Source organism: Polypterus senegalus, chromosome 8 (genome assembly GCF_016835505.1).
Source record: "Polypterus senegalus isolate Bchr_013 chromosome 8, ASM1683550v1, whole genome shotgun sequence".
NCBI classification, from domain to species: Eukaryota; Metazoa; Chordata; class Cladistia; order Polypteriformes; family Polypteridae; genus Polypterus; species Polypterus senegalus.
In genome coordinates, this window is record NC_053161.1 from 112,921,445 (window position 1) to 112,993,533 (window position 72,089).

Below are 72,089 nucleotides of genomic sequence, written 5' to 3' on the forward strand. Positions count from 1 at the left end.
GGTCTGATGAATATGCATTTAAAATTCAGATTACAGTCAACAGTTACCCCTAAGTTTTTACTTCCGTCTTAACTTTTAATCCTAATGCATCAAGTTTATTTCTGATAACCTCATTGAATCCATTATTGCCAATTACTAAAATTTCAGTTTTCTCTTTATTTAGTTTGAGAAAATTACTATTCATCCATTCAGAAATACCAGTAAGACATTGTGTTAGTGAATCGAGAGAGTGGAGTCATCAGGTGCTATTGATAAGTACAGCTGTGTGTCATCAGCATAGCTGTGGTAGCTCACGTTGTAACCCGAGATAATCTGACCTAACGGAAGCATGTAGATTGAGAAAAGCAGCGGACCCAGGATAGAGCCTTGTGGAACACCATATCGGATATCATGCGTCTTTGAGATGTGATTACCACAACTCACAAAGAATTTTCTCCTGCCAGGTAGGATTCAAACCAATTTAAGACACTGCCAGAGAGGCCCACCCATTGACTAAGGCGATTTCTAAGAATATTGTGATCAATGGTGTCAAATGCGGCACTCAGATCTAAGAGGATGAGAACAGATAAATGGCCTCTGTCTGCATTTACCCACAAGTCATTTACTACTTTAACGAGTGCAGTTTCTGTGCTGTGATTTGTTCTGAAACCTGACTGAAATTTATCAAGAATAGCATGTTTATTGAGGTGGTCATTTAACTGCATAATGACTGCCTTCTCTAGAATTTTACTTAAGAAGGGCAGGTTAGAGATGGGTCTAAAATTTTCAAAGCAGAGGGGTCAAGATTATTTTTCTTGAGCAGGGGTTTAACTACAGCAGTCTTAAGACAGTCTGGGAAGACCCCCGTATCTAATGACGAATTAACTATGTCAAGAATATTGTCAATTAGCGCGTGATACTTCTTTGAAAAACCTTGTTGGTATTGGGTCAAGGACGAAGGTGGAGGGTTTCAGTTGAGAGATTATACTATGTAATTCAGGTAAATCTATCCTGGTGAAAGCATTTAATTTGTTTATAATGGAGTATCGGGGCTTTGGAGGTTCTGCAGTGTTGGGGAGATATACTATGTTATTCTAATATCATTAATTTTTTGATTGAAAAATACAGCAATGTTCTCACAGGTTTCACTGGAAGTATTCTGGGGGCATTCCTTTGTGTTACCTGGGTTTAACAGATGATCAATTGTAGAAAATAAGACTCTGGGATTACTAGCATTGTTATTTATAATCTTAGAGAAATAGCAGCCTCTCAAGACGGACAGTGTTATTGTATTCTGTTATTTTAACCTTCAATATCTCATAATGGATAGTTAGTTTAGTTTTCCTCCATTTACGCTCAGCTCTACAACATGTTCTTTTTAAATCAGACACTCTTTGGGTCTTCCATGGTATAATAATGCTAGAAGATTTTTTAACTGTCTTTTCAGGTGCAACTATGTCAACAGCAGCTCTTACTTTAGAATTAAAGTTTTCCACTTTACTATTTACATTATCCTCGCTATTATAGTTGGCACTATAAACGGACTGATTGCTTAGAATGTTTGTAAGTTTTAAAGCTGCTGATGAGTCAAAGAAGCGTTTTTTAACAATATGCTTCTCATGAATGTTTTCTATCATTATTTCTATATTAAATAGTAGAAGGAAATGGTCTGATAGACCGATATCAATGACCTGCATTATATCAACTTTTATTCCTTTAGTAATCACTAAGTCCAACGTATGACCTGCTTTATGTGTAGGTTGATTAACAAGCTGTCTCAAATCAAAAGAGTCCAGGAGGTTCATGAATTCTTTTACTTTTTGGTCACACTGACTGTTGATATGAAAGTTAAAGTCGCCGACCATTAAAAGTTGTCATAGTTCGTAATTAAAATTGACATTAAGTCAGAGAATTCCTCAAAGAAAGATGCGTTATATTTAGGAGGTCTATACACGGATAATACTAGAACGTGAGAATCTCCATGAATAACAACGGCGAGATACTCAAAGGACTTAAATTTACCAAAACTAACATCTTTACGATTCGATTAAAACAGCCGCGCCGTCTGAGCTAAGCCACGTTTCTCTTAGTGCAATAAAATCAATGTTTCTATCACTAATAAGATCGTTTATAAAAAATGTCTTCTTAGTTAAAGCTCTAACATTTAATAGTGCCATATTTAATGTTTCGGAGGAGCAGAGCTGAATTCTATGCGTGTTATTGGTATTTGGAACAAAAACTAAGTTATTTTTGTTAACGCCGCTCTGTGTGTATTTTTTATGTAATCTACAATCTGTTTTTATAGTTTTAATGCATTGTTGATCTAAAGTAGTAATTGCAATTAAATTATTGGTGTTTATGCTGCACTGCCTAGATTTTTTACATGCATTAAGATTGGTTACTAGATTATTAATGTTGTGCACTTTAACGGAAGACTGTGTTAAGCCATTATGTCCTATCAAAGCAGTAGCATTACGGAAGGGGTTTAAAGTAGAAATAGACAGTCAAGATAGACGAATTACCTTAGCAATGTTTTCGGAGAGGACCCAGGCGCCAAATCTATTCAGATGCAACATAAAAATTGTTAATCCTCTACTCTGTTCATCTTACTGTAAGTAGGTATGGTTGGTGACCATCTCTACCACTGAGATGCTCCTCATTGCTGGTACGGAACTATAAAAAAATTATTTAATACATTAAACACTTCAAACAATGAATAACATTTTATCAGAGTGAAAATCTGTAAAGTGCTACAACTAAAATTTAACACAGAGTAAGTTTGGAGATTATCAGCAATTACTGGTTACAATTGTTTGTAATTCATGTTATGTTTAAAGGGAAGAAGATAATATGCTGGAAAAAAGACAAATGCAGACCACTGTGATATGGTTAAAATTGATATTTAAGTTTGTATGTCATCAATAACATCAAAAAAGTAATATTCCATTTTGGTCATGGGTGAAAAGAAAGAGAACAACTTCCTTCAGTACCAATCAACCAAAAAAAAATTAATCTATGTACATTGCAAAGACAATAATCCTGCATTGGTAAATTTACTGTATGAAAATGTACTAGCCTGTCAACACCATCAGTTGGACTCATATAGCCTTCTTTCTTCCTGCAGAAGATGGAAGCAAATGCAACAAAAGCAAGAAAGAGGAAATGTCACTGTCCCATTTTGATGGAAAACGAGAAGGGGTCAATGCTCAGACATATAAATTAGTAAGTAGAACAGATAGCATTGTCTGCCATTTAAAACCTCCAAATACCACTTACCATTTTCAGACTGTTTTCTCTGCTGCACTTTCTGCTTGAATGCTGTCTCCCACTGCTCAAGTAATTTTGCAGATGTTTCAGCATTGAACAGCAAAATAAAGTCTTGATTTACCTAATGAAATTGAATACAGCAAAAAAACACAAAACCATCATGACTGAATCACACTTAATTCCAAAAACCTAAAAAAATAAATAGAAAAGAATGTTTATACTTACCAACTCTTTTACATCTAAACATCCTGGAAAGATTTTTAAGATGTCAGTTGACCTTTCTGGGCTGTGAACGAGCTGATGCTTACATTTTTTGCTTCATCTTCAGCCTAACTTCAGTTTGACTTCAGAACTCCTCTGACCTCATCTGTTAACCAATCCAACACAATTGCAAACAAGAAAGGGGTCAGAGCTGATCCTTGCTGTAATCCCACCTCCACTGTAACTCCTATCGCAGACCTCACAACTGTCATACTGCCCTCATACATGTCCTGTACCACTCTTACATACTTCTCTGCCACTCCCAACTTCCTCATACAATACCACAGCACTCTGTAGGCACCCCTTGATATGCTTTCTTTAAGTTCACAAAGACATAATGCAACTCTTTCTCACCTTTCTATACTTCTCCATCAACACCCTCAAACCAAACATCGCATCTGTAGTGCCCTTTCACACCATGAAACTATATTGCTTCTCACTAATCATCACCTCTCTTCTGAACCTTGGTTTCACTACTCTTTCCAATAACTTCATGCTTTGGCTGAAATAACTTCTAAACTATCTCTCTGTAGTTTATATCTCTACATATCACCCTTATTCATAGAGATCAGTACCCGTTAGAAACTCTCCTGCCATCTCTCCTAAACACCTCCATGCTTCCACAGGTATGTCATCTGGACCAACTGCCCTTTCTATTCTTCATCCTATTCATACCTGTCCTTACTTCCTCCTTTATAATCTTCTGAACTTTTTGATTCACTATTCCTAAATTTTCCACCCTTCTCTCTCTCATTCTCTTCATTCATCAGCTTCTTGGAGTACTCCTTCCATCTGCTCAACACAGTCTCTTTGCTTGTGAGAATGTTTCCATCTTTATTCTTTATCACCCTAACCTACTGCACATCTTTCCTGGCTCAGTTCCTCTGTCTCCCCAATCAGTACAGGTCCCCTTCTCCCTCCTTAGTGACCAACCTACCACACAGCTTGCCATATGCCTTATCTTTAGCCTTTGCCACTTCTCTCTTCATCTTACACCTCATCACCTTGTACTTCTCTCTTCTTTTTTCATCTCTCTGACTATCCCACTTCTTATTCGACAACATCTTCCTCTGTATACTCTCCTGTACTTCCTCATTCCACCATCAGGTTTCCTTATCTTCCTTTCTATCTGTGTCCCTTACCAATTCTGCAGTAGTTGCTCTGCTATCTGGTAACTCTTCACTGCCACCCAGAGCTTGTCTTATTTCTTCCCTGAACTCCACATTACAATTTTCCTTCTTCAACTTCAACCATTTGATTCTTGGCTCTGCACTTACTCTCCTTCTCTTCTTATTCTCCAAAGATATCCTACAGACTACCATTCTATGCTAACTAGCTACAATTTCCCCTGTCACAATTTTGCACTATCCAATCTCCGTCAGACTTGCCATTCTGCATACGATATAATGTACCTCTGTGCATCTTCCTCCACTCTTATATGTCACCCTGTGCTCCTCCCTCTTCTTAAAATATGTTTTCACCACAACAATTTCCATTCGTTTTGCAAAATTCACTACCATCTGACCTTCTGCATTCCTCTCTTTGACACCATACCTACCAATCACCTCCTCATCCCCTCTAATCCATTCACCAACATGTCCATTGAAGTCTGCGCCAATGACCACTCTCTCTTCATTGGGTACCCTCTCCACCTCTTTATCCAACTCCAGAATTCTTCTTTCTTTTCTATCTCACAACCAATTTGTGGGCATATGCACTAACAACATTCATGATTACACCTTCAATTTCCAGCTTCATACTCATCATTCTAACACTGTTTTCACCTCCAAAACACCCTTGACATTCTCTTCTTTCAGGATAACTCCTACCCCATTTCTCCTCCCATCAAAACCATGGTAGAACAAGTTGAACCAGATACAACTTTGATACACCTGGCCTTACTTGCCTTCCATCTGGTCTCTTGCACACACAATATATATCAACCTTCCTTCTTTCCATCATATCAGCTAGTTCTCTCCCTTTACCAGTCATACTGCCGATATTCAATGTTCCTACCTTCACTTCCACTCTCCTACCTTTCCTCCTTTCTTCTTGCCTCCAGACATGCCCTCCTCTTCTCCTCCGTCAACCAACAGTAGTCTGATTTTCACTAACACCCTGTTGGCTAACAGTACTGGTGACGGTCGTTGTTAACCCAGGTCTGGACCGATCCACTATGGATCGTATATGTATTTGGCAAAAGTTTTACACCAGATGCCCTTCCTGAAGAAACCCTCTCCATTTATCCGTTCTTGGGACCAGCATTATGAAATACACTGACTTGTGCATGGTTGCAGGGTTGCAGGGTTGCAGAGCATTTTAGTGATTTAAAATTTCTTAAATTCTTAAGACACACACACACACACTAGGGGCTGAAGCATAGAGCAATCAAGCAATAAGCAATCGATTAAACAGACAAAAAAACATGAAACAGGTGATGGACAAGAGTGCTCAGAAAAGTATAAAAAAAAGAGCTCTTGAAAAATATAATGTTCAGTTGACTCAAGCAGAATTTTATTGGATGGTCATCCATAGTATCTAATCTCATGGCTCATAGTTTGTTTTCTGATTCCCTTAAAAAACTACTCGATACTTGTGAAAACAATTCCTTTGATTTCATAGTCAGAGGTGGCAACAGCCAATGCAACTTCTTTTGACAACCCTTCCAATTGCTCCCTGAACTCACTTATATCTTCAGAAACATCTGTTTCCTCGGCAATATTAAATATTTTTCTAACTAATTCCATCAAAATTGTATCAGTTTCCAGTGCAGCCATGTTGAATTAGGCATAAGCAATCGAGCAAAAGCGATGAACCAATTAAAACCACAGGTTTCACTAGAGCCCACTCTATGCATTTTAAAAGCTGAAATTGACAGTTTAAATTTCAAGGCATGTTTCATGTCTTGTGCAATAAGTAAATGAGTACATAATTACCTTAATACATCAGGAAATAAATAACAAAATACATATAATCCTTATTAAAGATAATTAGATATACTGTAATTACATTTCATGCTATTCTTATTTATTTACCACCACATAACAACATATATTTAATCATGTATTCATTTATTTAATTATATATTTATGTATCTGCATATTTAGTTATTTAATTTGGACTGAAATATCCCTCCATAATTTACTCAATCATTAAATTTACTAAAATAACAAGTAGTCCATCATGCTAATATTGCATGAAACACTAACATTATAAATCTCACTTATAAGCATAAATATGCAATATCCTTGCTATTGTAACGATTTAACAATTGAAAATAATTTTTCAGACGTTAATTTGTTAAAAATAAGTATTATTCTCACCTTAATTTATTTGCCATTGCCACAGTGCATTCAGTAACAGCCACCATTAAAGAAAAAGGAAGTACTGTTCCAGTGCCGGAAATCAAATCTACTCTTTGGTGGTGTAATGTATACCTATTCCACGAAATAACGCTCAACACTGTGTAACAGTCCAAGTGTTGATATCCTCAAATCAACCCTAGAATCAACAATTGTTAACTCAGAAAAAGTGAACACTGAAAAAACAATACTAAACAACACTGAAGATTTTGATGTGTAGGAAGTATGAAATTTTTCCTAAATCTTTCAAGCTGAATCAACATTTCATGTTCTCTTTGAACTCATTAAGTAGTTTATTATTTCTTACTGCTGATTAAGTCATCAACCCAAATAATCAGTATGATTATTATGTTTCCAATTTGTTTTAATACAGACTATAATCTGCTTGATTATAGTCATGAAGCCATCAGGTTGTTCCTAGTAAATTTCAGCATCTATTGGGGTGTGCAAGTATTCTGTTTTAATGTTCATTTGGTGACCTGTAAGGTCATTCTGTACTATGAACTGCATTAATGCTTGTACAAATGTGATGCTGGCTTTGGAATAGAAAATTTTTTGATAATCTATTCACTCCACTTGACTGTAGCCTTTAAATACATTGCTTTAAAGATTTTTGCACCCTGTTCATTTTCTTTTATAGCATAAACACATCTACCTTCAGGTGAGGTGTTAACTCAAATGTGTCATTTTCTTAAGAAAATAGAATTCTTCTTCCATTGCACCTATCCACCCTTGCGATTCGGAAGAATTTTTGGGCCTCTCTGTAAGTTCAGAAAGTACCACATATAATCTAGTAGCAGTCAATTGTAGTCAATTGTGACGTTAATTGAGTCTCCTTCAATATCAACTACATAATTATTTAAATGTTTTGGATCCTTTCTCTCCCTTCTTGGGTAACAATAGTTTTGAAGGTGATACATGGCTTGGGTCAGAATTCTACCCTACATTTTGGACTGCCTTACCTCCCATCACATTTTGTTGTGAATTATCAGTATCACCCTCTCCTTGACTCACTCTGTTTTGGTTTCTGCTATTATCTCGACTATATACTGTACATATTCTTGAGTTTCTGAATTATAGTCATCAGTTTGTGTCTGCTTTTCAATGCGATTTGTTCTGATAAATTTTACCAGTCTGTGTCTAACACTTTCTGTTTGACTGGATATGCTGGGCTGTTCTTGTCATACCTCAAGTGTATATATACCATTTTCACATCTAGAATTCAGTGTCTTGTGATCATGTTTGTACACATAATAATCTGACCCATATTTCTATATACAGTATTAGACAGCTCAGGCTTTTTCCCAGTCAGCATGAAGTAGGGTGTATTTTAGTTTCGTCATTGTAGCACTTATTATGGACATGTGCAGCGTTCTGGACAGCATATGGCCACAAAGTTTTAGGTAATCCCTTTCCTATCACCAGACATCTGCTCATATCAAAAAGGGTTCTCCAGTACCGTTCTACTGCACTGTACTGATGGGGAGAATAAGGCAATGTAGTCTCATGTCTAATACCTTTATTCATCAAGAACAATTGAAAAGCTTCTCCCATATACTCAGCACCATTATCTGACCTTTTACACTTCACCATACAGTGCACAGTCTGCCAGGAATGTCTTTGCTGCCAACACTGTTTCTGATTTGTTTTTAAGAAAGTAGACAAACACTGCCCCAGAGAAATAATCTGTAAATGACAGTATATATTTAAATCCATCTATAGTGACTGAATTAATTGGGCCTGCTAAATCAGTATGTACCAGATCCAGGGGTGCACTAACTTTAGCATCAGGTTTCTTATTTCTATCGTTGACAAACTTTGCCTTAGTGCACACATTACAGTCTATTTTTGTCTTATCATTTGTAATTTTCATCCCATTAACAGTACCCGGTAGCTTCAACACATCATCAACATTACAGTGCCTTAGAATTTCATGTCATGTCTTAATATCACAAGATAAATTGACTTTATCTCTATCTGTTATATCATTAATAAAGCCATCATTACACTGTTTCTGTTGATTTGCCATTCTCAGGTAACAGAGTCTCTCATGCTCATCTACTGTATGTTGACAACTATTCCATCTTTATGAATCAGTTTGTTCTGTCCCTCTTTGAACTTCACAGTGGCACTGATAGTTGTAGCTACTTTCACTGAGAATAGGCTTTGTGGATATATAATGGAACAGTCTTCTCCAAAGTGTTTTTGACATATTTTCTTCCATTGTTCTGAATATATACTGTATCTCTGAATCACCTTGTTTTAGTGTAATGTTGTTTCTTCTTGTTCTGTCAGCTAGTTTCATATAATACATTTTTGTATCAAAAGTTGCATCAAATTTGAAAAATGTGTTGTTCTCTGTAACGGTTCCACCATTAATCCCTTTTTCACCATTGCATTAAGTAGAATGCTCTGAATGATTTGTTGTATATACTGTATGTTGATCTTCCTTTTAGAGCCTGTTTTGCTTTATCTTTGGGTTTCTGTCTCCAGTACGTCTCGTCACTGCGGCTTGAACTCCGATGGTAACTACAACACTTTGTCACTGTCTTTTTGGGATCTGCATTACTGCATTCGTAACATGTAATAGTCCTCAGAGAGACATCTACCTTCATCACATTGCCTTATTTTGTTTTAGTGTTAAATTTCTCTGTCTCTTCACAACTTGGTAATTTGCTCTTGAATAGGATGAACATTATAGCATCGTTATTCTGTGTAATGCGAATAGTGAAATGCTTGTATGATTCCAACAGACCATTCAGAATTATAACTATTATTAGTCCATCACTTAAAGTTTCCTTCGCATTTCTCAAAGTCATTACTGCCTTTTCTACTTTAATGGTATAATCTATTACACTCTTCTAACTGTTTTTGTAATTTTAGTAAGTTCAGTCCTCATCAAATTCATTAGGCTTTACTTCCGTCATCATTCGCTTCCCTCAAAACTAAAAAAAAGGCTGTTATCATTGAGGAACTGAATCATCTCGACATATATTCTTCATTTTTACCCTCATCTAGGTCATTAGATAAGATAGCTTCTTTCAGGTTTAACATTCATAATCCCATATCTTTTAATTATTTTAATCTCCATAGAAAACAAAATGTCTGGCATCTGTTCCCTTTGTCACACCTGGGCCCATAACCTGTTTTGTTTTCCATATTTAGCAGAGATACAGAGGATGTTTTTGTGATAAAATCCTGTAATTTCATTTTACAACTCACAAAAATGTGCTTGCACTTCCTGTTTTTTGTGGGCAGAACAGAATATAAATAAAACCTACAATTCCTTGCACAAGTCAGCCAATAACATTAATATAAGAGTTTAATCTAACAAATACCCTTAGTGCCAAAAGAAGCTGCAAATAAAAAGAAAAATTCGACATTCAGATCCAAAACTAAGATTTGGAACAAATATGGTCTAAGAACAAGCATGTGGTTTCATGAAACAAGTGAAACTCTAAAGAGTCAAGCTACCAAAAAGTTCGTAAATCAATTTAGTGAGTTACACCTGCAAGATAAGGTTTGCACAGAAGCCAGTGTCCCACACTGTCTTAAACCAGCAAAAGGTAATCTTATATCAACAAAGGGACAAATCTCCTGCACGGCGTACTGAAGTACCACGCAGACAGCTGACCCATTGGCTTAAGCAGACTTTATCAGAGCATTTGATACTGCTGTAGGAAATGTGCTAGAGAGCCCTCAAGGTAAGATAGATTACTTAATGCAGTACACTAGAGGCTATCCTCAAGATATGGTTAAAAGTTGCATCCGGATGCCACCAAAACAGGCTATGGAGAAGCCTGAAAGCTACTTGTCAGTTACTATGTAGATACAAACCTGGACAAAGCATTGAAATTGTCTCAAATGAACCAGAATGATGGAGCGGCTCTGAGATATTTTTGTATAAGAGATAGTTGTATGAACGCTACGTCTAATTTAAAGAATGGTGAAGAATTTAGCAGCAATTCAAATATTCGTACTATACTCTCAAAACTTCCTTTTATTATACAAAATGAATGGGGAAGGTTTGCTTGCAGTCTTAAAGAAAGTAAAAGCAGAAGGTCAGGAATGGCCAAATTAATTATCTTTCTACATCAGTAGGCTAAAATATTGTTGCATCCTTTTTTTAGAAGTACATACTGTATCAAAGCCATGTATACAAGAAGGAAAAAGAAAAGACTGAAAGGGTAAATACTTTTCCACTAAAGTGTGGCCAGAGGAAGTACTTTTGCTAGAAGCATTATCAACACTGCTGAAAAGGGGACTCAAGATGGTTTAGTCACAAAGACTGCAACAGCTGTCTGTGCATTTAAAAAGCCTTATGTATTTTGTAGTGACAAGCACATTCTTGAAGAATGTAGTAATATCAAGGAATTGCCACAAAAAGGCAGAACTGACTTTCTAAAATCTAAAGGTTTATGCTTTCATTGTCTCAAACAGGTGCACCTTGGTAAAAACTGTAAAGAAAAAATTAAATGTCAGATACGTTCTTTGCAGCATCCAGACATCCTGCATATCAATAAAGAGGATGGTGCTATACCCAGTAAGGGAATTTGTGCTTCTACTGCAGCCAGGGAAGAGTATGAACTATATGTGGTCCCTGTTAAAGTAAAATCTAAGAAGAGCGAAAGGTATGTAGGAATGTACAACTGTATAGACACAGTTAATTCTTCATTGAAGAAGAACGCAAGTGTGCCTCAAAACTATAAGTAACTGTGATACTGATTCTTGAATGCTAACTAGGAGTGCTATTTTATCAGATTTGCAGGTCTGTGGAAACAAGACATATTTTGAGGAGATACGTCTATCATTTACAGATTCTGAAGCTGGTCTTTTAATAGGTATCAACAACCCCAAAGTCAATGAGCTGTGGCAAATCATACTTAGCAGAGGAGATTGCACTTGGATGGATGGTTGGTGGGCCATACAAGGAAATAGATGACCTCATAAAGCACAGTGATAAGCTGCCTAAACATTCAATCAATCATGTGTCAATAAGAGAAATAGAAGAAATGTTGCACCAACAGTACAATTCAGTTTTTCCAGAGCACTGCTGTGAAGAGACAGAAGAAATGTCAAAAGAAGACATTAACTTTATGCGTACAGTCTCAAGAGTCTGCAAGACTGGTAGGTGGCCACCATTGTTAAGTCTGCCTTTAAAAGATGAAACTCTTAAAATGCCAAACAATCGCTGTATTACTGAAGAGGACTAAAAAGAAAACCAAGCAAAAAATCAGCTTTCCATGAAGACTATAAAGCTTTCACAAGATATAGAACAAAATATTGTTCATTCCTAAAGAGAAAATCAAGACCGGCATCACTAAAGCATGTCACAACTCCAAGACCAGAGCTAACAGCTGTCATTGTAACAGTCAGAATGGATAAGATGCTAAAAGGTGAACTTCAAATACCCTTTCAAGAATCTACATTTTGGACTGACAGCACCACAGTGCTAAAATACATTTCAAATGAAAGAAATCACTCTATTCAACACTTTTGTTGCCAACAGAATCATAGTGATCAGAGATCATTCACAACCTTCACAGTGCAAGTATGTTACATCTTCCATAAATCTAGCAGATCAAGCATTAAGGGATCTAAGCATAGAAAGCTTTCTCAAAAGAACAACATGGTCACAAGGCCGAATGTTACTTACTGAAGCCAGAACAAGAATGGCCAAAAAGACCAGATCAAGAAATTAAAATCCTTGAAGTTAACATGCTGAATTTAGAAGAGATTACTGAACCCATAAATAAACCTATCACCTACTTCTCAGAATGGCTATTGTGGAGCCGACCCGGACACAGACAGGCGGACATGTTGTTTTTTCGCCACCACACATATTATTTACAATATTTACAATAATTAATGGTCACTAAGACCCAGTCCAAAAGTGCACAAACCCCAACACTCACAGTCCTGGCCACAAATGCCTCCACTCTCCTCTCCTCTCCTCTCCTCTCTTGCCGCCTCCACTCTCCTCCCTTGCCTCGTCCTTCTTCCACCCAACTCCAGCCTTGAATGATGGGAGATGGTCCCTTTTTTACACTCCCGGACGAGCTCCAGATGCTTCCCGGCATTCCCCTCTTGGCCACGCCCCAGCGTGGCGGAAGTGCCGGCTGTTCTCCCGGCAGCTCTCCGGGTGTCTGTCTAATTCTTCCCCCCAGCACTTCCTGGTGTGGCGGAAGTGCTGAGGTCACAAGTGCCTCCTGGCGGTGACCACGGGCCCCTACAGGGTGGGGCTTCCATGCCCTGAACCCGTGGCCCCTAAAGCAACCAGGAAGGCGGCCCCCACATGATCCCAGATGGGCACACGCCCACTTGCGGTCCTTCAAGGCGTCCCGGCCGGGTCGTGGCCCCTGGCATCCTCGACACTATGCTTAAAGAAAGCTATGGCTTGGTTTCTCAAGTTTAAAGACATGTGCTGCACTTAAAGGATGAAAGAAAGACACTTCAACTTGAAGTTAGTCAATCTGAAAGTAACCCAGAAAAAAAAAAAATGCTCATTACAGTGCACATGAAAAGGTACAAACATGGAACATTGAAACCAAACCTGATTTCTTTAGAAGATTTGGCTAAAGCTGAAGCAGAGCTTATCCACCTCAGTAAACTACAAGAATAACCAAAAGAAATAATGAGCTTAAAGAAAATTGCCTGTGTAAAAAAGAACAGTCAAATCTTCAAAATGGACCCGATCATACAGAATGGGATACTGAGTCAGAGGCAGACTCAACAAAGTTGTTACGCCACAAGAAGCTAAACAATATGAAATTCTCCACAAACGTTTACATATTGCTTCTCTTATATTGTAGCACATCCACAAAAAAAAAAAAAAAATAGGACGTTGTGGGTGCAATTATATGCTTGCACAGTTGCCACATAAATACTGGATACCTCATTTACCAGACGAATTATTTTAAAGTCTGCAGCATGCAGAAGATACAATGCGAAAGCAGGTAGCAAAAAATGACAGATTTGTCAGAATTTGTTTGTTACCTGACCAAACACCTTTTTCCAGTTGTGGAGTTGATTATTTTGGACCTTTTCAGGTTAGAAGAGGATAAAGTCTAGTCAAGAGGTATGGAGTAATTTTCAGTTGTCTAACAATTAGAGCTGTACATATAGAGATTGCACACAGTCTGGATAATCATTCTTGTATCAATGCTATATGTCGATTTATTTGCAGAAGGGGACAAGTGAAAAGCATGTGTTTAGATAATGGAACAAACTTTGTTTGCAGATAAGTTGCTATTTATTTGAAAACATTACTTAGACAATAAGAATAGTTCATGGTTCTTTTTGAAGTGAAATATAATAACTGCCTATGCTCCTAAATAAACAATTAGAGGCTGGTAGTCTTAGAAAGTTAATGTTAAATTAACATCTAATTAGAGTTTCTCATACTTTGATTATGGTATAGTCTTTTACCCTCTGTAAAATAACACGACATAGACCTTTCTTTGCTGTATCTGTAAAACTGAGTATTAATTATGCTTTGAATTTTTACTAAAACCTTTACAACAAAGACATTTGGTTTGTGGAATTTTTTGAGAATGCGCCATACTATTGCCAAAACTGTGGTATGAAGCAAGCTAAAAGCTGCAGAACTTTGGTAATTTTGAACAAATGCAGCTACACAAACAAAAAATGATTTTTCTTCCTCCTCCTTTACACACGAGATCATAATCAAAGGGAATGAAAAAAAAAGTTACAAAATGAAAAACTTGCATAAGCAGAAAGGACGGGTTTGATGAGTGAAACCCAATACATACAGGAATACTACTGACAACCAGTTTGCAATCTTTCCTCAAAATACATCACAGTCAAAAGACGGCCCCTGCTTGACATCTCTCTCTTATATCTTATATGCCAGGCCCATTCATTGACCATTTGCTAATGAGAGCCCGGCATAGCACATTCAACAACTCTTTTGTGATGTCACACCCATGAAGCCTTATTGTAGGATGAAGTCTCCTATTTCCCAGTGTTTCTACTCACACGCATGTGTACGTGAATTACTGCAAGCATGCATATATGCACATGCCCCCACTTCCTTGTATGTAACTTCCTGATCTTCACTTTCTCTTTCTCTTGAGGACTTTAACCCTTTTAAAGCTCCTCTTCTGCACAACCCACATGCATGCACTCTTTTCATGTTGGTAACTGCAACCACACTCAGTTATAGGCTGTCCTTCTTGTCATACATGAAGTAACAACAGAATATTGGTGTGCCAGCGCTCAAGAAATTCAAGACTAGTGACAGGCCTCCATGCTTGGTATTAAGCCATCCAGTGACGCTTCTTCCCATGGTGTCTCATCCGATAGATAGATAGATAGATAGATAGATAGATAGATAGATAGATAGATAGATAGATAGATAGATAGATAGATAGATAGATAGATAGATACTTTATTTATTCCTAAAGCTGAAATTAATACTTTACAGAAGCTGAAGATAAATATCAACCACTAACAGCACAACACATATAGGAATATCTGGCTTAAGGTATTAATGTTTAGGTAGAGCAGTTCCTGCTTGTTGTGTTCACAAGTTGAACATGCTGATAGAAGTTGGTTTCTTCCAAAGCTCCCCAGGTTAAAATTACCAGCATTGTAGGGTCAGAATGATTATCACTAGAGTGTTGGTAACAGAGTGAGTCATTTCTGTTCTTCAGTTTATAAACATTAACAAGGATGATGTAACTTATCTCCTTATCCAGTATTTCAATGTTTGGATTACACATTTTACCACAAATTGTAATGTGCTCACTTTTTTTACCATTAGTCATTCACGAAGATCTCCAATCCCCCTCCTGCCTTTTCCACACCATCTCACTATATCAGATGAAATCCATACAGCACTCAAACAGCATCTGAAGTAAGAAGATTAAGCTGTTTCTCCGCCATACCCAAACTGCCACAGTACTTGGACTTGCCATGATGTGTGACTGCTCATCCAACTTATTTAAAAGTGCTAGAACATTCCTTATTATACTGAGGCAGGCCAGATCTTAATACTGAACTTAGTGTATTATGACTTAATAGTGAACTTAATATTGTAGGTGTGCTGGATTTGTTGAGGTCCTTTAGATGTTTAAAATCTGTTATGCATACTTCTGGGGTCCTTGTGCTCTGTAGAGTATTTCTTGAACATGCCATATTTGTTCGCGTACTGTTCAGCTGTTATTGTAGATAAGGCATTATAATCTTGTTAACCTTTTGAATTCTGTGCTGATAATACAAGTGTTTAATGTGCATATGTGAAAACATTGTTGATTTATTGGTTGCTAAATCAAACATTAGGTAGATATAATTAGTTTTACTGTTGTCTAAAATGAAAGCAGTATCAAATGTACTTTGAATGAGGGGTTATATGTTGATAAAATCTTTCTTTGTATAAACATATTTTCATTACATAATATAAACAATACATGTAGAACAATGAAGAGCTGCTGTATTGATAATATGAACTTTAAAGTAAACATTATTTGTATCGTTCATGCATGTCAGTATTGCATGAGGTCCTAAAAAATAAAGTGAATTTTTCTGATGTAAAGTATACTATATAATGGGAAATATTTTGACATATAAATCCAGATGCGTCGTAACATTTTATCCTATCCGATGCCAGCCCTTTCTTTTATGTTAGCCTATCCTTTCTTTCTTTCTTTCTTTCTTTCTCACTCACGCACAAAAATGAGCATTTGCTGAAATTTCATACGCAGTGTCACATATTCTCCTTTAAGCGGAATCGTGTTTACATAAATTTCATTGTGTTCAGTTTTCTCGTGACAGCCATGTGCATTTCACTTAATGACAGAAGCCTTAAACTGACGCCCAGCCTCGCGCGGTCATTTACCCCGCAGCCGTCTCGGTATCTCCGCCAATCCCCAAACGGCATGTTAATTATTCCTGCATTCCCCCGCCCCAACACACACGAGTGCGCGAGTGTCCCCCCACCACACACACGCTAACTTTCCATCCCTGTGTTTTCATTGGATTGGCTACTCTCTCTAGTGATTGGTTCGGTTTGGTAATGTAGAGTACGGAGCAGTATTTAAACAGGAGATGAACCTTTATTGAGGAAAGACGTACATTTTAAAGGAACCATAAAGAGATGTTCAGAAATTTGGATGATGCCCGAGAGAAAACAAAAAGGTAGGAACGACTGTAGACTGCGCTTGGTGTCGTTTCTATGAAATTGACATGAAACATCTGAAAAAAAATCAGCAAGCTATACGCAGGAGGCCATCCAAGTTCATGGTGTTTATAAGTTTATCTTGATGAATTATAAATTTGGTCCAGATATGACAATGAATTATTTTTGTAAGTACTGTAATTCTGTGCTTGGGAGTATGTGCTATTTGTGTCTTTCTTCATGCACAATTCAATACATATCCACGTAAGATGTCTCAAGTTACTATGTATCAATCGACAGAAAATTATGCACGTTAGCGTGTGCACAAATAGGAAAAGGCAGCCGATTACGTGTGTAAAAGAAATAGATGCTCAGTTTAATTAACTGTTTACAAAATCAAAATAATACCGATTATAATACGTTATTAGCTCTTACGTCTTAAAAGCTTGGACCAGCTTATGTTTCTACACGCTCGTGGTATCTCTCCGTCGCGTCATCAATGTGAAATTATCCATAGTTATTCTTATATTTGTTGCGTTAAACCTGCATGCAGTGCTTTAACTTAATTACAGATTCCAGTGGGGATGCAGACTCATTTACCCTACTGATTAAATCACACTTATTTGTATACAACTCAAATACTCGGCTCCAGGCTGCAAGCGGTAATATCGTCACGTTTCTGTCACAAGTTAAAACTGCGAGGGATATACTCGGATGTTAAATATTTGAGAAAATCAAAGAATTATTTTTAATTCACCGTTGGCATGCTACTTTAATTAATTTCTGGCGTGTTCGGTAGCAGTTCGAGGAATGTATTTAAAAGTTTGGTCGGATATTCGTGTTTTGAAAACTTGCAACTTAGTCGTACTTTTGGATTTCTAAATATTATTGCACAGGCTTAAACTCTGCGCAACTTTACATCCTAGCTTTTAAAATAAAGGATAAGCATTACTGTATTGCTGATCGATTGAAAACAGCTTTAATTGGCTAGTAAACGATTATTGACCAGTTTAAAGGCCCTGGTGTCTCTGAAAACGTCTGACTGTTAATACTAAGTATACCATGTAAATTGAAGTTTGCTCTTCAATCGTATTGCTGAAGTTTGAATGAAATATAAAAGATCAACAATTCTTCAAAGTCAACGGTGACTCTTAAACTAAAACTGGCAAAAATCATTCAATGATGTGCACTCACATTGAAATTAAATTTAAATAAATAAATTCATGTCATCAACATGCATACATTCATATTCTAAATCTCGCTTTTTCCGTGATAACGTCTTGTGTCAGATCGGAACTTATTCCAACTATAGTGAGCGCACGGTAGGGATTAACTTCGAACTGCATGCATGTCGTAGTCTATTGCTTTACATACACACAAACAGAAAAAAATAAAGCCAGTTTAAGTTCTACACGTGCGTACAATGAAATCGGAGTATCTGAAGGAAAATTACGCAACACTGAAAAGCTCCACACAGGAATTATTGAGCGGACAGAGAATCGAACCCGCTCTCCGGAGCTTTGCAGCAGCGACGAGCATCGTGGCTCTTCCGCTGCTGAACGATTGTTACATTTGTACTCCAAGTAAGCTGTACAGTAAATTATCATTTCCACTGCTGTGTATATCAGAGAGGAAAAGTGTCTACCCGCATCTAATTCAAGTACTATCAAAGGCAATTGTATAGACATCAAGTTAAAGTGTGAGATGCAACCGTTGATAGACACGCCAATGCCTTGGGAGGATTGTTTTATGATAAACAAGGAAAGACGTATGAAATTTTGCAATTTTATAATAGCAAAAATGATTAGCTCCTTAGAGTGAGTTCCCGTATTATTTGACTTTAATATTCTGAAGAAAAACGCATTTCTGATTATTTTTAAAGTAGAACGCAATATATAAGTACAGAAAGCTAAGAGAATAAGTTATAATTTGTTTTCATTGTCATTGTTTTTTTTTTCAAGCTGACTTTGCCGAGATGTTTAATCGTTTCAAGAACAAAATTAGATTGTTTCCGAATAAAAAATCTATTGCTTTTTGTTTCATGTAAGCGAATGCCGCCGTAAACAATTTTATGTGGGTAGTTTTTGTTTCTATCATTAATCAATATGAATGTTAACTTTTCATGGCATAATAAACCTGTGACTTACTTAAAACTAGTATATGCCCTTCAGCATGTCCTGAAGTGAATTTATTAAGTTTATAAAGGAGAGGAAAGCATGTGATTCGGTTACCAGAACTAGTGATGTATCAGGTACTGTTCCATTAAAATCATATAATATGTATTTATATAGAAAACATTACACTTACATTAATTAAAATATATTTTATGTGTCTAATTTTCTTAAGGCGAGTATGAAGAGTTAACTCTGTCCAAGGTGCTGAAATGATAATTTTGTAAAGAGTCGAGGCGTTAGATGCAGAAAAACTTTATTAAAAGTATGTGAATTCAGTGTTATATGAGTTAATGTTTATTTGCAAATATAATATTCCACTAATAATAGGTTTTAAAAATTTTATATATACGTAGTTAAATAGCATTATAACTGTCTGCTTTTTCATGAATCTCAGGTATAGTTTAAGATAGTCATAAACCAAACTGAAGTCTATTTAAAAACACCATTTATATACAGGAAATGCTTAATTAGGAAAGATGCGTATGAAGAGGAAATCTCAAATTTCACAGATCTGGTAGCCCGACATCAGAATGGATTTTTTTAAAAAAAGGTAAACAAACAAAAAATTATTTGAAATAGTCTTTAGAAAAATACCATCTACTTGATTTGCTTTCTTATGTATCAGCATATTAGTTGGATAAACCAAACATATGACACAAATCCATATTTCCAGGAAAAAAAAGATTGTTTATGTGATTGGTCAAAATAGTAATAATAAAAAAAAAAACTACTGATAACTTGTTTTTTGATTTTGTGGTATGTAATACTCTGCAAAACAAATTCATATGTAATTAATTTTATGTAAAAGAAAATATATTATAACAGAAACACACTTTACAGTCTTGAATTGTTTTTGTCTTTCTGTGCATCGTGTGCCTTGTTGCCAAGATACAGAGAGTTAGGTGGAGGTGAAGTAGCAATGAAACTGGTTCTGGCCAGGAAATGGACCTGATTTAAAAAAAACGAGAGAGAAGAGTATCTCTAAATTAATAGTGGGCATGAAGATGGTGCCTACAGTGATAGCCCCTACTGGTTTCAGTAAATACTCCAGAAGTGATTTATTGGGAACACTGGATATAAGGCAGTGCCCTATGGAAATGGCATGCAGCCTGTTGTATCTCTTCTAGGTCGGTTCAAAGATTATGTCAATGGGGTTCCTCAATATGGTGGTTTGGGTTAGAAGACTGTGGTCCCAAGAAGCTGCTTTGAGTAGGTCAGCAGAAGATGTGCTAACTCAGCAAAAAAGAAGAAGAAATCAAGAAAACAAAAAATATAGGAGCACAGTGGAGGGTTTTTTCCAGAAGGTCGAATTACATATTTAACAGCTGGTCCATGAAATACAGTATATACCATAATAGTGCTAGGGTGCTTATTGTAGTATATAGTATCCCTGCATCTTTCCATCTGTTTGGCAGCATACAAGACTCATTAAGGCAATAACAGAGCTTTGTAGGATCCAGTACATGGCTTTATTATACCTAGTTTTCATAAACTATTTGCATTAGAGATACAAAGTGCATTATAGTACAATAATGTTTTGAATTAGTAGTGTCTATTGGTCTATATGTCCATGTTCCTATATAAAGTATGCCTCTTTACAATCACATTAAGAATGGCAGCATATTTAAACTTAAAAATGTTTCTGGCATGCATTCAGGTCCTTGTTATATTTAACCACAAGCTGATGTGAAGGTTATACTTGAGACGCCAGCTTGCTGCAATGTACAGGAAAGCAAGGTGCAGCAATTACTACAGTCCATCACTCATTGTACTCTTGTGTAGTTCAGTTAAATCACCAGTTTTAAATTAGCTTTAGGGGTCATTAATGTGTACAGTCTTGAAGTGGCACAAGTTGTATTAACATTTGTGGTACCATGTGTGCAAGGATGCAGCGACATTGCTCTTAATATTTAATTGAATAGGCAGTGGTATCAGCTGAGTGCAAGTACTACAAAATGACCCAAAAATCTTTGCTATAATTAGCTTTACCTTTGAAAGAATACAACAGAAAGAGGGGCTTATAAAAGCCTAGAAATGTGAGATGAGGACTGAAAATTCTTGCATTGTAGCAGGTTTGCAGACTGTAGTTGTTAGTGGTGAAAAAATATAAAAAATAACTTCTAAATAGTGATTACAATATTTATCAAATGTGACTTTAAAATAATTACATAACATATTAAAGTGACAACTCTAGCTGTAACTGTAATGTACAGCAAATTCCCATTTTGTTTTTGGTGTAGTCATTTATAATTTTCAGAAACCAGTCCATAAGAGCTTTCCAGGATTTCCTGTTAATGGCAATGCCTTTAAGCTCAGCTTGATAGCACTCAACTGTGTTATTTTCTGCATTGCTCAACCTTTTTTACTTCCAGTTCTTACAAGCTCCAGCAACTTCCCCATCAAACTTTTTTTGACACAATATGACCAAAATTGCAATTGGGTTGACTTGTTGTACACCTGACTGAACTGTGTTATTTAAAGTTCAGTCTTCTCATATGCGCGACCACAAAAACAGTGATATTCTTTTGTTCTCTTTACTGATGCCTCAGCTTTCATGGACATCCTTTGCAAATGAGAAGTTCACTATTTGCTGCCAATGCATCATTTCTGGACGTTATTGTCTTTCCTTGTCATTGTTTTTGGTATCTGTAAGAGGCATTGTCATTTTCCTTAAGTGCAGTATTCATTTAAACCTCTGAGTGCAAAAAGATGAAGTTGTGAACAATCTTTTCTCTATTGTCTATCTTCACATGGTCAGTGAGGCCAGCAAAAACAATTTTGGTCATTTTTACTAAGGAAAATTCAGTAGAGAATAATGCAATACAAAGAAATAGACAGGTAGTGTATAGTGAGATGCTGTCTGATCATAAGAAAAGTTACCAAGAAATCATCTTCAGGACATTAAACAAATGAAAGTGAGAATATTAGTTCATTCACATAATACTGATAAATAATATACATTTGAATAAGATCAAACCTTGCACAGAATGTGAGAGTTAAGGTGTACAATATTTTGTAGGGTGTGATTTAAACTATTATAAAACTCCATTAAGATTATTGTAACTAAACTAATGTTTATTTTATGTCTCGGCCGACAATGCAATCTATGGATATTGGAGTGGAGAGGGAAAATCAGCCCTTTGACATGCTTTCTCAATAGACGGTGCATAATAAGTACATGAGCATTATCAGGTTTAGTTCAGCCTGCTCACACATAACATGTTTGCCCCAAATGGTGCGATTTTGGTGCTATAGAGCAATTTAATTCGAACTTCATATGAATAAGAAAAGGGTGCTCTTGTAGCATTCCTCTGACCCAGAATAACATTGAGGAAGTCAAGGTATATGAAAAGAACACCCTTTTGTTAAAAATTAATGCAAGGTCGAGATTAAAAAAATAGCAGATAAGAATACAAATGTAAAAGAGAAAACAAAAATTCTGCACTCTTTCTTGCCTATGTTAACTGGTCTTAAATGCCTGCCTGATGTGTGTAGTGGCACCTTCACTTGTACACCACAAAATACCACACCAGTCACTCTTGTCTTCTTCTCTTCCACTCAATGTCACACAATTCTAGCTTTTCCACTTAGAAATTTAGTGATTGCCCTAAATAATTTCTGTAACCCATCTAGGGTCACTTTCAGCCAAGCTTTGGTATCATTACTGGGGTCCTTTCTTCTGCTCCAAGGACAAGAGGTTAGACCTTTCTCTAGCAACACCAGCTGTTGCTGCATGAACCTTCTGATGACCTTAAAGTGTCAGGTCTCTAAGGTCATGACTGCGCCCTTCTCTATTAAAATGGCAGTGGTCTCATATGTTGCCTTCTGGGGCAAAGTACCCTCTAGTGGCAAGGAGGTGCTGCCACCCTTAACAGCTCCTTCTTCGTATCACATTAACTCTAGTCAGAATGCATCCATTTAGGTTCTGTCTCCAGTGGGTTGCTATGCATTTTAAACTTTTTTTGTCTCTTTTTAATGTGGAAGGGTACAAGTGTTGCCCACTTTTAATTATTGTTTATGTCTTTCAGTTTGAAAAGAGTGACCTGTAACAAAATGAAAAAACACCTTTGTCCTACACTTGAATTTTGCATTTTAATACATGCCATGTATCGATTAACAATTGTGTGAGAGATACATTAAATTGCAGTATAAAATGTTTTACAGTATGTGAGAAGATAATTACTTTAGAAAATTAGAACACTCTAGACGAGAACAGGCCATTCAGCCCAACAAAGCTCGCCAGTCCTATCTACTTGTTTCCTCTAAGAAAACATCAAGTCGAGTTTTGAAAGTCCCTAACGTCTTACTGTCTACCACACTACTTTGTAGCGTATTCCAAGAGTATATCGTTCTTTGTGTAAAGAAAAACTTCCTAATGTTTGTGCGAAATTTACCCTTAACAAGTTTCCAACTGTGTCCCCGTGTTCTTGATGAACTCATTTTAAAATAAGTCTCGATCCACTGTACTAATTCCCTTCATAATTTTAAGCACTTCAATCAAGTCACCTCTTAATCTTCTTTTGCTTAAACTGTAAAGGCTCAGCACTCTTAATCTTTCCTCATAATTCAACCCCTGTAGCCCTGGAATCAGCCTAGTCGCTCTTCTCTGTACCTTTTCTACTTACACAGTGTTTGTTTGTTGTTATGTTGCAGTTATGGAACTAGAGTGCTTTAGCAGTTTGGTGTAAACACCAATTTCATTTATGCAACTTCTGACTCCTTTGTTTTAGGTTGGACAATTTTACGGATTTTCTTATAGAACTATGCTATCACTGTCACCTTGTTTCCAAAGTTGTTCTGACTTCGGCACAAATTATGTAACACTGTTGAACCTGCTTAATCCAGTCTTCAACCAATGTGCAGATTAGGGTTGCAGGGAGCCAGTGCCCATATGTGCAACACTGAGAAAAAAGCAGGACCTGACTCTAAATGGGGTTCCAGTCTATTCTACAGGGTGGCCCACGAAAAGGTGTCCCTCCTCCACCAAGACGACTGCATTACGTGGTGAAGAGAAAAATGATCAAATCTGGTACTCACATTTACAGAAGACGCTTAAAGTGATCTCCATGTGTGTCAATGCATTGCTGTGCCCAATTTCGGCATGTTCATGTACACTCTTTGCACTCTCAGTGGAGGCAGGCCACTTTTTTCATGGGCCTTCCTGTGGAATCCACTTACACTGAAATCCAATCAGTGTAACATGCATGCCATTGAAATGTGGTAAAAAAAATGAGTACCTGAAGAAAAGCCCACACAGACATATGGAGAAAGGACAAACTCCACACAAATGGCAAGTTCTACACTACATATGTGAAAAAGTAAGAAGAATTATTAATAAAAGATGGAAGACACTGCTACAGGAGGCAACATCTTTATAGGATTTTGGGGTTTACAATAGTAAAATAGGTTTCTCATCTAAGAAATTTGCAAAAGAGCTATTAAGCCGTATTGTAAACACAAAAGAATACACATTGAGGGATGTTATGCTCAGACTATGCAATGCAAAAGTGAGATCACAACTGGAGTAATGTGTAGAGTTCTGATCAGCACACTGATCAGCACACTGACTACAAAAAAGATATGACAGCAATTGAACCCAGGACTTAAGGAATGTCCTACTGCGACAGACCCAGAGATCTTACTTTTGTTTAGTCTTGAGCAAAGGAGACCATATGGGGACCTAATCCACATCTTCAAATTCCTCAAAGGCATTGATAAAATATTTCCAGCAGAATTCTTATTGACTAATCGGTGAATCATGTACACAAGGCCATCAGTGGACATTAAGAGGAAGTGTGTTTAGGACTAAAGGCAGGAAGCACGACTTTATACAAAGAGTTGTAAGACTATTGAGTTGTGTAGTTGAAGCAGAAACCTTCACAACCTGAAATATCTGGGTGAGATATTGGGACAGCTTAGCTATTTACTAAACAAATGAGCATGATCGACTGAACGGTCCCGTCTTGTTTATCAAATTTATTATGGTCTTTTTTAACCTGGTGTGCAATTCGTGTCCAGTACACTTTATTCATAAGGCAGCATTTATAATCAATCTGCCAGTGTACCACCCCATTTGAATTATTTATATTTAAATATTAAGACAGTTTTAATATGTTAGTATTGAAGATGGAATGGTTACATTAACATATGACATTATGCTCTACCATAACCCACCTATCCAATGTTAAAAATTAAAAACGATGAATAAAAGTGAATACGTTTAGGTGGGAAAATATAGGATAATTTCTTCTGGACTTGCTGATGGTCATATAGTGAATTATCATTAGGTATGGCTGTGCCTGAGAATCACTACTTAAAAAACAACAATTTAAAATACATGGTCGTAAAAACATTTGCAAATGTTCAATGAAAAATTATGAGAAGAGAAAGATGTCTTTAGCTTTTTATATGAATGCAGAACTGTACACCATGATGACAAATGTGGTGCCAGGACTGAAAGCAAGAGAGGTTATATTTAAAACTGCTATAGAATGAAGACAAAGGATTTGATGTGGGGTTTTATCATGCTACAACAACATTTATTTATTATGTACATTTTCATACATAAGTTTAGGTCAAATTGCCCTACAAGTAGTAAAAAAACAAAGTTATAAGAGATATATGTGATGATATATGTGATGATGCGGGTTCCACTTCCTGCACCCATCTCTGTTTTGGTAGCTCTTGAACCTGACAGCATTAATAATGTAACCGGATGAGCTGGACAGTGAGGACACAACGAAGCAAGGGAATGTTGCAGCTGCAGACATGCTTTTATCAAAAACAATCAAAAGCAAAAACAGTGTCTAACGTGCAATGCAATCAAAATGTCAACAAATAAATAATCAGTTAAAACCAGTCAAAAAGTGGAGGTTAAAATCCAATAAACAGATCCTTTAAAAACTGAGGTTAAAACAATGGCTGGAAGCAGTCCCTTTAAAAGCAAAATCCGGTGCCTTCTTTCTACCGGCAGCTCCCCTGCTTCTCCCATCCAACCTTTGCACCAGGGGAGTTGACCTACCTGCAGCTGTCTTCCTTCACGTTCGGTTGCCTTTTGGTTCCTGGCTCAGCCAGACCGAGACTTAGGTTCCTTAGTGGCTAGGGCGCTCACGCTGGGGTTCACTTTCCTAAGCCTTCCTGACTCCCTCTGCCTACCCTGGCCTTATGCAGCGAGCCAACCACCTTCTGGATCACTCCAGCTCCTTGATCGCTCAGCTGCAGTGACCTCTTCCTTCAGCCCCACTGAGTGTCAGCCAAACACCCTTTCCAGGTGGCTCTCCTTCTAGCTGCTTGCAAAACCTCAGCGAATCTGCTCTCGATCTCTCACTCTGTCTATCTTGTACCAGCTCTTTACTTCTCCAGCCTTGCCTGTCTTCCTCCTCCTAACCTCCATTCACTCCAATCCTTTATTTCTTCCCCCTCCGCACTTGCGCTCCTACTATATATAATGGGGACGTGGCTTAGGTGTGGCGAATAGCAGTTCCCGGCATCAATTACGGATGTGGATGATTCCTCACCTCCAGACTTAATCGAGGAAATGCCCACATCACAAAGCACCCGAGAACCACTCTGGCCACACTACAACACCCCCTCTTTAAGTGGCGAGTATGGCGATTATTTGTTTAAAACTGGCCTTTTCTTTTGAGCCGTGGACCCACTATACCACAAGGTATAGTGGAGAAATCCCCTGTTTCCAAGTCCAGTTAATGTCTGATTTGCTAATATTTCCTATAGTTAAGTTGACAGAGAGAAAACAAAGTAAAGGTGGCACAGATGCTGAAAAAAGGAAAAACCTTGGGAGATCCAAGGTCATAGGACCCACCACTACTTTGGAGAAAAATGTTCACCATTTGCTGACTTTGAAAAATGACATATAATATTAAACTATAAGATTCTTTAGATAATCCCACTCAGCAGAACTTCCAGATATTTGGAAACTCCAGTATATAACTTTTAAATGTGTTGATTAACCCAAAATCCATACTGAACCATCACAGAGCAGCTGCCCTTGAAGTCCATTGTAATCACATCAATAAAACTTGAATAGGATAGGTGGGAAGTCTGTCTTCCCTGCTCATGACTGTCGGTAGTGACTTCCCAGTTAAAGGGGTCTTAATTTAATCACCAGAGTGAACATCAGTAAGTCAAATTGCTAATTAACTAAGTTGTTGAACCATAAAGCACACAGTGGCCGACTCAGCCCAGACTTTGTAACTCTGATATGTCATATAACCTGCCATATTTTACTTCTACAAATACAAAACAATTATAAAATGTAAATGGGACTTGGAGGTCATATTGGATAAAAAGAATATGTTAAGTAATAATAGCATCTAATTGATAATCATCATAAGTACTGTGCATTCCCGTGCAAAGGCTATAAAGCATGCTGAATATTTGTTCTTACTTATTTTTCTCTTCAAGTCTATATCTCCTTGGGTAAAAGAGCAACTATATAATTAATAGGCTTAAGTGTAATGCCTGGCGGCATGGTGGCACTGAGGTTAGTGCTGCTGTCTCATGGGTCCAATGTTCTGGATTTGAATCCCATGCCTAGTCATTGTCCTTGTGGAGTTTGTATGTTCTGCCTTTGTATGCTGACTTTAATTCCAGGTACTTTGCTATTGTGCCCATATCCCAGAGATATACATATTAGAATTCACTGGGAAGCTGCAATTGACATTTCATGAGTGTGTGCAATAATGAGCCCTGCAAAAGACTGGCACCCATTCCGTGTTTGATTCCTGCCTTTCACCTGACACTGCCAAGTTAGACTTCAGTGGTATGTCAGCGCTATAATTAAATTAAGTTGGTACAAATAATTAATGGCTGCTTAATTCTACCCAACTTACTATGATCTTGAAAAGCCGAGGTGATATCCAAGCCAAAATAAAAAAAATAAAGGACTGGAGATTGCAATACTTAACTATACACAGAATTTAAGAAATCATAAAGGCCACTGGCCAGGTTCTGTAAGTGAGAAAGTGGCGACTGATTGACAGCTTGATAACAGGACGTGAGCAGGCCCAGGGTCCTCCAGGGACACAAGTGGGATGCTGCAATGTTGAGATGACATTCAAAAGTAATTGCCAGTTTGAAATGGAGAATTGTTTTCCTTTCACTTTGCTTGCAGTATTCTTGAAAATATTGATCTGATTCAATCTAAAGGAAAATATACGGCTTGCAATTTCAGTACACCAATGATTGGCCATTTTAAAGTGTATGAAATAACATGGTTCCACTCAGAGCGAGTATCTGCTTTCAATAATGTCCCTTGTTCACTGAAAAGAAAGCACTCGTAGGACTGCATATTAGGTGCACTCAGGCTCAAATTACAGGGAACTTATATGAACAAAATAAGGGATGAATAGTGGAAGAAGAGATGTAAAGAATATAAATGTTTGCTAGCACTTATTTATCATTGTCCAATCTAAATCTAAATTTGGCTTTGCTTCAATGTATTTACTGTACCCCAATTGCTTGTTTTGGATGTAACCTCCTGCCATGTTTCCGATGATGACACCAGACTTGTATCAGAACCATATTTCAGGTTGAAATGAATGAGCATTTTACTTAAAATATTCTTATGGATTCTTTACAAAGCTTATAACTCCCTGTGCACCTCCTTTTTTGTTGTTCTGTAACAGGGTGAAGAATGTAGATAATTTGGATGTGTCTCAGCATGGAGTGCTCTTGGAAAACTGTTCTGCTTTTAGTGTGTACCTCTCTTGGGATCCAATATACAGCCATCCGCTCCCTAAGGGATACATTTAGCGCCCCTTGTTCAGGAGGGGATCTGTGTCAGCGCAGGGAAGTTAAAGGTGAGTGTAAAACAGTCAATCATTTTTAGAAGGGAAATGGAGTTCAGGACCTTCTTTAGAAAAATAGCTTACAGTATTATTAGTAATCAAACACCATGTCAAATTTGTAGTGTAATTACATAATTAGTAGCAGGAGTTGTAGTGCAAGTAGTGATAGTATTGTCACATGTACAGTTTCCAGTGGCATGATAAACAACAGTGTAATAAAATGTAAAGTAAAATCTTGGAACTCATTGTACTATGGTGGTTAGTGCTGCTTCCTTTCAGCCTAGGAGTTCTAGGTTCAAAGTATGTAACGGATACTGAATACATTACGTTTACACTTTTCATCCCATAACTCAAAGAAATGCATGTTAGGCTATTTGCTGACTCTGAATTGAGGGTGAACCCTGTGGTAGACTGCCTTCTCTCCAGTTTTGCTGCATACCCTGAGTATGATGGTGTTGGTAAAAGCTCTAGCCCTTTTTTACCTCAAACCAGATTAAATAAATAGAAACTGAATTATTGCATAATTTGTTTGATATCACCATAATCACCTAAAAAAGGTTTCACAGGGATTTGACAGAGTTCATGTTTAAATACTAAAAACAGGGCAAATTTTGAACAGATATGGTACAGCCTAAGTAAGATAAATTATTTTAAGAGTGGAGGCAGTTCCAAAATTTAAAGCAGGTTTAGAAGTGTTCTACATTCAGTGCAGGACATGTTTATCCCAAAATTTAGCAGTAAGGAGATAAAAAAAAAAAACCCGATTGTAAGTGAAGTGCTAAAAAGAAGTTTTTTAAGCTTCCGGATAAGTTAGTGGTACAATTTAGCTATTAGCTAAAGATACGAGGCTGATGGACTAAATGGCCTCCTATTGTCTGTGAAATTCCTTAACTTCTAAGGAAAAGAGACATACTAAGCATACAAAGACTAATAACTCCATCGCTGACTATAGGGCATTTGAGTGTATCATTTAAAAAGAATATTAGGAAGACCAAAAAGCAGCTGAAGAGAAACATTGCAGAAAAGGTGAAAGGTGAAAAATTACCCAAAGAGATGCTATCATTGTTTTAAGAAGTAAAAGAATCGTCAAGAAGGGAGTGACAAGTGTTAGGAATGGTACGGGTGAGTTAGAATATACAGATAGTGAAATATCAAATGTTTTGAACTTGTATTTTATTGAAGGTTATACATGGGGGGATGGCATGATGGTGCAGTGGTAGTGCTGCAGCCTTGCAGTAAGGAGACCTGCGTTCGTTTCTCGGGTCCTCCGTGCGTGGAGTTTGCATGTTCTCCCCATGTCAGCATGGGTTTCCTCCGGGTGCTCCAGTTTCCTCCCACAGTCCAAAGACATGCAGGTTTGGTGCATTGGTGATCCTAAATTGTCCTTAGTGTGTGTTTGGTGTGTGTATGTCATGCACTGGGCTGGCGCCCTGCCCGGGATTTGTTCCTGCCTGTGTTGGCTGGGATTGGCTCCAGCAGACCCCCGTTACCCTTTGTTAGGTGTGAAAGTAGTGCTATATAGTGCCCGACCCGGCACAGACTGATACAGAGGCACGAGTAAACTCTAAGCACAATTTTATTTTTATTCAGCTGGAGGGCACGTCTTCCCCATGAACCCCCCAGCCACAACACAGTCCCAAAAGCACTTAGTACACACAACACAATCCTTCCTCTGGCACCACCACTCCTTCCAGGCAACCTCGTCCTCTTCCTCCCGATTTTGGCCCCGAGTGGTGGTTGCCGGCCCTTTTTATAGTTCACCCGGAAGTGCTCCAGGTGCTTGATCATCTGCTTCTGACTGCACTTCTGGGTGGGGCTTCAGAGTTGTCCAGGCCAGCTCAGGGACCCATGCAGCACCCCCTGGTGGCCACCCCACATCCTAAGAGAGCTGTGGAGAACTCCATCACCCATGGATCCCTGTGGGAAACTGAGGAACCATCCTCAGCCAGGGAGGCTGCCACCAAGGGGAGGGGAGGTATTGAGCAGTCCAACATTGCTCCACTGGAACATGTGTAGAAGGGGCCCGGCCGCCCACCCTATAGGATATAGTGGGATGGATAATGGATGGATGGGTTATATATGGGAAGTCAATAACCTCCCAAAAGTAACAGGGACTACTAAGGAAGTGCTTAACTGTTTTGAAATTGTAGAGGAAGAATTACTGCATAGGAAAAATACAATGAAAATCTAACAAACCATCAGGTCCAGGTAACATTTTTCATCAAGTGCTTAAGGAAGTTAGTGAGTACTTATATAAACTCTTGGCGCATGTTTTTCAAAATTCTTTGCACACTGGGGAAATTTCAAAAAACAGGAGGCAACAAATGTTCCATTGTATACAAAGGGTAATCAGGTTGAGGAGGTAATTATTAAGGAAAAGAATGAGCAGCACATGGCATGAGCAAATAGTCAACATAGGTTCAGACGAACCTGTGCCCTGCTAAGATACTGAAATTCTATGAGAAAGCAACAAAAGCATGTTATTAAAGAGGTGCATATGATATTATATGTGATTATTTTCAGAAGGTGTTTAGTAGGTACCACATGAAAGGTTAGTGATCAAACTAAAAGTAGTGGGAATCCAAGGTACAGTACTGTGTGCATGTGGGTACAATATTGACTCAAACACAGAAAGCAAATGATTATGGTGAAGTGAACTTTTTCAGAATTAGGTGATGTTAAAAGTGTTATCCCCCAGGGGGCTGTGTTGGGGCTGCTGATCTTTTTAATACACATAAACAATCTGGACAAGAGTATATTCAATTAGAGAGTTGCATTTGCTGATGATAACAAACTAGGTTTGAATAGCAGATAAAGTAGAATCAGCTAAATTGTTGCACAGAGATTTAGATAACATACAGGTTTCAGCAGATTTGTGACAGGTGAAATTTAATGTAAGTAAATGTAAGGTATGACACATAGGAAGCAGAAATGTTAAATTTGAGTACACAATGAGAGGTCTGAAACTTAAAGGTACCCCTTTTGAGAAGGTTCTAAAAGTCATAGTGGACCTGTCACTATCTACTTCAAGAAGGCTAATAGGGAGCTAGGTTATATAGCACAAGGTCTGGAGTACAAGTCAAGGGAAGTTATACTTAAGTTATATAATGAAGTAGTTAGGTCTTTAGGAAGAGTAGGCAATTAGGAAAAAACAAGCAATCAAAATGAAATCTTAAAAAAGGGACCAGAAAAAATAGAGAGCAAAAGAATCAGGAAAATGTGTTGTCAAAGAGCACAAACAAAAGAGCAAAACAGAATGAAACATCAATGCCATAATGCTGTACAAGAATTTTAATCAAAATATCAGAAGCAAAAGGTTCTTACACTACTTGTTTTTTCTTTCGATTACTTACCACTAAAAGGTGAAGTTTGCTTTGATGTTAATTCGATGGTCTCTTCTGGTACATGCTGTGGAGTTCCTCCATCTTGTATAGGTACAGGGTGATGATATGGCATATCATATAATCTACCTGTCATGTGGCTTAAAGGGCCATAGCAAACATAAAAAGGATAGCCACTGTCATTTGTAAACAACACAGAATGGTGGAAATGCAGTGGAAGCCATTCAAAATGGTTTTTGGTATGATATGGGAGTTTTTTCTTCCATCCATCCATTATCTAACCCGTTGTATCCTAACTACAGGGTCACAGGGATCTGATTGAGCCAATCCCAGCCAACACAGGGTGCAAGGCAGGAAACAAACCCCGGACAGAGCCCACCGCAGGGTGAAACACACACACCCACATACCAAGCACACACTAGGGACAATTTAGAATCACCAATGCACCTAACCTGCATGTTTTTGGACTGTGGGAGGAAACCCACACACACAGGGTGAACATGCAAACTCCACGCAGGAAAGACCTGGGAAACAAAGCCAGATCTCCTAACTGCGAGGCAGCAGCGCTGCCCACTGCACCACCGTGCCGCCCATATGGGAGTTTTTTCCCCAAGCAAAATTAACAGTGGCCTCCACAGTGTCCTGGGAGAAGGCCAGGCTCTTCCCTGTTGCAACCAGCAGAGGCATACTTGATTAATTTGGCTCAGTCCCAGAACATACCTGATGGCTTCATGGGGAACAGACCCTCAAAAAGGGAAACTGGCCATAACAGCTAATAAGTTCCAACATACTGTAGCTAATGCCCTCAACAGAGAAGGGCTGTAAACAAGGGGTAGACAAAGAGCCTTTAAAAAATAAAAGATTTATTTCAAATCCACTCTGTATGTCCACAGCGTGCAAAAGAGCACAAAAGGCATAAATGTATTTTCATGGAGGCAATCTGATAACAAAGTCCCAAAACAGAATCCAATAATCATTGTCAAAATAAAGAAGACGTGAGAAATCCAGAGAATCAAATAGTAATCATACAGTACTGTAACTCACAAACTTATGACAATAAACTACATTAGACCAGTGGGTCTCCCCAGCCTTTGTAGGAATCTCCTTGGGTACCCCCCACCTCCCTGCATATCAACTCCAACTCTTCCTGAATCCACTAAGTTAGTATTTCTTATAACAGCTTTAATCTGAACAATAAATGTAAAAATAAATAATAAACAAAGAAACACACATCACAAACTTTTTGATTTGTTTCCTTTAGAAATGAAGGCATAATAATTAGTAATAATAATAATAATAATAATAATAATAATAATAATAATAATATTGGTCCTCAGTTGTCAATGTTTTGTTATTCTTTGCTGCTTGAGTTTCACTTGCAACATGATGCAATAGCAATAAAAATAATTGTAATACTACTACTACCACAACTACTAATAATAATATAAAATACAACCACTACTACCTTTACTACTAAAATTTTAAATACTGCTACTACTAATAATAATAAACTAAAAAACTAGTAATACTAATACTGAATATGCTTAATAAACTTACTTAATGAAGTCAATACAAGGTCAAAATGAAGATGAATATTTAGATATGTAAAAAACCTACATGTAAATGCATCACCTACACTTGTGAATTTATCTAAACTTCATTTTGTCGTTCTAAGGACAGCAGATAGCAATAAGGCATTAACTGAATCTGTAATGTTATCTACCAATAAAATTAACCAACAACTGAAGTTAATCAGAGCTAACTGCTCTGGTGTTGACTTGAAGATATTCCTCTATTTGCAAATGGAAAATTATTGTGACTGTCAACAATGTTAAGTTGACAATTAATGAAACAGTAATAACCCCAATAGAGTCAAGCTGTGGACCTCCAGAGCTCCACTCTGTCGAGGAGGTTATCACTTTACATTACACTTCAGTGATGTTTAAACAATATGTCTGGTTACTCTGTGATTAAAATTAGGGTTGTGGGAGATGTTACATTAGCTCAAGTAAAGTAAACCAAGTGACAAAAACGTATAATTCAATTGGCTCTTCCACAAAGGTCTGCAAACCCCCAATGGGCCATCCCACAGCCAATTAGTCCTCTAATTACAGACCTTCCATACAGTATGTGCTCTACGTACAGTAAGGGGCAGCTCTGGGGCTGGGGGTGCTTCAAACATGAATAGACTGGTGGCCCTGCCTCGAGGGGCACCACCCACAAAGCACAAGGGACCTGAAAAAATGTGACCTCACAATAATGTATATAATTAGTCATATTACATAAATACATGTAATAAACATATAGAAAATACTTGATGTTAAAAGATATGAAAAAAGGAACTTAAACAAAGAATACCTGTATAGAACATAAATAAGCAAAACCATGACAGTTCTGAGATGACATCACTATTAAAGCATTTACATGTACAGCTCCAATCTTAGGATTATAACCTTGCTCTTGTGGAGTAGCTTGTTCTTAGAGGTATGCTGTTGAAACCATTGTGGTTCTGGTAGTATTAACAGTGCTAAGTTTGTGCAAGAAAGGGGGCTAGACAAAAAACAATCCAAAATTAGAACCTTATACAGTAATGGTTTTTAATTAAATCTTCCCTAAAATAAAGATTCTGGGACCTTTTTCTGAAGTCAGAACTTGTAGTGTAGTGTTCATTGACGAATGCTTCATGAAAAGGTGAGAGGTCCATTATAAATATATTTTGCTGTTCAGCAAGACAGTCAGGTTCAATTCTAGTTCAAATCATCACAATTTATCCACCCTCATTTATCATGTCACTGTGGTTAAATTAACAGCAAAAGTTAAGTTAAACACTTCTGATATTTTCCTCAGCATGTCTTGGTCGTGCATCACTGTATGTTCCTTCTTGTTCTTGGTCTCTATCTCTTTTATTTCTCATTTCACATCTTTCCAATCTTGGGCACGTTCTCTCTTAAGTCATGTCTCTACTGTACAGCTTTTCCTTGCAGATCATCTTTATAGCTAATATGCTACTGGCCACTAGTTAGACATTCTCTAAGTCTCTTTCTTCTAATCTGTACGTGTCCTCTTTCAATAACCAGGATCTTGTAGAACTATGTGTGTTGCAGATCAATGGAAAAGCAGGTTTCAACATTAATACAAGGTTATCTGCTGTTCAGGAGCTGAATGGTCAGTGATTGGTGACAGGGAGACCTTCTCATCTTTTCAGATAGGCTTCTTTAGCCCTAATGCCCTTTCTTGTAAATACACTTGTTTCTTTTTCATTTTGCACTTATCCTTCCTCACAGAGATAGACTGGAAGGGAGAGCTCTAGGATGGTGTTATTTTGACTTTTTCTGTTAAAACCAGTTTTACTTGTTGAACTCAAAAAAGATGATGATGCATTGATACTTGACACTAAATTATGTGCTAGATTTGGTTCTACTGATCAATCAGTATTAAATGGATAAAAGGTGATCAAAGTTATTAATCAGCTTGATCCGTGAGGCCCTGTAAGTGGGAAACCATAGCAAAAAATCCTCAAACTTGTTTACTCCAGTTCAGGGTTACCTAGGCCACAGCCTGTCCCAGCAATACTGGGCGCAATGCCAGACCCAGTCCTGAAAAAAATGATCATATGCACAAGCCCACATAAGGCCAGTTTTAATTAACTTAACAAGAATACCTTGGAAGTGTGAGAGGAGAACCGGAGTACCTGAAGAAAATGCTATGTAGTCTTGAAGAGATTTTTCAAACTTAACACAGAGTAACCAGGGATCTAATTCATAAAACTTGTGTGGATTTGATCATGAAAGTATACTTATGGCAAAAAAACAGAAAATGTATATGCCAAAAACAAATCTGATTTATAAAACCCACTGTATACACATATCTACGCAATTTACCTTTATAAATCACTGTCATCTTATAAATGTGCATACTGTACATGAATGCACCTCAAACCCCACCCAGTTCCACTCTGAAATAACCATACATGGATTGTGCTAGTGAAAATCATACATATGCTGTCACAATGCTACAGATCTTCATCGACTGGTAGAGGACCCTCCCACCTGTTGAGTCCATTCACCACCAATTGCATTTACAGAGTTCTACAGCATGCTCCACATGGTGTTGTAGTACCTCTTCTCTGCACTTTGGGGGTCATGGAAAGCATAAGTTGGCAGTGTCTAAGTGGTAGAGACTGTCCCCTGTTACAATGAAAACAACAGGCCATAAGAAAAACAGAGTTCAGCCAGTTATGTTACCAACAAGCCAGCCATTACTACTTCGTGGTGTGGCGGAAGTGCTGCCCTTGCACCCGGAAGCACCCTGGCTGTCACTAGAAGGATCTTCTCCCACCTTCCCAGGTATAGCGGAAGTGCAGAGCTCCCAGGCTTTAGGAGACTTGGTGCACCCCCTGGCAGAATCCACGGGCCCCCACGGGTTTGTGCCTCCTTGCTCCATCCCCGTGGTCCCCTGCTTATCCAGGGCGGTTGCCCCCTCGTGGCCCGGGAAACATACTGACTGCCTCCCCGTCCTTCCAGGCATCCCGGCTGGGTCTGGCCCCCAACCTCCTGTGACAATATACAAAACATTTTTTGTGAAGTTTAATTTTATAAAATCTGATGTTTGTGTGGAAAGCTGTGTACACTCATTTTGAGCTTCTTTTTTTGTATACAAAAGTTAAACAAAATCTGACTCCAGGGGTGGGATTCTAATCCAGGATTTTAAATCTGTGAGATAGCAGTACCCTGCATTACACTGCCAACTCGGACATATGAGACCTAGGTACAAAATTGTGAATGTTGCAGTTCACCTGTACAGGCACATACTTTGACTTGGTGACTGCATTGAAAAAAATGAAGAAATCCAGAAAAAACAGTCTTAGGCTTTCTGCTCTGATTTTCTTTTAAGTTCACCAGTTAAACATTGGTTTATACTGAAGCACTAGTTCATTTAAGGGTTGAAGGAAATGACAGTCTATTCCAGCACTTTTGGCTACAAGAACAATCCTATGTGTGATGCAAGCAGACTGCAGGGTGTGCTAATATACACATATGTGCTCTGTCACTAAATCAATGTACACCCTGCAGATAGGGAATGCCTTTGACCTGCACCCATGCATAATGTATATCACTGAAATTTCTTTTGCACTCACATTTCACACACTTTTCAATTGTAATTTAATCTCACAGAAGCACACAGGAGAATTTAGAAAATTTCTTATGAATACTAAAACCCAAAGGTTTATCAATATTCAGTCTGTGTAAGAATTTACAGACATATTTCCCTAATTTGACTTTTCACTCAGGATTTGTTTATTTTACTTGTCTCCTTGTAACTGGAAACCCACCTTTCACAGGCACCAAACAACACATATAATAATATATTCACTGAAAATCAAGTCTGTGTTTTAGCTTTGCTTTTGCATGTGGTAAATCCTGCTAGACACCGCAAAAAAGTGTCAAGAGCATTAAACTTCACTCACCTTATGTTATGCATGTAGCACATTAATGTCTGCATCAGCTCAGTCCATTGCCTGGTGGAAATACATCTTTACCATCAGCTACCATTATTAACTTTTTAACTGCAGGTTTTAGATGTAGATTACCTGTATTATGAAACTCCTTCTTAGGGTGAAAAATGTAATGTCATATCTGCAAAAGTGCTCACAATTATATTTGACATATTGTCTTATGAGCTCCATGGTGTCTCAGAGGTTAATGCTACTGCCCTGCAACTCTAGGGGTCTGGGTTACAGTCTCATTCATTGTCAGTGTGGAGTCTGCACATTTTCCCCATGCTTGCTAGTTTTTTTCTTTTTTTCCCCAGGTAGCTACCATCATCCAACATCTCAAAGATGTGCATATTAGAGTAAGTGGTAACTCTAAATTAGTCCAGGGAGATTTTACCTTGGCATTCTATTTACAGCTCTTTCCTACCTTATGACACATAACTGCCAGGATAGATTCACTCCTAGTGACCCTGCCATGGAAAAAACATATAAAATAAAATGCAGGAATTGATGTAAAATTTGTGGTCTTGACTACTGTTTTAATTTATTTATTCATTTTACTTTATTTAAATTAGATTAAGAGTGGACTGGGACATAGCACAATTACAGGTTTATTGCACTTAAGTTCAGGTCTACTGTCTCATGTACATAGTGCAACAGAATTCTTACTTGTATGTCTTCTCTGACCATACAATACAATGTAATATTAACAAAGGTATACACACACACACACAAAAAGTAGCATGGATTTTAATTTCTTTCCTTCTTTGGGGCACTCCCTGTGTTTATGAAGATATGTTGTACACTCCAGGATTCCACCATAATCCAAAATTTATTTTTAGATTGAATGACCCAGAATGAGTGAGTGAGTATGTAAATGTTTTATTAGCTTCCTGCCTTGAGTTCAGAACTGCTTGAGAATGCTCTGGATCACAGTAAACCATTACTGGAAAAGAAGGTACATGAAATAGATGGGTAGATAGAGTTACATTTTTTTTATAATAATAGAATATTATTATTTTCATCTTAAGACTGGAAATACACATACTACCTCAGTTACCTTAGTGCCTGGCTGCCTACCATCCTCCTCCAGCTCAATATGTACAAAAGTGAAATACATTTTGTAGAAAGTCTTAGGGATCTGAGGAAGCTTGATTTTGATTGAAAATTAGCCCTTTTTCTATGGCCAGGCTAGATTCATAGCTGATATTACCCTAACCTTTAAGTCTCACATCACTGCTGCAGTCAAAACTTCATTTTATCATTTATGAAACCTTATTAGAGTCTGACCTTATTTTCTCAAAATTGGATGCTGCTGTACTTTGCCATGCTTTCATCATTTCTTACCTAGAATACAGCAATTCTGTCTACAAGAGTCTTGCTGTGTGATGTGTCAGCAGTTGACCACGAGTTCAGAATGCAGCTGCTTCAATAGATTCTTGGCTAAATGAAGCATTGTAATCACTGTGTTCCTCAGTTGGCTTCCTGTCACATGCTGCATCATCTTCAAAACTCTGTTAGGTCTGTTCACAAATCTCATCCAACACCAGACTAAAGACCCTCTAAGTTCTCTGTAATTCCTGTTTATATTTGTATACCTTGCTATTCTAGCCTGATCTGCTAGTTTTGAAAGTGATACCCAGAGTTTATCAGTTTATCCTGTTCCTTTACTTTATACATTTTTTTCTTTTATATTGTATGTGTACAAAATTTGTATGCTTTCTGCTTGTAGTACTAAGGTGTTGTACCGTGTTAACCATTATAAATCTTGCCTGAAGAAGGGGCCTGAGCTGCCTCGAAAGTTTGCATATTGTAATCTTTTTAGTTAGCCAATAAAAGGTGTCATTTTGCTTGACTATGCTTTCTGTTTAAAAGCTATTACATCCTCTTGGTATCTGCCAGTTGTGCAGTTCATTTGCTGCATTTCATATTTAACTATACTTTTCCGTTTTTGGCCTGGCATGAGGGTGAAGTGGTTTGTCCTCCTACAGTACGGCTCCAGAATTCTGGATTTGAATCCGGGCATTGACATTTCATTCTCCCTCTGTCTGCATGGGTTGTTCTCAGGGTTCATAAGGTGTTCTCACACCACTCAAAGATGTGCAGTTTAAGTGAATTGTTGTCCAAGAATCATTGTTACCTTGCACCTTATGATTGCTAGAATAGTCTCCAGCTACCCTATCATCCTTTTCTAAATAAACAAATTTGGAATATGGGTAAAAAGAGTATTACAGTGGTGTGAAAAACTATTTGCCCCCTTCCTGATTTCTTATTCTTTTGCATGTTTGTCACACAAAATGTTTCTGATCATCAAACACATTTAACCATTAGTCAAATATAACACAAGTAAACACAAAATGCAGTTTTAAATGATGGTTTTATTATTTAGGGAGAAAAAAAATCCAAACCTACATGGCCTTGTGTGAAAAAGTAATTGCACCCTGAACCTAATAACTGGTTGGGCCACCCTTAGCAGCAATAACTGCAATCAAGCGTTTGCGATAACTTGCAATGAGTCTTTTACAGCGCTCTGGAGGAATTTTGGCCCACTCATCTTTGCAGAATTGTTGTAATTCAGCTTTATTTGAGAGTTTTCTAGCATGAACCGCCTTTTTAAGGTCATGCCATAGCATCTCAATTGGATTCAGGTCAGGACTTTGACTAGGCCACTCCAAAGTCTTCATTTTGTTTTTCTTCAGCCATTCAGAGGTGGATTTGCTGCTGTGTTTTGGGTCATTGTTCTGTTGCAGCACCCAAGATCGCTTCAGCTTGAGTTGTGAACAGATTGCGGACATTCTCCTTCAGGATTTTTGGTAGACAGTAGAATTCATGGTTCCATCTATCACAGCAAGCCTTCCAGGTCCTGAAGCAGCAAAACAACCCCAGACCATCACACTACCACCACCATATTTTACTGTTGGTATGATGTTCATTTTCTGAAATGCTGTGTTCCTTTTACGCCAGATGTAACGGGACATTTGCCTTCCAAAAAGTTCAACTTTTGTCTCATCAGTCCACAAGGTATTTTCCCAAAAGTCTTGGCAATCATTGAGATGTTTCTTAGCAAAATTGAGACGAGCCCTAATGTTCTTTTGCTTAACAGTGGTTTGCGTCTTGGAAATCTGCCATGCAGGCGTTTTGCCCAGTCTCTTTCTTATGGTGGAGTCGTGAACACTGACCTTAATTGAGGCAAGTGAGGCCTGCAGTTCTTTAGAAGTTGTCCTGGGGTCTTTTGTGACCTCTCGGATGAGTCGTCTCTGCGCTCTTGGGGTAATTTTGGTCGGCCGGCCACTCCTGGGAAGGTTCACCACTGTTCCATGTTTTTGCCATTTGTGGATAATGGCTCTCACTGTGGTTCGCTGGAGTCCCAAAGCTTTAGAGATGGCTTTATAACCTTTACCAGACTGATAGATCTCAATTACTTCTGTTCTCATTTGTTCCTGAATTTCTTTGGATCTTGGCATGATGTCTAGCTTTTGAGGTGCTTTTGGTCTACTTCTCTGTGTCAGGCAGCTCCTATTTAAGTGATTTCTTGATTGAAACAGGTGTGGCAGTAATCAGGCCTGGGGGTGGCTACGGAAATTGAACTCAAGTGTGATACACCACAGTTAGGTTATTTTTGAACAAGGGGGCAATTACTTTTTCACACAGGGCCATGTAGGTTTGGATTTTTTTTCTTCCTTAATAATAAAAACCATCATTTAAAAACTACATTTTGTGTTTACTTGTGTTATATTTGACTAATGGTTAAATGTGTTTGATGATCAGAAACATTTTGTGTGACAAACATGCAAAAGAATAAGAAATCAGGAAGGGGGCAAATAGTTTTTCACACCACTGTAAGTGTTAATAATACATTAGTCTTCCACTTTTCTCTATTAGTAATATTCATTTGAGAAAATATACTTGAAAGAAAACAAAAATATTTCTTTTTTTATGATATAGCCATTGTTATTTGGTGTCACTATAATAATGGTTTTCTTGGGTCCCATTACAGTACCAATTTTCTAATTTGGGTCCTCCGATTAAAACATTTAATAACCCCTGGTTTAGAGGTTTAAAATTCATGCATGATGTTGTCACCCTCTTTCATTTGGATATTTAAAGAGCAAGTGAAAGTACCACTCGTCTGGTTCGTGATTCATTCTATTTAGAGGTAAATCATCATCAGCAAATTAAAACTCTGTCACTGATCATTCTCTTGTTCAACACAATACAGTAGCAACACATTTATATTAGAATGTACTCACTGTTTTGTGCAATTTGTCATTGGAATTGTTTTAAACATAGTATATAAACATATTACCCTAATGTGTTATGCATGGCCAGATCTACCAAAAAGGCTAATAACAAGAAAAGTCCGACAGTACAGACACTCACAGCAACGCAATGCCCAGCACCCACCACTTACACAATTCGATCCTCATAATTATCAACTTGTCCAATTAGATCTAAATAAAAAACTTTTAAAACAAAGGTACGAGTGAATATATCATGATAACAGCAAAAGTCATTTTTATGAGATTTGATGCGTTACCATGCTGCAAAAGACAAAGATTGTCATTCAAAGAGAGAGCCTAGTCTTGCAGCAAAGTGAAAAATTAGAGATACATTTTGAGAATATAAATTCAGCTGAAGTTCAATTTATGGACTCTTCAAGTCCACCTCTTCAAAAGGTAAGTTCAGTGGTTAAACAGCCTGCTTTATACAGTGATATCGCGCATCAGTCTGGTGTAGTTTTACTTAAGTATTAACAGCATATTATGGCAGCATGTAGTGCTAAGCTGAATTATTTTTTACATTTTCCTTTTGTGTTTAATTTTATAATCTCATGTTGCACCATGCTGTGCTTTGAGTGCTGTGCATTGGTTTTTGGCATGTGTGTTGGTGGCATGCGTTTGAGCGACACAACCTGCCTTTGTCTTATTATCATGTGAAACAGCAGCATTTCATTCTATATGACAATGGTCTGTATGCACTTGTCTTTGTTGCTTATTTACAGTCAAGCATATTTGCTGTGAATTGTAAATACTTTATTTGTACTGTTACCACACATCGACACCCATGAAAATCCACTGGCCCACCTGCTAATTTTATTTGGGTGCCAACTCTGTAATGGTCAAAAAAAGAAGGTCAAATTGATCCAATATAAAGTTTTGGATTTTATATTTTTATTTCAATGACTATACGTTATTTATTTTTGACATATGTGATGTGGAGGTAGTGATGGTGTGGGTTGGAGGCCGGTAAAGGTCTAAAACAGGCTTTGTTAGTAGCATAATCTGCAACATTCTTAACTAAATTGGCATAACCGGCACTAGTTTTGTATTTAACAAAATAAACATTTAGTAGGAACATCTAAAGCCATATTATACTGTTGAATCGGGGAATACATTCGGCAAGTACTTTAAGTTTAATACTTTATATGTTCCAGCAAGTACTTACTTACTTTTACTTAAGTAGAAAAGCCAACGGGGTACTTCAACTAAGGTACTACTACAGTATGTTTTTGCTTGTTTATTTGTACTTTTGCTTAAGTAAATTGTTTGAGTACTTCCTCCACAACTGAAGGTAATGTAGTGTTAGGTATGAACATTACTTCTATTTAATTAAAGCTTAATTGTTTTTGTTGCTTAGATAATTATTATTATTGTTTGGTTGTGATTTACCATTGAAATGTATGTTGTATATAACAAATGGTCATTTTTTCCTATAAGAGCTTCTTTATGTGCTAGTTTTTTTAATCCTAGCATGGGATTTTTCATTAATTTCTAGGTGTTACAATCCAGTTATGATAGCTTCTTTTTTGCTGGATTTTGTTTTCCTCTGGGATATTTTGTTCTTGTAGTTTTCCCTTCTGTTTATAAAACAACAAAATGCATAAAAAGAATAAAATATGCCTGTACTAGCATGTATCCTAATACTTGTAAAAATTAAATGAAAAGGGGTCATTTAGTAATGCTTTCACAAGAATATGTTTTTTTTTTAATTTAGTAGAGATATAAAGAATATTTTATAAATGAAAATTAAACTATTTCAACTATTTTGCTGCAGTATATGTATTCAACATTTATAATCAATATCTTAAAAATTATTTTAAATGTTATTCATTTTTCCATTAAAACACATTTCTCAATAAATGTCATATTAAGAAAAATATAGTAATGAATAGAATTAGTACATAATTGGTAAAATTATATAGTATTTATAATAATGTGCATGTAGAGTGCTTTGTGCTTACTGTATTATATATTTACCAGCTGCTAAAAGCTGGTGTGAATAGGAGAAAATGCTGCCAGGAAGCCATAATTAGCTGCTATGAACAAAGATAATTGATTGACATTTTAACAAATAAATGAATAACCTAAAACGAAAAATGTGTGGCTGAATCAAAAATATTAATTGTTTTAGCTCCCTGAACATGAACACCCCAGTAGTAGTAGCAAAGTAAAATCGAATACTGCAAATAAAGAATGCAGAATAACTCTGACAAAAATGGAAGGCTTAAACAGCAGATTAAAAGATGATGTGTTTTAAATTGTATGCTGAAACATATACTCCTTTCTTGGTGAGGTTAGGTTCTAGAGTGCATCAAACCAGGTCTGAGCCACATACTGTACCACCGAGAAAGAATCAAAAAGAGTCCATTTATTAAATAATTACACACTAACAAGAGGAGAACACCTTCAGAAGCTGGCATTTAAAATTGTCACTGACTGTGCAGAGCTCACCCCTTACATTTCAAACAGAGAAAAAATGTATTTTGTGTGGCATTTGGCCTGACATATAGAGAAATACCGGGGGCAGTGTGATCTCTGTGTACAGCTGACTCTTTCTGAGAGATCCATAAAGAGCACTACTGGCTGTAGTATAGGCAGTGAGAGATCAATTACACATGCCTGGCATTAAAAAAGCCTTTTAAAAGACTGGTGCCTCATCAAGGACTGGCTCTTGCATTCTGTCTAAATCTACAAGCCTTAACTGTATTCAAAATATATGCATAATATGGCTTAAGATTGCCAGGCAGCAATGTGGTCTTCTGACCATGGAAGTTTAAAAATGACACCTGTAGTTAACATTTTTCTGATCCTACTACAAACATGAGATAAAGAGCAGGCTCTAAGAGGGTATCCTTTGACAGTAGCATATAAGCTTGTTGAGAGATAATTGAGATAATAGCAGACTTTCAAGAAGTTGCAGGTGTGCTGTGTGAAATACATTACAATAGCCATTAATACAGTATCGCACAGGGGGATAATATGTTTCTGATGACACCTGTGTCTGCACAATTTTTTGATAGTGGTGTGTCAAAACCACACACTTAAATGCATTGCAGGATAGAGTAAGAGAAATGTGTTTCGGTCAGTTCCAGTGCCAGATGAACAGAACACAAAAATCTAAACCACATCAGTGTAATATCACTTGTGCTTAAAAATTAAGTGCATCTGCAAGTTAGGCTCTGTAGGATGAAGACTTCTGTGAGCTCCACATGAATGCTTAACGGGAAACCCTTTCAATTTAAATATAACATTTACAGAAATCAGGCAGCATGGTGGTGCAGTAAGGAGACCAAGGTTCGTGTCCCAGGTACTCCCTGCATGGAGTTTGCACATTCTCTCTGTGCCTACATGGATTTTTACAGTGTGCTCCAATTTCCTTCCACAGTCCAAAGGCATGCAGGTTAGGTGGACTGGCAATTCTAAATTGGCCCTAGTGTGTGGTTTGGATATGTGTGTGTGTGTGTGTGTGTGTGTGTGTGTGTGTGTGTGTGTTCAGTCCTCCAATGGACTGGTGCCGTGTCCAGGGTTTGTTCCTGCCTTGCACCCTGTCTTAAGAATCCTAGCTGGGATAAATAAATACACCCAATATAGTAATCCCTCGCTATATTGCGCTTCGACTTTCGTGGCTTCACTCTATCGCAGATTTTAAATGTAAGCATATCTAAATATATATCACAGATTTTTCGCTGGTTCACGGATTTCTGCGGACAATGGGTCTTTTAATTTATGGTACATGCTTCCTCAGTTTGTTTGCCCAGTTGATTTCATACAAGGGACGCTATTGGCGGATGGCTTAGAAGCTACCCAATCAGAGCATGTATTACATATTAACTAAAACTCCTCAATGATATACGATATGCTTCCCGCGCGGTGCTTGATTGTTTGCTTTTCTCTGTCTCTCTCACTCTCTGATATTCTTTGCGCCTGACGTAGGGGGTGTGAGCAGAGGGGCTGTTTGCCTAGAGTATACGGACGCTCCTCTACAAAATGCTGCTTTATCGCGGTGCTTCGGCATACTTAAAAGCACGTATTGACTTTTTGATTGTTTGCTTTTCTTAGCGAGTGCTTTCTCTCTCTGACATTCTCTGCTCCTGATGGCGCTCCTTTGAAGAGAAGATATGTTTGCATTCTTTTAATTGTGAGAAAGATCTGTCATCTCTGTCTTGTCATGGAGCACAGTTTAAACTTTTGACTAAAGGGTGTTATTTCATGTCTAGAGGGCTCTAATAATGTTAACAGTGTGGGTGAGTTTATAAGGGCTTAAAATATATAAAAATAACTATTCAAACATGGTTTCTACTTCGCAGATTTTCATTTATCACGGGGGGGTCTGGAACGCAACCCCCGCGATCGAGGAGGGATTACTGTACTGTTTTGTCACGGTCAGGAACACTTCGACCCTAAGTTTTATTAAGTTGTTCTAAAAACAGACAGATAATTTTTCTTTGGATCTGAAACACTTGTGTATATGTTTTCAAATAGTGTTTTCTTAAAATCACTATTCTTTTAGGTTTTTGGTCAGTTTAGATAATTGCAATTTATCGTAAAGATAGATGCTTAGCCCGAGTTGACTTATGTTTCATGTTCACAGGAGTGGACAAAGTGAAGTATTATAGATAGATAGATAGAGAGAGAGATACAGAAATAGACAGACATCATTTTATTTGTCCTACGGGGGAAATTTGCCCTTTTTTAGAAGCTCTTTAAATGAATAAATAGGTACAATAAATAGATAGAAAAATAAATAAATATACACACACACACACTATGGTATGAACACACATGAGAATTTTTAAAAAGCAAGAAAATTAAAAAGAAAGAAAGTTTACAACTTGGCAGTCTCAGTCACAGTGAAGCTTTATGTAGACATATTGCTGTTGTTATAAAGGAGCCCCAGTAGCGTTTCTTGACACACTTCTGCTGAATAATTAATTTGTGGAAAGTGTGTCAGAGAGAGGATAGGCAGCATTGTTCATAATAGCACTAGGTTTTGTTTTATTTCTCACCTTTCCTATTACCAATGGGGGGTCCAGAGTGTGTCCCATAACAGAGTTTGCCCTTTTAATTAGTTTGTTGATTTGGTGGGCCCCTCTAGAAGTGATGTTACCAGCCGAGCACACCACAGTGTAGAAAATCACACTGGGCATCACGCCCAAGTACCTCTGTCAGTTAATGTTAAACATAAATGTTAAAATGTGTGCAATAGGAAAAGGGCCTGGAAAAAAATGTCCAAAATCATTAGTACTTCAACCTTGGTGATCTTTTACAACAGTCAGTTTCTGTCTAAACTAAACTAAACAAACGGGATTATTTTAAAGATAAACACAGTGCTGTTGCTTAAAAGAATCAATTCAAGCTATTACCTCCATAGGGAGCTCAGAACATTGTAAGGATTTGTTGTTTTGCAGCCCAGCTTCTACACACACCATATTCTTTATTGAACCAAATTAATAAAAAGTGCATTTTACCTATTACATTTTTACAACAATGTATATCATTTTAAAATCAGCTTACTTATGTTATGTGTAATAGCACCTTTCAAGAAACTTGACACCATCAATAAGAAATGTTTTAATGCAATAGTAAATCTATAGCATACTGATCCTGTAAAATAAAAAATAGCTTTTGAAAATAGATGGACTTTGAAGTCTTTTTGAATTATTTTTGCTACCTCCTTGGTATCATGTAATCCCACTGTTCATGTAAAATCAAGTTTTTTTTGGTTGTTTTTTAAATTCATATTTAAAAACATAACCACAGAAACAAAATGAAGAGAAAATTTAATAATTAAAACAAAAAAACTTAATCAATGACATTTCAGTTTCATACTTCTTTGTCAGTGTTAGATTTTATTGTGTTATTATTTCTCAGTTAGATATTTTACATTACTGCCAGTAACCTGTATGTCTTATATGTTTTCATCTGCAAAAAATCAAATAGAATTGATTTTACTGTTTCATCAGAATTACAGCAAGGTTTACATTTTATCATGTATGGGATAATGAAGAATTTTCCAATGAACTATGTAACTATGTATTTTATGTAGTTATTAATGTTTTTAAAAAACATTTTATTTAAATTATTAAAAGCAAGTAACATTCCATACAAGTAAATCAAACTTGACAAAACTAATTTCAATTAAACCTCCACCCATGAGAAAGAGAGCAAGGCCAACAGACAGAGTAAAACTTTAAGAATAGGGAAAAAAAAGGGAAGAAACTCCTTTTCCCCAATTGAAATGCTTTTTCTAAAATATTATTTATTAGATCCTGCCAGGTTTTAAAAAATGTTTTGCACAGATCCTCTAACTGAGAGTTTGCTTTTTCCAATTTCAAATAATATAAAACATCAGTTACCCACTGACTTAAAAGAGGTTGTCTAGGATTCTTTCAGTTGAGCAAGATAAGTCTGCGTGCCAATAGTGAAGTAAAGGCAATCACAGTTTGTTTGTCCTTCTCCACTTTAAGCCTATCTGGAATTACACCAAACACAGCTGTTAATGGGTTAGGAGGGATTGTGACACCGAGGCTGTCTGAAAGGCATTTAAAGATTTTGGTTTAGAATGTTAATTTGGTTCAGGCCCAAAACATGTGGCCCAATGATTCTGGAACTTGATTGCAACGTTTGCAGGTTGTTTCTTGCCTTGAATACATTTTGGACAATTTTAAACAAGGCACGTGCTCAATAAAAAATTGTAAGTTGAATAATTGACTGCTTTGCGTATATGGAGCTCTGAGTGAATTCTATGTATGGCTGCCTTCCACTCTTTTTCCAAAATGTTGAGTAAGAGATCTTTTTCCTACTGCACTATGGGATCTTTAAAATAAAGGGACTTTAAAATGTTTTTAAATAATACAGAACTGCTGTCTAAATCTTCAAGACTGATCAATATTTCTTCTGGAATAGAAATAGGTGGGAGGTGAGGAAAATTGGGCAGATATTGTTTAGCAAAGCTTCTAATTTTGAGGTAGTGAAAGATTTCTGTTGATGAAAAGTTAAATTTGGAGTGTAATTGTTCGTAGGATGTAAAGACGTTATCTATGTACAAAGTTCTAAGTGATTTAATCCCATATTTATTCCAAACATTAAAAACTGCGTACATTTGAGAAGATGGAAAAAGGTGGTTATCGTGCAGAGGTGCCACAGATAAAAGCTTCTCTGTCTTGAAGTACTTCCTACATTGGTTCCATATTCTGAGTGAATGAACCACAATTGGGTTGTTAGTATATTGGACTTAACTAGTATTTACTGGGGTACAAAGCAAGGAGTATAAAGACATACTGCAGGATTTTATTTCCATTGCACACCAAGCCTGTGTATGTTCATCTATTTGTGACAATGACTAGGTTTTTATAGCTTGTATATTTGCCTCTAAGTAATAAAAATGAAAGTTAGGTAGAGCCAAACCACCTTCTGCCGTAGGTCTTGGTAGGGTCGCCCTTTGGATGCATGGATTTCAAATTCCAAATAAATGAGGTTTTGATTAAATCTAACTCCTTAAAAAATGATTTATTAATGTATATTGGAATGATTTGAAATAGAAAAACAAGCTTAGGAAGGATATTAATCTTGACAGTGTTAATTCGTACAGCTAAAGTGAGATGAACAGTAGACCATCTATGCAAGTCTTGGTTAAGTTTTTCCATGCAGAGAGCAAAATTTTGTTGATAAAGAGCTTTATGTTTACTTGTGATGTTTACCCCTAGGTATTTAAACTGATCTGTGATGATAAAAGGGAAGGTGTCCAATCTAATATTGTGTGCTAGAGAGTTCACTGGAAAGAGCACACTTTTATTCAAATTAATTTTGAGTCCAGAAATCTTTTGATATTCTGCTAGTGCTGTTAGGACTGCAGGCACAGTATTTTGTGGATCTGATACTGTATACTGTATATAGCACAATATCATCTGCATATAGTGATATTTTCTGTTCAAGTCCTTCTCTGATAATCCCCTTTATCTCATAAACAAGCTAACAGTAATAATATCTCCTGGGTGTTAGACTTTGTCGGTGAATATATTACATTAAATAGGCATCAAAGACTAGAAGCTGAGAGGAAGTTAGGAGCACAGTGCACCATCCTGGGCATGATGTTAATCTGTACCCAGCCCTGCATTTAGGCCCTTCAACCTGCAGGGAATGACCTAGGATTTGGTGACAGAATTGCCACTCAAGCCACCATAAAAAAACGATGCACTGTTCCATTCCATCTGAACTAGTGTGGTGTTGAGGTGTCACCTGTTGCATGGCTGCACTCAGGTCCTAATCTGGGATCCTGAGTTGGCTTGTGATATGGTGGGTGCAGCAATGCACTGTATCAGTGCGTGCTCCTAACCTCTAAGAAGCTAAGTGTCTGCCTTTAATAAATCCTTTGGAGAGTATTTTAACATCATTCTTCAGTAGTGAGATTGGTCTGTATAATCCATCCATCCATTTTCCAACCCGCTGAATCCGAATACAGGGTCACGGGGATCTGCTGGAGCCAATCCCAGCCAACACAGGGCACAAGGCAGGAACCAATCCTGGGCAGGGTGCCAACCCACTGCAGGGTCTGTATAATGCACATTGTAATAGGTCCTTACTTTTCTTAGGAAAGACAGTAATTAATGCTTGGCGAAAAGTTTGAGGAAGAGTTTGGTTGTCTCTGGCTTCTGTAAATGTTGCTAATAAAAGGGGAGCAAACTTATTTGAAATTTTTTTATAACATTTGCCATCAGGGCCTGCTGCTTTTCCACTCTGAAGTGAATTTATAGCATCTAGTAATTCTGAGAGTGCCAGAGGTTTATCCAATTTCTATGCACTGAGAGTATCTAATGCATCCAAAATCACATTAGGTGGTGTCTTGTCTTCTTTAAACTAAGTAGAATATAAAGACTTATAGTAGTCTCTAAATGTGTGCATTATATTTTAATGTCAATGATTTTGTCTCCATCTGTGTTGGTAATTACTGGCATTGCATTGCGAACTTCCTACTTGTGGATTTGTTGAGCTAAGATCTTATTAGCCTTTTCTCCATGTTCATAGTAATGATGTTTCATTAGTTGTCAAGAGGTTGAGTTCCGTATGTCTTTTTCTATGAAGTGTCTCATTTGGGCACCAGGCATGTTCTTGATCTAGTCTGGTTAATTTCACTGATTAGCACTGATGCCTTCTTGGTTTCTGATTTGTTTTTGTGGGAAAGATATGAAATAATCTGTCCTCTTAAGAAAGCCTTCAGAGTTTAACAGAGTATTCCTGCAGAGATCTCTGAGGATGTATTTATCTATAAAAAATGATTTGCTTGGATATAAAATCTGTACAGTTCTCATCTGCTAATAAAAGTGGGTAAGATGTCAGCTGCAAGATGAGTACGTGGGGCATAATAATTTGAGCTCCATGATCAAAGGGGCGTGGTCGGAGATAACAATAGCGTTGTACTTTAAAGATTTAATTGTGGGCAAGAAATTGTTATCTATAAAGAAATAATCAGTTCTTGAATAACAGTGATGCACTAGTGAGTAGAAGGAATATGCTCTTGAGTTTGGGTTTAGAAATCTCCAGGGTTCTGATAAGTTGTGATCAATTACAAATTCTCTTATTGTTTTTGCAGTGTTAAATGTCATCGCTTCTGTGGCAGGAGACCCATCCAGGTCTGGATTTAAAACACACCAGCCATTATAATTTTATGAGTGTTCACATTAGGAATGGATGCAAATACAACTCTCTGATGGACAGTATGAGGCGGTGTACTGAGCAGGTGACATTAACAAGCTAATTAGTAAATCAACAAGCTAATTAAAAGGGCAGGCTCAGTTATAGGACCACCATGCCTCAATCTCAGATTCACATTTTTGATAAATTCTTAACCAACTGTCTATGTACTAATTTTAAATATGTGCTAAATCTGACTATGATAAATATTGTAAATGATCATTTGAGAATCAGCATGCCTTTAATTATTGGTGTTCTTGGTGTCAATAGCAGGTATGGTACTTTGTGGTATTTTGATTGAAAGATAAGTTGAGATTGTAGAATGGGGAGTAATATTCTCAGAAACAACAAGAAAATTAAAAGTTTAAGGTTGTTTTTTTATTTTTAAGGGCAAAGTTTTCAGATACCATTTTACAAAGTTAATTATCAGGACTGAATTTTGCTATTTTAGATTCATTGAAAGGCCACCAGAAACAATTACAAACTGTTCCTTTGGTAAAATGAGCAGGAAACATATCATGCAGAGGGTCTGGCAACCCTCCACAACCACTAGCAAACCCACAACAGAAACACTCAACTCACCAGCAGCAACCAGTGATGTGACTAAGTGGTGGAGAAACACTGGCTTATGTAACCCACCACAACCCAAATGTGAACCAACAATATGAATCCGTGACCCACCAGTGGCATGTTAATGTGCTGCCTTAAGCAGACCTGGCATGTAGCTACTGAGATGTGAAGACAGATTTGTGCTTCTCCATATTTCTCAGTTAAAGTATGCATACCAGTGACTCACATTACACCCACAGAGCCTCAGTTTCAATGAATTGTACACTATGTGACTGACATATGGCCAATCTGACATATAGCCAAGTGGCCAGTCTCAAATAGATAAGTGCATGACTATTAGATTTGTCTTACTTCACATGAAACCTCAGTATTTGTCCTATGTCCTTCCTCTGTATGCACTTCTGTTCCTCACTCGATTATGTTCCCGTAGAGCCTTCTTCTCAAAATCTGTTATTTTGAAGTGCGTTGCTTGCCTCATGTCCACTTTTTGAATTCAAGAAATGATAGACGGTCCCCCATCATATTCTTGCTGATACTTTAAGTATTTGAATGTGACTCTCATTGTTCCACCAACAATTTCCTCAATCACGTTTGTCTCAGTAAACACAGCAAAACCGAGCAATCAGACCAGAGCCAAAATTACCAATCAGATTGCCCAATGCGATTGGACACACACACACACACATACAGACATTATTGTTCTATTATAGAGATTCTGTAGACATGGTATGACTGCCACTATTATATAATGTGTTAAGTATATAATTAGAGAAGTAAGCTTTTATCTCTGTTAGATACTGCAAAGCAAGTAAAAAGTGGAAAAATTGATTTAATACTGTAGAATGTCTAGAGTTTAGTAACTAAGAACCACTTAGCCAAGAAAATGTTTAATCACTTTATATAATTTATGTTTTCAAGGCTTCACTGTAAGCTTTTTTGAAAAAATGCACTCTTGGCAGGTTTGCAACACCATACAAAATAAATCTAGATAGTTTTTAAATCCCATTTTTACTGAAGGTGAACAAGAAAACAGACACAATGAAAATTGCTATACATCAAAAAATAACAATGAAAATAAGTAGTAAAACAAATCCCAACCATGATGCCTAACCATTATGTAAATAAGGTTACTAAAATATCAAAAGTCATTTCTGTCTGAGCAGATCTAGGGAGCGAGGCACAACAGACTCCCCAAAGAAGACAAATTAGACATTAAGGTTGGGGACAAAACACCAGTCAACTAGCTCCCAGTGAAATACACAGCAGACTGCCCATTCTAAATAATGGAGTGGGATGATCTGCTGATCTGTGCTGCTCAAGGTTGAAGTAAGACTGGGTTGAAAAATAACGAATCCAAGAAATTTAAGCTTTCGAGGCTAATTGATTACATCTTGCCTGAAGAAGGGGCCTGATTTGCCTCAAAAGCATGCATATTGTAATATTTTCAGTTTAGCCAATAAAAGGTGTTATTTTGCTTGACTTCTCACTACATTCATAATGGCTAACACAGTACAACACCCTAGTATAAGAAATTTACAAAGAGAAAAACAGGAGGTTTCATACAAGAGACCAGTATTTATTTAAGAACAATTGAATCCAGAGAAAGTAAACTCTGATTGATAAAAGTGGGGGTAAGAGTAGAGAGGTCCAGAAGGAGAAATGCTTGAGGCAAAAAGGAGATAATAGCAGAGAGAATAAAAAAGAGACAGTTAAAGACAGCAGACCAAAACAGAACCTGTGGGGCGATTCCAAAGAAAACACGTGCCAGAAACATTTAAGTAACAAAAGTGACAAATGCGATCAGCTGCCAAAGACATACTGGTAGCATAAACTTTGTGAGGGGAAAGATGTAGGCAATGTACATATTCAACATGAACATTTTAATTATTTCAGTTTTTTGAGGATGAAGAAATATTATTAGATGTATTTTTTAAGAGAATTTGGTGGGTGTTTAGGAGGGCAATACCACTAAACTACAAAGTAAAAACAGAACATAGAGGGCCAGCAGATTAATCGGAATAGTTATAAAGAGTAAAATAGATATCACTGAAATAATAATTAGTCCAGATGAAGGTATCTAAATGACATGTTTGCCAATCTACCAATAACTGCATTGGTGTTAATATGCCACCCCATTGTAATAAAAATATGTTAATAAATCTTGTACAACAGTCATTTTTATTGTAACATTTTGTGCCCTCAAGTTATCAGCATTTTTAAATTAGAGATATGTATTGCCGATCATTATAACTCCAAAGTAAACTTTGGGGTCTTGTACTCTCAGAAAGCTACAGCTAGAAACTGGGGTTATGGGGCATGGATGTTAGATACAGGGTGTTGGATATAGAAGGTGTTAATGAGACTAACTTATATTTCACATTGTAATAAAGAAAAAAAAATAAATGAAAGGAGTAAACAAAAGCACATATTTATTAAGTAGTAAAAAACCTGCACCATGAGGCATTCGGAGCAGAGTATCATTCGGTTTTTGATGTATTTTTATCATGCGTTAAAAATTTATTTCATCGACTTATTTTGTATAGAAACTTATTTCATTTTATATCACTGGAAGAATAGGGAGGAAGACAGTAACCACACAACAGTCTCATTGATACAATACCAGTACAGAAGAAGAATCCATGTGAACTCTGCATTAGTTGTGCAGTGACCAGACTGTAATATAACCTCAGATCTTTGACTGCAAGGCAGCACTATTTACTGTACCACCATGGTCTTCAGGAACAAAACCATTGATCATAAGATTAAAATTTTATAGCAAGATCTATTAGAGGTCTTATAATTCTATGCAGCATATCTTACAGGATTAAAGTTAAAGAGGAAAAAGAGGCAAAAGAAAAAATTCAGCACAGGATAAATCATGAGAGATTTTTTAAGGCAACTGAATAAAGCTTAGAAACTGGCTGATGTTCAGTAGTACAAAAGAATAAGTTTCAATAATCCTTACTATCATCAGGTGAATGTAGTGAATTGCATTTATGAAGAGTTAAAAACAAGAACAGCTGAGAGTGAAGACGTGAGTGTTGAGTCTTGAAGTAAAAGTGACGATCGAGGACTCCTAATGGAGAAGAGCACCAGAAGGAATGAGCCACAAGTCTGATTGACTGTTCATCAGTTGTGCTATAGTTATGGCTTTGGGATTTTGAGAAGACTGCACTGAAAGGTATAATTTTCCTCGCAGGCGTAAGGGTGGTAAGCACTGTACATAGTTTCATCTGTTAGAAATTATATACTGGATAGAAAACCACCACAGCTAAACCAGATAACATGCAAAGCATCTACAACATTTAATTCTTGCCAGCACTCTTTCAGCAGCATTTCTACCCTATTCTTTATGCATTAAGATCAGTGAAACTTCAGAGATTATGAAGATGTCATGAAGTTTTTTAGCTAAGACACAAAGATAATAAAGTGCTTTTTGGAAGCATCTTAACAATTTTGCAGTGAAATTTCATTACTTTGTCATGCTTTCAGTTTTTTTAAATGCAGTTTGCAGCCTGACTACACCAATTTTTGTAATATGTCCATCAGTTGAAATCACTGTCCATTAAGCAAGGCATCCATCATATCATAGTTCTGCCTTTACCAGCTATAGGTTTCTCTCTTCAGAGACTTGAAATTACAATCTTGCACTTAATAATAATTTGAGACTTAATAAGTAATGGAATGTTACTTTACCACAAGAGAATGTTCTTATTCTTCTTTAGTGCTGGTTGTTAGGTTTGGATTTTTTATGGCTTATTTACTGTATGTTTAACTCGATGCAAATAGCAGTTTTGTCTTTAAAATACAGTATATGTCACTTAATATCTGTGTCAATAATCACTTATCTTTTTGCATTTTAGAATATCAGTGGAAACTATTTTGTGATGATGGACACCAGACTCCAGAGTCATTTCATTCTCCTTCAAGGAAACATATCGTCCTATTTGCAACAACAAGGAGTGGTTCATCCTTCACAGGGCAGCTGTTTAACCAACACCCAGACATTTTCTATTTGTTTGAGCCTCTGTACCATGTTCAACAAGCATTCACCAACTCAAGTGCCAGACTTCGTAAAATCTTAGATCGCCGTGCCCTTCTGGGAGCCTATAGAGACTTGCTACACAATCTCTACAACTGTGATTTTTATTTCTTGGAGACTTACATTAAACCAGAACCCAAAGATCATGCCACAGCTTCATTTTTCAGGAGAGGATCTAGCAGTGCCTTATGCTCTCCACCAGTGTGTGAAGAAAGTCATGACAAGCTTGAGCCAGAAGAAATATGGTGCTTTAAAAACTGCCGTACACTCAACCTCACTTTGGCCACTACAGCATGTCAGGGCAGGAGTCATATGGCCATTAAAACAGTCAGAATTCCAGAAATTAAGGATTTGAAGATTCTTTCAGAAGATCCCAGACTAAATCTAAAGATTGTGCATCTAGTGCGAGATCCAAGGGGAATCTTGGCATCAAGGATGACTGCGTTCATGGACCAGTTTAGGGCTTGGAAGATTTGGAATGCAACTGGTAGGAGACCACATTATATAGACCTTTCTCAAATAACCAGGACTTGTACAGATCTATCTGATTCAGTAGAGACTGGTTTTAGCAAGCCTGCTTGGCTAAAGGGGAAATATATGCTGATTAGGTATGAAGACTTGGCAAAGGAGCCTGTGCAGAAAGCCAAAGAAATTTATAAGTTCATTGGCCTGGGCATGGATCCCAAAGTCCATACATGGATATTACAAAACACAAATGGAAGCAATAATGCAGAAGGAAATTACAAATTTACCACCACAAGAAATTCAAAAGCAACAGCAGAAAGCTGGAGACTAAATCTGGCATTTGATATTGTGCAAACAGTACAGCGCCTGTGCAATACCACATTATCTCAACTTGGATATAAAAGTGTGGGCTCAGTAGATGATCTGAGGAATATGTCCAATAGTTTGGTTGAACCAAGAACATTCATTCCATTTTTATGACGTTTTGATTCAGCATGGTATTTTGAAATCACAAATGTAATAAAAAAAAGATTAACCAGAATTATCATGGTATGCTATATGGTGTTAATTACCCATTGCAGTAGAGCTGATATTACTCCGTTGCAGGAATTCTCACCAATGCATTATTTAAGGAGAGAGTATTACAAGCTGTTTCAAAAAAGAAATGCAAGATCTTAAAATAAACTCATCAAGGGTGATGATTACATGGTCCATTAAATAATAATTGTGACAGTACTATGACACTAGACATAGTTTTGAATTCTAAAGGCTTATTTGAGTGTCTTTTAGGCAATAAAACAATGACATACCAGGTAAAGTTTCATCAAGATAAACACTGTTTATTGACACTACAAAACTATTTTTTTTAATTAAAGTAGTAAATGTATAACTTTATAAAAACAGAGACTTTTTATACTTTTTGGTATAACTGTATGTTTTGGATGATGGAGATCTGTGTCTTTTTTTGGATTTTTACAATATTTTTGGCAGAACATTACATTGTGTCTAAGTGTGTATAGACTTTTGTTTCTTTTTTATATTGCATGATCCGTGTTGAAATGCACAATCATGAAAGGTTATATTTCCTACAACAAATTCCCAGGGGTAGAGGTTTCCAATCCATAGATCCTATATGTTCTTATCATTGTAAGAAAATTACCAGCCGCAATAGCTGCCAGCTACCCTTTTTTAAGATACAGTATATCAAACATACCTAAGAGTTTTCCAGCCTTGCAACCTTAAAACCTAACAACCTGTCTTATTCAATAAGTTTATATAAGCATTTATTTTCTTACTTTTAAAAGTTTTACGATAAATATAACAGAGGACAGTGAAAATGTTGCTCAGTATGAGGAAAAGTAAGGTTATATCAACCGGTGGTAATTCATAAATAAAAACTGATGATGGAGAAATAAATTAAGAAATCTTCTAGTAAAGGATAATACTGACAATGCATTGACAAAATGAAGATGAACAGAGAAACCAATAGCATTTTAGTGTAGTTGTAGAGGATGGAGCATCAAGAAAGCTGTTGAGGCCTGGTTGCTTACCATAGATTATTAGCTATCAGTTTGTGATGAAATCAAAGGAACTGCAAACTAAAACCAACCACATTCAAGCTGAAGCTAAAACATTTTTCACAGCACAAGAAGAAAATACTCAGTAGAGATGATCCAGAAGCCTGAGTGAATACCAACAGGGAAGATGCTGAAAGGAAAGTCGAAAATGATAAGTGATTGTCACTATTAATGAAGCCTAATCAGATACGCTAGGGTTACCAGCTCATGACAAACAAAATCTAAAAATCTGACTTTCTGTAGTCATTAAAGATCCCCGGGAACCTTTGTAAAGCGTAGGGTGTATTCCACTTTCTCTAATTGGCTGTCTCTCTCCCACCATTTCACCACCTAATAGCTCATGTGTGGTGAGCGTATTGATCTAAAAATGACTGTCGTCACATCAGCCAGGTGAATGCTACACATTATTGGTGGCTGAAGTGGATCCCCACTTACTGTAAAGATTACTATTATTGTTATTATTATTAATAAAGTTATAAAAATTCTAAAATATAAATAAAGCTAAATTGTGCAAATGGAAAAGAAGATTTAAAATTATTCAATTTTTAAAAGTAAACAGCTTTAAACAGTTCATTTAAAAAAAATCTGCACTGTACAAAAATGTATAATGTGTTTTAGAGTTTTACTTTTTAAAGCTAAACAAATATATGTCAACTTAAAATAGTTATTGAAATTGCTGTATTTTATAACTTGTCAGGTAATTAATAATTAGTTCCATATACTTACCAAAACCTAATCATAAATATAGAAAATCATATATTGTGAATTTTTTTTTATGGTACCAATACATCAAAGGGCAAATTAAATACATTTTTCAAAACTAGTTAATTGCTTACAAGGAATACTAGGTAGTTGCAAATGTGATATGATCTTCTCTAACAGGTCTGTGTGTCTGCTTCATGGAACGGAAAAGAAGATCTAGATCCAGATCTAGTCCACACAAGACCAAATCAGAATGCACTGATTTAACTGATTATTATATGAATGATATTGGTCACCAGTGCTAATACGTTACCTCACGTATTCTCTGAATGGCACCTGAGTGCTTTGATAATACCTCAATTGAAATTAATGCAGAAATCTTTGGGACAAACAAACTGTTTGTACCCTTGCAGGATTGCCATTTTCTATGTAGAGGATGCAAGTAAAAGCAAGAGGACTTAAGTAAGTGCTAACACTAACACACATGTGACAACGTTTTGTTTTATAGACACTACTGTTTGAGAATTTTGATAATGGCAATTGTGAGCCTACTGTTGATGAAAGCATGACGCATGATGTCAGCTTTTTTCCAGTATATAAACTGCAGATATTATATTATATTATTATTATATTATACTATATTACAAGTCTCCTGCTTTGGTTAGAAAGCTGAGATAGAAGAGCTTCCCAAATATCGATGGGAGGATCATCCCAGGGTTTGAGTGCACTATAGCTAAGGGCTCTCCCTCTGAAAAAACATTTATTTATTCTTTGAATTTTAAGGAGGTCAGCATCCTGAGATCACAATATACATTCTGTTCTGTAAAGTTAGGGGAGGCTAAAACATTTATGACTTTACTTGTGAGGAGTATTTTAAAATCAGTTCTCACTTCATTTGAAAGCTAGTAAGGTGAGTTTAGCACTGGTTTTACATTGTTATACTTCTTTGTTCCAGTGACGATTCTTGTCAGCATGTTTACATAAATCTCTCAAACAATGTGACTGTAAGGAAACGGGGTATGCCTAGTAGTAATGTCTTTTTAAGACAACTTAATCATCAAGCTTTTCAAGATTATACAACTGAAGAAAACTTAATTTTATAATATTTTAAGTTGAAGAAATAAGGCTTTAGAAAAAACAAAGTGACATTGGAAGGTTCGATCAAGGTTAAAGATAATACTTACATTTTTGATAAATGTAAGCCTTCTGAGCAAAAAGAATTCTGTATTGCCTTACTATTTACAGAGCTGATACCAAAAATAAAACTTTTTTAGTGTTTTTCTCTGAATTTAAACAAATAATTATAGATGCACTGTTTGACATCAATAAAGCAGATCCTTGATGATGTAAGTGAAGAAGTATTGATTTAAATGACATACAGCTGAGCATCATTAACATATGAATGAAACATTATTCTGAATGACATCTCCTAGTGGCAACATATATGACAGTAATGAGGGAGCTCTGTCTTCAGACTTATCTACACACTACAAATAATCTGATACTCTAAAATTGAGGGTTATTAATATTTTCAAGTGTTAATCTGCAAAAGTAACCAGAATCTCATTAAAAGCTTCCTACTAATTTTTAATCCTTTCAGCCCATATAGACTGTTAAACATTTTACTTTAATGATCTCTGTTTACGATTTCATTTACAGCTTTCTAATTTAAGACGATGTTTGCTTTACTAATACACTAGCAAAATACCCGCGCTTCGCAGCGGAGAAGTAGTGTATTAAAGAAGTAATGAAAAAGAAAAGGAAACATTTTGAAAATAACATAACATGATTGTCAATGTAATTGTTTTGTCACTGTTGTGAGTGATGAGTGTTGCTGTCATATATATATCTTAATTTATTTATCCATTCCTAAATAATTAAATGGGCAGGCTATTTCATATCAGTGCAATACACTGTTTGTTAAAACGGATGACTCCCGCTCTTACGTGCAAGTCTGCGTGAATATTATGAACTATCGTATTTGTTCAAGTTCGAAGGAATTTTTATTTAGTCGACAGAAATATCTTTGGTAGGAATGTAATTTAAATGTAGGCATCATTGCATACATTTTTCTTCACCATACAAATGTAAAGAGTAAATTTGCCTTACATTCCAACCAAAGATATTTGTGTCGACTAAATAGAACTTGAAAAGATATATTTTTTCGAATGTGATCACGTAATTCAGATCGAGTTGACACGCACCGACGCATCGAGCCCGCGTGCTATTGTGGTTTCGCCTGTGTGCCTCAATAAGTCACCCTCCCCTCGCTCTTACTTTTTTACCGTTCATCTAATGAATACACTGAGTATGGCTTTACCAAAACAATCATTGATGGCGAATAAAGTATCCATTATTCATAAAGCTTCAATTGGTGATCTGTCTTTCTGCGTTAACCGCATATTTTTTCATACGTCTCAAACCAAGGGGATGCGAGGGTAAAATGAATCGGGAAGCGCGCGTACATACTCAGTGCACCCCCTCTCGGGAATCAAACCTTGAATGTCGGCGCTAGAGGCGAAGCCTCTACCATTGCGCCATGGTGTGTGGTTTGTCTATTTGAGAGTATGTAGATCAGGGTATATATATATACATTTAAAGAAGTTATGAAAAAGAAAAGGGAACATTTTAAAAATAACGTAACATGATTGTCAATATACAGTAATTGTTTTGTGAGTGTTATGAGTGTTGCTGTCATCAAGGATTTGATTATCATTATTTCTTTCAATCAGGCTCGTATTTGTAGGATGTGTTGTGTTCAAGTTACATTCCGTGTTTGTCAATCGTTGCAAAGATAACAGGTTTCATTCATTGATTCATTTCTTACTGCATCAATAAACAGCTCGTCTTTCCCTTTATCTGAGACGTGACACACTGCATGCACGGGTTTTTTTTTACACTGTCTTCCTTTTGCGGGACATGGACTTTTTCCACTGTGTACTTTGTTTCCGCAGTAGCTGCACTTATGAATATGCTTGTATGTATCACACGTTTCATATTTTTTTGCTGCCTTCTCAATTGTGTAATTCGTTTTTTGTTCAGCACTCTTTGGAACTGTTGCTTTTTGTCTGTGCACTGCGTCATTTCACATGAGCCACTAGGTGTACATGCATCGAAGGTTCTCAGCTGTGCTGGTGCCATCTCGTGCGACGTCCACGGTTGTATTTAATGTTAGCTAAGACACGGCACTTAAAAGTTTCTCTCGCAGTTTCGCTGAGTTTGTGCCAAACACCACCCTGACCATCTCATCTTTCTCTGCATAAGCACAGTCCTTCACCAGCGGCAGTGTTTCTATTGGATTGCCGCTGACGGATGGCCTTATATGGGCAGGCACTAAATTACGTGGGTGGCATAACTCCGCCTCCCACGGGCATCGAGCAGAAGTCTATTATAGTATATGGACGAAAAAATAGGTTCCAGTTATGACCATTACGCGTAGAATTTCGAAAGGAAACCTGCCCAACTTTTGTAAATAAGCTGTAAGGAATGAGCCTGCCAAATTTCAGCCTTCTACCTACACGAGGACTTGGAGAATTAGTGATGAGTCAGTGAGGGCTTTGCGTTTTATTAGTATAGATACAATAAACAAATGCAATTAATCAATAAACCCCCTCCCACTTTTTGAATGTGTTAAATCAAATCAGAATCATGGGAGTCCTGCAACTCCTTGGAGCTGTTTTTGTGGTGTTCTTTGCTGTGAGTTCCTGAAGGTTATTTTGATCTTTCTTGTGTCTCCAACTTTTTTTTTGCCTTTTAGTTTTTTTAGATAATTTTTTTATTATTTTTTGCAGACAGTGTTGCTTTCAGTTTGAATTAAGCTAGAATTACGAATGCTTGTGGGTCTCTTTGAAAGCCTCTTAGTTTTTTTTTTTTTGTTTTGTTTTTTTTTGTAGGTAAACAAAACTTTTGTTTCTTCTTTGGCACTTAATAATTAAGTAACTACTTAAACATAAATAAAAGTTATTAAGTTTGACTTAAGCAGTGAAAACTTGGGTTGCCTGCAGCCTTGGCATCTTTGTTAACCCAGAATTTCAATACTCATTACCTGGATGGACTAGTGCAATGAAGACACAAAACAACAAGACGTCTGATGTAAAAGTACATTGTGCTTTTTATTCCAAATTAAACAACAGTGTCCAGGCAAATGAGGTGCAGTGCAGTCATCTTTCATGAATAAATAAATAAACATTCCAGAAAAATCGGTGCACTTTGTGAAAGATGAAATCTATCCACGAGTAAGTAAATCAGTAAAGGGGTTAATATAATAGTTATAACATTGTAATGAAGGAGATTAACTCCATCACCAATCCACCACATTGGCTCACACTCCTGTTTCTCTCTCCCCCTCTCTCTCAAGTTCTCACAGTTCTTTTATTTTCTGTTCTTTCTTTCTTAATCCATTCTCAATCCTTCTGTTCCACTCCGACTTCTTTTATACGATTTTGTGTGAAGGTGCTTTTCTTAACAACTTGCAGAGTGTTAATGTGGAACAACTGAGCCAGTCGTACTTTCATTTTAAGAAATATTCAGCTAGCTTCCCCAAAGAGGACCCCATGGCTGCATGGCTTTATAGCAGAGCACACCCACAGTTACAGGCCTGAGCTGCACTGTTTTTAAAAACTTGCACTGCCATGGACTTTTAACACACAGCACTACAAAAATACTGAGAATTCAAGCTCTAAAGAGTCAGAAAATTTTTATGGGAATGACTAAGAGACTGCAATACACATAAGAAATACCGTACATTCCATTCTTCAACATAAAAAACAGCTATAGACAACCTCTCATAAGATAACATTAAAGTGAATACTTTCATTTTCACTACAGTGGCATTTATGCTTTTCAGTCAACCTAATATGGTGCATATCATTTAACTATGGAAAGCAATTTTATGCAGGAAAATTCACATAAAGAGCCTATAATTTAGATTTTGGCACAAGTGAGAGTGGGTTAAAACTACTGCCTTACAGGTTCAAGGGATAGGGCAATAAAGAAGGGGTAGCAATCTGTCACATTTACATGGTGGAAAAATATAATTAATGATTCTTCGCAGAAGTGAACTTTGCTGGAAAGTAGACTATATATATATATATATATATATATATATATATATATATATATATATATATATATATATATATATATATAAAATTCTCAGTCATTATCTGAGATATGCATTTAGCACCCCTGAAACCTACCATTCATGTCATAGGTTCACTTTTTGGCATGGTCACTGTCTAAGTGCTGTGTACATATTCTCCCCGCTTTCGTGTCCGTTATGTCTGTGTTCTTGTCTTTTTCTTACATGCAAAAAATATTTGTCCTGCAGTAATTTGACAAGTTTTAATAAGTGAGGTTGTGACAGAGGAGTGTGTTTTGCATTAAAACAGAGTCTCATCCCTAGTTGTTTTGTGCCTTGTGCCCAACACATCAGGGGTAGGTAGGCTTTTGACCTTTGGATGAATATGTGGACAATGGCTGTATAAACTCTGGCTCCCCCATGATTTTGAACTGGATTAAGTGGTATTGAGAACATGCTGTATGTATGTATAGTGTGTATTTTCTTTTCTATGTTATAGTTATTCTTATGTTACCAGTAAACTAGTAAGATTTATTGTAGTTATTGATATACAGTACAGGGCTCATGACAATCTGAATGTAGTGGTGTCATATTTTTACAAACAGTGGATCTAAAAATGTTATTTCAAATATACTCTGATGGATTTAAATGTTCCTTTTAAAATTATCTCCTATGATGTCAGTTGACAACTGTTCACACTGCTTAAGTATGGACTATACTGCTATTCTGCAGCTGATGTCTCACTAATCTAATTTCTCCTCCACCCCTAAAATTCATACTCCATCAATATTGCTTGCACTTTACATGATTTTTGGCAGGTAGTAAAGAACTATATTATTTTCTAACATAAACGCAAAACGAAATTGTGCATTAGTTATGTATATATCAAGGGTTTATTTTTTTAAGATGCTAACAGAACTTTTGGTAGTTTAATATGTGTCTGTTAAAAAATAAAATCTTTTTCTGATCAACTGCCTTACAAATATTTTTCTGATAATTCTAATTTGTTTTCTGATACTCCACAAATAACGAAAACTATTTTGCGCTATTTTCAAAATCAGAAGTAGAAACATTCATTTTAGGGTATGACTTTATTTGAGAGTCAACCCTAATCATTTACTGGCTCACCATCTATGCCAGAGTGACAAATTTTGATTGGTATCACAGATATAAAAACTTCAATTAAGCCAGTGATTCCTCCTGCTCTGGAATGAGACAACTAACCTTTCACTAGCTTTCAGTGACTCCATCTTGTGAAGTCTCAGGGAACTCAATATATGGAGACATTTTTGAATCTTTGACAAAATTTACCACTTGAAGTAACACAAAATGATCAGCCAATGAATATACAAGATGAGACTTAAAGATGCACAAGGTACTACCATATTGAAATATACCTGTTTCCATGCAACACAATTCTTAGTGTGGTGCTTTCTAAAATTTGCATAAAGCATACATTTAAACATTTTCTATTTGGACACCCATGTTACAGAAAGTGCTACCATCAGCCTTAGTTATTTCCTTTATGCTGTGACTCTTCTCAAGTTCAGTTACTTAGGGGTAGGTTGAAAACACAAAGACAGGAGACATTAAAGTCCCAGTTAGGCATACCCAGTTTAATCGCCTCAAGGCAGAGGGAAAAGGGAGCTATTGCAATGTACAAGCAGGTGATGGGAAAAAGTCAACAGGTCATTTGTAGCCCTTTTACAGTAGATGACTTCTGCTTTTGGCAAATTCTGTTTCAAACTGAACACAGTGCAGAACTGGAAGAGTTGGGGCTTGGATGCCAGGAGGAAGTGACATCATGATTCCTCTGTGGCTTCTTCCTTCATTCTGAGGGCAGACAAAGAAAGGGAGGTTAGAAAATGTGCATTTCCATTTGTCTTTCTATTGAGGTCCTTAGAACAAGATCCTGTAAGGCACTCATATCAATCATATGTATAACAAATGACAATTGAAAAGGTGAAATTTTCTTTTTGAATGGACACATTATTATTATTATTATTAAAGACTAATAGCAATGGGTACATAAAAAATTATGTTAAAAGATAGGCTTACCATACGTCCCAGTTTAATCGGGATTGTCCTGGTTTTAGACATTGGTCCTGGTGTCCCAGCCGGTTTGGTATTTTGTCCTGTTTGTTGTTTCGCTTCATGATGAGAAGCGCGTGTGTGCAACCGCCTCCCCCATCCCGTACGTCTCTTTCTTTCAATGGGCGGATGACAGTCAGTTTACACTGATCACTTGCAGTACGATTACGTATTATTTGAGGGACGCAGCTACACGTAATTTATCTACGTAATTTAATCGATGTGTTAAATTTGTGTTTAAAATGCTGAAAAGAAATTGCAAATTTACGAATGAACTGCAAGAGGACTATCCATTTATAAAAAAAGCTTTGTGGTGAGGATAGCAGAGTGAAGTCCCAGCTATGTTTCTCAGAATTTTCTGTTGTACATGGTGGGCGAGCGGTCATTAAGGATCACTTGAAATGTGCGAAACACAAAGTTGGTGTTACGGCGACTGCAAGCACTTCATCTATAAAACAATTTTTAAAAACGATGATCCCATTCAAGATGATTTAGTTATTGCGGCCAAAGAGGCCACATTTGCTTTTCACACAGCAATGCATGATATGAGCTTCAAAACTTCTGACTGTATGTCCAAATTGATCTCAAAATACTTTGAACCCAAATTTGGTGCCGCGAGAACCAAATGCAAAGTGATAATTTTAAATGTTCTGGCACCATTGTCTGTGGAAGAATTACATGCTGACTTACAGAAGACGCTTTTTGTAAGTACCAACGACACTTCAGATAGAAAAGACGTAAAACTAGTGCCCGTTGTTGTTAGATATTTTATACCATTGGAAGGTGTACAAGTAAAACTGCTGGATTTTGAATCTATTCACGGTGAGACATTGGAAATATTGACTGAAAATATAATTTCAAAATTACGTCGTCATGAGATTGACAGAAAAATAGCTGCATTTTGTGGTGACAATTGTAACACAAATTTTGGAGGTGTACATAGAAGAGGACAAAATAATGTTTGCAGTCGGCTCAAACAAAAACTTGGAATTAATATTGTTGGCATTGGATGTGGCGCACATATTGTGCACAATACACTTCAAACTGCTGTGGATGGTCTGCCAATCGAAATTGAAGGTCTTGTTGTGAAAATATACAAATATTTTCATATTTACACCGTTAGAGTGACTCAATTAAAGGAATTCTGCGAATTTGCAGATGTGGAATACAAAAAACTAGTCCAGCATGGAAATACAAGATTACTTTACTGTACTGTAAATTAAACTTTGGCATAACATGCAACGACTTTTATGAAAAATTTTTAAAAAAGATAAAGTATTGAAAAAAGTTCACTCCAGCGAGAAGTACGACTGGTACAATAAAAAAAATAAAATAATTTAAACTTCTGCTCTAAGCAGACTTTCTATATAAGTTATGTAATATGTAAAAAGATTTATAGGCACTTATAATAAACACTTTTTGGTAGTTTTTGTTTCTTTTTTCTCTAGCTTCCGCTCCTGTCCTGGTTTAAAGCTTCATGATTATGGTAAGCCTATTAAAAGAAGTATGCATTAACACCTATTATGATATATGTGTGCCTAGTATTTGTATAAATATTAATGAATATTGACATAAAGAAAACAGCTTCTGTAAAACTACTGTATCTAGTCAGAAGAAGGGTTTGAAAAGATCAGGTAAAACATATAATGTGAATGAAATTAAAATACATGCAAATATGTTGTTTGATTAAATTAAGATGTCTATGCAAGCACTGATGGGCCCTAGTTAAAGAAATATATCAGGTAATCTTTATCATACTTTGCTTAAATATTATGAAAACTATAAAATAAGAGACAAGATGTTAAAGGTTTGGTTGACTTGTTCTAAAGTATACCACTGGAAATGCCTACCTCATTGATCTCTGTCAGAAGGTAAATACACAGGGAAAAAAAATTCTCAAAAGGCCTGAAGAAAATCCTAGCGGTTCAGCCAGACCACAGGGTAGCCAAGACCACCAGCTTTTTTTACCTAATCAAATAAACCCCATTATTGTGTGCAGTGGTAGCCCTACTGTCTCACAATAAGGAGATCAAGGGTTTGTGTCCCAGGCCTCCCTGTAGTGCTTTGAGTAGTGAGAAAAGTGCTATATAAATATAATGACTAATTATTGTTATTATTATTGTTGTTAATTGGTCATTGTATAAACATTTATACAAAACATATATAGTTACAATTTGTTACAAGTTGTGCACATAATAATTTTATTTACCTCATTTTAGTTTCCATAAAAAATAGGCAAAAAGGTGTAATTTTTAATATCTGAGAACCCTCTGTGAAAGATAATATCCCACACACGTGGTCTATGGTGTCCTAGATCTGTCCATCTGACCCCAGTTTGCGAGGCTCAAAGACTATGTCTCTGATATGAATGTGAGCAACACTGGGGCACCATAAAGAACAGTCTTGTCTCCTTTTTCTCTTCACTCTGTACGCATAAGGCTATAAATGTAACACCAGGTCATGTCAATTGCACAAAATATGGGATGTATCAGGCATTAATTATGCCTAAAAAATGGTTTTCTTTTTTAGTAAATTTCTTTCTTTTTATTCATTCTGGTGTGTATGTTTCTGTGAATATCTATCTATCTATTTCAGCTTGAAAAGACAAATGGATATCTGAGCAACAAAGAAACTTGTTATACCATGTTTGGATGATACATTTTTTTAGGATCCATAGAAGTGAGAAACAACACTCAAAGCTGGGGACAAAGAATATTTCTAAATACCAAAAAAATCCTAACAAATGTTTTCTACAGTGACTAAATTTTCCTAATCCAAACAATTTTTCTTCTGTTGGATTCAGATTCAATGAAAGGACTAGATGTTACAATCCCTGATATTTGCATCGCTTCTTATTGGGAAAGTCTTGAGGGATGGCCGCTATGAGGAAAGGCAGCCAGGAAGCTTTACTAGCAGGACACATCATCAGTTGTGTGCCTCAACTTCACAGGGTGTTTCGGCCTTTTATCACAAGACACCCTCTGTTGAGGCAGGCCCACCACAGGTTGATCAAGCCTGGGCGTGTGTCTCGCGGTTAGCTGATCGCCTTAGCTGCCCAAGTGATGTCAGCCCTCTTCAGCCATAGCCAGTGACTGGTCCTATCAGCAGTGTTAGCCAATTCTCTGATAGCCTGTCGTTGGGCCTGTCCCCTGACTCCAACCTCTCTAAGTAGTTTCGCTGTTGTACTGGCAACAAAGCGCCTACACCCCACCTCCACCGGGTGCACCTTGATCTTCCAACCTCTGTCCTCCGCCTCAGCTGCCAAGTTGGCATATCGCAGCTTCTTATGTTCAAATGCTTCCTCAACTGCATCCTCCCACGGTACCGTCAACTCAATGACGTAAGCAAGTTTTCGGGAGTTAGACCAAAGGACGAGGTCTGGTCGCAGAGTAGTTGCTCCGATCTCTGTGGGGAAGATGAGCTTCTGATCCAAGTCAACTTGCTCATGCCAATCCCTGGCAACCTTAAGCGGTCCCAGATCCGGGGTTGAAGGGCTAGTCCTCGGCTTGTCCCTCTCCCGGACAAATGCTGATGGATACTGGCGCTCCTCCTGGTTCATGAAAGGTTGGGCATTGATGGATTCCCTCTTGCACTCAACTTTCTCAGCTAGACATCTGAGGACCTGGTTGTGTCCCCATGTGTATCTGCCTTGAGTAAGGCTAGTCCTACAACCAACCAGGATGTGCTTGAGCGTTGCTTGGACTGTACACAGGGAGCAAGATGGGTCCTTTCCAAACCACAGCTGCAGATTTATGGGGGAAGGCAGCACATCATATGTGGCTTGGATGACGAAACTCAGTCTGTTTGACTCCATTCCCTAGATTTTACTCCATGTGAGTTTCCTTTTTTCAACACACTCTCATTTCATCCAGCGGCCCTGCTTAGCCAGCGCTACAGCTCTGACACATCTGGCAGCTTCCTCCTGTCAACGCACCTCCTCCACCACCATGTTTCGATGTTCGGTTGCAGATGCCTGTTGCCAGAGAGGTGTTACCGCTCCAAGACCAAAGCCTCCTCTGCCCTGTTGGACATGCCCCACCATGTCCCGATGTAGAAGCGCAGATTTGGCCTGTAGCACAGCTGTGGCTGGGGTCCACTTCCTCCCCGTTGCTAGTGTGGGAGCAGCGCCTCTCACTATGGGATCCCGGGAGTCCGTGAGTGACATCTCCAGCCTCACTTTTGCACCTTTGAACTCCTCAGCCAGGCGAGGAATGGGCAGTGACAGTATCCCGTCGATGTAGAGTTCAACGCTGCTGAGGCATTTCAGAAGTCCAAGCCACTTCCTCACATAAGAGCTCACTAGCCTCTCCAGTCGATTGGCATGATTAAGCGAGACCTCATACATGGTCTACGGCCACAGTAGTCTGGGTAACAACCCAAACTGGAAGCACCAGAGCTTCAATTTCCCTGGGAGTGCGGTGTTGTTAATCTGCCTGAGGTCATTAGCCATGTCATGCCGTATTTGTTCAAGTTGCCAGGTGTCACTGAGGTCTGCATTATACCACCGCCCAAGGCTCTTGATGGGCTTCTCTAAGACTGTTGGAATTGGTTCTCCACTGATATAGGACCTCTCAGCTGTCAGTTTTCCTTTTATGATGGAGATGCTGCGAGATTTGCTTAGCTTAAACTCCATTCTTTCCCACTGGATGTTTTACTGGAGCTTCTGTAGCAATCGCCTAGTACATGGTTTTGTTGTTGTAATGATGGTCATGTCGTCCATGTAGGCTCTAATGGGAGGAAGACGGAGGCCACTCTTGAGTCTCTCACCACCCACTACCCAACGAGATGCCCGCATGACCATCTTCATTGCCATGATAAATGCCAAAGGGGAAATCGTACAGCCTGCCATAACTCCAATTTCCAGGTGCTGCCAGGCGGTGGTGTTGTTCTCAGCTGTTACACAAGACTGTAGATCCTGAAAGTAGCTCTTGACCAGCCCTGTGATGCGGTTTGGTACACTGAAATAGTTGAAGGCCATCCACAAGATCTCATGATGGACTGGCCCAAAGGCATTGGCAAGGTCTAAAAAGACCACATGAAGGTCTCTACATTCTTTCTTGGCAGTTTGAATCTGGTGCCAGATGACAAACCATGCCAGAAGTTCATAAATAAAAGGACATTCAACCATGCATTAATACCATAACACTGTTCAAAAGTCGTAGGCTAATATTCACAGCAAACATCTTCACCATAGGCTTTAAATTCAAATTCCACACACTCATATTTTTGTGTTGAATCTACAGTCTTGGACAACATGGAAATCCATGATACTGACCTATATAATCTACTCTCTATATATAAAATCCTAAGCCTGAAAGTGCAAAACTTTTGTGCAATGATTTTATGTGATGTTTTTATGTCACTTTTTTGTCACACTTTAAATCGGGCTTATTTTAAAACCTCCATATATATGTTTGGTAGCATTCTTTTCAGAATTTATCAAACTTTAATGTGATGTTGTTAGATTTTCATATTCGTATTCCGTTTTTAAATTATAATCTAAAAATTATCAAGAACTCACGTCCTGCGAGATGAGACTTTGTGCCAAGAGATTTAACCACACCCAGGGCTGGAAATAAAGGACAAAGGGTAAGACAGCTGCTGTACAGGCTTTTAATTGTTTGAAGCGCTGCACAAAATGCAGTTCACATGGCATGGCAGCAAGCCAGCAGCTGATCAAGCAAAGAGGAGAAAAAAAAAATATTTGTATCCCATTGTAACAGCATTTAAGAGGGAGTTTTGGAGGAGTGACCATGTCTCCTTGGGG

General features: G+C 37.2%; 1 protein-coding gene across 2 annotated transcripts; it reads left to right on the top strand.

Annotated features, from left to right (window-relative positions):
• The first annotated feature begins 16,929 nt into the window (after positions 1-16,929).
• On the top strand, positions 16,930-57,671 carry si:ch73-62b13.1 (uncharacterized protein LOC100002270 homolog). 2 transcript variants are annotated; one of them, XM_039760537.1, is made up of 3 exons: positions 16,949-17,027; positions 28,829-29,002; positions 56,229-57,671. In XM_039760537.1, exons 2-3 carry the CDS (start codon positions 28,852-28,854, stop codon positions 57,350-57,352), a joined length of 1,275 nt encoding a protein of 424 aa, XP_039616471.1. In that variant the 5' UTR covers positions 16,949-17,027; positions 28,829-28,851; the 3' UTR covers positions 57,353-57,671. The 2 variants fall into 2 exon arrangements, with proteins under 2 accessions (XP_039616472.1, XP_039616471.1); XM_039760538.1 differs by lacking the exon at positions 28,829-29,002 and having other exon boundaries at positions 16,930-17,027.
• The last annotated feature ends 14,418 nt before the right edge of the window (positions 57,672-72,089 follow it).

Excerpts from the sequence above, each read along its gene's own strand:
- si:ch73-62b13.1 (XM_039760537.1), top strand. The coding sequence starts at position 28,852 with ATGTGTCTCAGCATGGAGTGCTCTTGGAAAACTGTTCTGCTTTTAGTG. Across the intron at positions 29,003-56,228 it reads TCAGCGCAGGGAAGTTAAAG|AATATCAGTGGAAACTATTT; the intron begins GTGAGTGTAAAA and ends TTTGCATTTTAG.